Source organism: Pipra filicauda, unplaced genomic scaffold, assembly GCF_003945595.2.
Source record: "Pipra filicauda isolate LSUMZ 115617 unplaced genomic scaffold, ASM394559v2 scaffold9_size5747161_pilon, whole genome shotgun sequence".
In the NCBI taxonomy this organism is placed as follows: domain Eukaryota; kingdom Metazoa; phylum Chordata; class Aves; order Passeriformes; family Pipridae; genus Pipra; species Pipra filicauda.
The window spans coordinates 149103-221191 of NW_024105198.1; positions in this window are offsets into that span (position 1 = coordinate 149103).

A 72089-nucleotide genomic window follows, 5' to 3' on the forward strand; every position below is an offset into this window, starting at 1 on the left:
GCTGGTTAATTTTTATAACCATTTAAGACAATCACAGAACCAGTGCAGAGGTCCAGTGGTCTGTCTGACCTGCTGGGTCCTGGGTTGTGGTCTGTGGCTGAACAGGGTCTTCTAAGGATCTGTAATGAAGTTACTGCAAGAAAAAAACTGATGTCCTTGGGAAAGCCCACTAGCCAACAGAAACAAACTTGGACTTAATCCAATATAATAATAATAAATCCAAGAAATAATTTACTTATTTTCCCAGAAGAATGAACAAAAGGATTGGAAATCTTTGAATTCTTGATGTCTCAGTTTCAATTCTTCCAAAAAGAGGGCGGGGAAAAGGGCCAGAAATATCCAAAGCTACTTTAATAACTGAGTGCTCACCAAGTTTCATGTCAGTTTGCCTCAGTAAGAGCTAATTGATCAGCCTCTACAAATACTTGGTTTATGTCTGAATCCTTCTATGTGCTGTATTTTCTGTGGGAGGATTTCCATGCATTACTATGGTAAATGAAAACTCCTGTTGAGAACCTGAGCACAAGTGTTATTTCACTTACAAGTTGCTGTAAATAGCTGTAGAATAAATCTATTGGAAAATATTTTAAATTAGCTAATTCAGTGAGTAGTTGATAGCAATTATGTGGCTTCCCCATGCTGAACCCAAGCTGTCAAACAGAGAACAGATCAAAACAAGGAAGCTCTTTGGTTTTCTTTCCCATGAAGTCCCAAGCCACCTATGTGCAAATGACATACTCTCTATTCTGCCTACATAGGGCTTAACTGAAAAAAACTTATTCCCTACCCAAAGATCAAATTAAGTCTATTCAGGAAACAAAGTTAGAAACTGAATTTCAAATAATTTAATTACTCTATATAATTACTTTACAGAATCCGTCAAGTATTCATTAAACAATAGTAATTCCTACCTGATTGCCACCATGACACACAACATGCCTTTGAAACATAAAAGTCCTTAAATTCTTTCTTTTACTGAGCTTATGAAGAATGTTAAATTATTCTAGCAAAGAAAATGTGGGTGAATTTTTGCAGACAACTGTTCTGCAGCAGAAGGAAGCCTCATGTTGTCATTTAGTTATCACATGCACTTACAGAATTACAGCTCCTCTCAGCCATTTAAACAGCTACTGCCTGAAAACAAAACAGAAAAGAAAATAAACCTCCATCCTCTTTAGCCTCTATTCTGTTGTTCTAGTTCACTGGGCACATAATTAAGATTTGGAAACCCGGGCTGCATTCTGCTGTCCCAGTGCTTCCAGTGGAAATGCAGCTTGGACATCGACTGTCCCTTCAGTCCACTGAAGTTACCACTGGTCACAATCCCTGCACAGGGTGGGGACTGACAGCTACAGGCACATCTGTGACAGGGGGTGGTGCAGAGAGACCCCACCCAGATGGTGCAGATGGATTCCTTCACTGAAAGGGTGCTTAAGCATTGGACTATATGGACTTCCTATAGACTGGGCCACCTCCTACTGTGCAGGCTCACATTTAAAATCAGGCCCTCAGGGTGGGATCCTAAAGCATTTCACCTCTGTGCTGCTTTAACTACATACTCAAATCACAATGTTCCAAGTCCCACCTCCCTTGTGATCGCTGCTGTATCCATATTGAAAACTGGGCTGATGGCTAAGAAGGATGAGCAATCCCAACTGGCTTTGGAGTTCCCTTCTCTCCTGCTGTGCATGCAAGAGAGGTTCCCTTTTTTTAGCCAGCTTAATTTAATTGTAAATGTAGCTACACCATGTCTAAGCACTGCCTGGCACAGAGTGTCCCCAGTCAGATTATGACCCTCTGGGCACTGCTGCAGCACAAATTATAAAAGCTATTATCAGTATGACAGACTGAGCTCTGCAGCAAAAAAACCCTGACTGCCACAGAAGTTGCACACAATCCCAGGGAGCCTCCCAGCCAAACAGATACCATGCATGAGAGCACATCAGTGCAGCTCCTCTGGTAGCAGTGGAATGAGAGGGCAGACCTAAAGCAGACACATTTACAAGGACAAAATTTCTCATGTGACTTGAGAAACTTCAAGCCAGATGTGTTAGTACCTGGAGTGGGATCGTTTCACAGACTGCAGAGCATTTTCCCAAGCATTTCAGGCATCCTCTCAGACAGGACACTGACTGGTGGAGGGTAGAGAGGAAAATGCTCTTCTGAGACACAGATGAGAGATGAGACTTTTTGAGCCCCGTAGAGAGTGTTTTACTTCCCACAGACCTGAGCCTTCCCAAAGAACTTAATAGAGCTGGGGACCCTCTCAGGTTTCAGTGCACCCTTTTTGCAGGTTCAGCCTGAAGACTCAGTTTGTCCCGGATCAGGTCACATTATTTTTCCTCATAAGCAAAGAATCCAGCATCACTTATTTGCATCACAACTTCCTCTCTCCAAAAGGCTGAGTTGCAGAATGGTGGCCAGTCCTAGAGCACTCAGGAGTGCAGCAGTGGCCTCAGAATGGTACTTCTCAAGGCCCTTCAGCACTGTCTCCTAAACTATTATGATCTGCACTCTGAAGATGGCAAAAACACTGCATGGAAAAAAACTGTAAAAAAAAAAAGCCAATTAGAAATAACTAAAATGTAAGAATGTTGGAATAAAAACCCACCAAAGAAGGCTGCCAAGAACACAAAGTAAGGATGCCAAAACCAATCAAGGACCATTCCTTTTTTCTTTATATTAAGCTTCTCCAGGTTCACTCTGGGTCTGTTCATTTCCGTGACTCCTCACAGGAAAACAAGTTCCTTTGCCACACAGAATTTTCTCTAATGCAGCAAAACAACCTTTACTGCTATTTTTACATAGCCTGGGCAGCAGGAATGACTGACTCAGGGACACACGTATAAATCTGCACAGTCCAAGCCCAGAAACAAACAATGAAAAAATAATTGAACAAACATTCAGACTCAACCAAACTGATCTCCCCGTGGAGTAAACTGAGACTGCTACTGATTATCAAAGATGTTGAGTCAGCCCAAGAACTACTTTTTGGAGGCAGTCTGTCGCAACAGGGGCTGTCTACACCTTTCTTGCAAGTTGAAAACAATATGTTTAGTTTTCCAAAGAAAGAAGGCTGGTGATAAAAAAAAAAAAAAAAAAAAAAAAAAAAAAAAAAAAAAAAGTGGTTGCAAAATCTCATTTGCCACAAAACATTTCAATTTTCATAAAATTAAGAGATTCTTTTCAGATTCTATATTTTAGTTAAGGCCTGGACTTGAAACTTTCCCTGCATCCGTATCAGTGGGCAGGCAATAGATGTTACTGCAATATAAATGATAAATGGGAGTAACTGGAAAGATGTTAGTGCTGCACCATATTCTTAAATATTCCTGTTTGCTGCAGGACAGGAATACGCAAACATTTAGCAAATCCCAGAAGAAAAATTTCTACTACATAAGAAATCAGTATAATATGTTTATCACATAATTTACCTCAGTAAATTACTCAAGCTATGAGCAAAGTTATTATTTAAATCAAGACTGTTGCTTTTCCATTTTTGTTTCTTCACCTAATTTATTCTGGTTATTTCATATCTTTGCAAACCTCTTCCTAATTATGCAGACTCACAATTTGACTAAAATCACAAAACATAGAAAGTATCTATTACTAACGATGTGAAAGATTGCTTTCTGTCTAAATTTGTTGTTCAATTCCCTATGCATTAGCTCTTCAGCATGTCTGGAAAGATGCATTTGTCCAAGTGGCTGTGCCATTACTTAGATTTGTATTGCAGCGTGAAAGTGCAGCAATCTACAGACATGATCTATTCTATGTTGAAGGATCAGTTGGAAAAATGTACTTGTAGTTTATGGGCTGCTTAACCCTAAGATTTTTTGAATGAAATAATTCACCAGGAATTCAATTACAAGCAGAGCACCACCTTCTCTTGACATAAAACTTTCACAGTGACTTCAGGAAATGGCAAAACACAAGCATTTCCAAATAAATGAACCCAGCATTGATTTCTTGCATGTGAGACTAGTAGGTCACCAGCAACATTTTATGGGTATGAAGCTGAAATATATTTTACTTTCTGGTTTGTGTGGGCACTAACAGTGAACGTCTTACAAAGTAAGTGGGCACTTGCTGTAGATCACAGAATCAATTTACTGAGGCCAACACTGTCCATGGTCCACCTTCCCAGGGCACATGGAATGCAAGGGAAGGAGAAGTGGCTTAATTTTTGTAGAGAAAGGTAAGGCTAAAGGACAGTTGCTGTAATTCCTGCAGGATGGTAGGAAGCTTGTGGTTAATTAAGACAGCTTATTCACTGCAGTTTTTTTGATCAGTGTAACTTGGTTTTATCTCAAAACCTAAGGAGAACTTTTACCATGTGCTCCCCCATGTCAGCTACAATAAAAAACTCTTATTGGAGTGTATCAAAACTGCCAGAAGGACAAGCAAACTATCCAGAGTTTGGCCCTGAAATGTAGCAGTTGTTGCACTTCGCTGCCTGTCTACCACTATAGTAATAAATGGAACAGCTTATCTGTACAAACTGCTAAAATGTGCTTTTACATGGTGTATCAGAAATCTCCAATTTCCACAGCACTGGCTTGGCCAAAAATGTCTGCACTTCACTGACTGCTCTCCCAAATGCCTTCTCAGCAAGTCAAGACATCAGACATGAAAGAATTTCTCCAGGTCTCCATTTCTTTTGTGAGTGAGGCAGAACTACTTTCAGCATCACTTCAAAAGTCACTACAGGTCAGCAGGCAAATGCTGACGTGGCCAATACTCTGCTCCCTGATTTGGAAGGGATTCAAGCAGGTCATTTGAGGGCACTGTGCTTTAGATCCCACAGAGAGGGCACAGAACCATCCATCACCATCGGCTGATTCCTACAGATGTGATTCAGGTATCCAGCAGGCATGCAATCATGAGCTGATTGTGTATTCTAGGATTTATTTCAGCTGCTGTGTCTCAGGATCAAAAATCCGCAGTCTGAGCAAAGAAACATTCAGCTCTTAGGCTCCAATTCCTGCCACCAACTGGGGTTGAGAAGCTTTCAGTCTCATGGTCCCAGCCGTGTCCAGGTTGTCTGTATTTATTGAGGGTTTTTAGTTTAGAGACTTCCTCCTGCAGCCACCAGCCAATAATCTGTCTGCCAGAGCTTTAGTCATGCTCTGCTTCCTCAGGACTGTGTTCCCAGACTGCAAGCTTCTGCTGTGACATAAAATCCTTAATTTGAACATTGGATGACTAAGCACTAACAGCTACAAAACACTAATGAATACAGAGAAGTTTTTAACTTCGGTTTGGATAATAAAGTCTTCAGGTTAGATGTTTACTTAAACTTTAGAAACCTCTTCTAGCGCTGTGTTGTTTTGGGAGGAATCCACTGTCTTAGAGATCTCTTAAAAAAATGCCAAGGCCATCCTCTACCCAGTTGGAGGTCTTTAAACTTTCACATCAACTTCACACTGCCTTCTAAATGAAAGAGAGTGAAGAAACTGAGCTATTCAAAATAATTACAGATGGTTTTGCTTCCTGTCATTCAACAGAGAAACCTGGTCATGGTGCCTAATTTATACACTTGTACGAGATGTTCTGAACATTGAGTAAGATTGCTCAGTTGATCTAATAGAACCCCAAAACCTTCAAAAATGGCAAACCCATTTCTGATTACAGCCAATTTCCAGAAAACAACATCAGACATATATCTGAAGGACATTTTGACAGCTTTAAACTGCCTATCTGGTCCCTTTTCTTGCAAAACTGTAACTTTGTAAAATGCACATAGTTACCAACACACAGCACTCTCTTTAGGGGTCTACTGCTTCAAACATATTCTCAAAAGAAGTCGCAATCCAAACAACATTTTTTTTGTCTTATACATATTTAAAGCAAAGAAAACATATCAAATTTGGCTATGTGGGCCTTAAAATTATGGGGTTTATGTTGTCACACTGGCCTGAAACTGCACATGAAAGATCCGTACTGATCACATGGGGCAAAACTCAAAGTGATCAAGGGCTGAAGTGCCCTCCACTCAATAGTAAGGGTGTCTAAGAAGCCTAACCTTGTATGTATAAATATACACATAAATGTATTTTATAATAGAAATAAGTTTATATTTTATACAATACATTTTATGCTCCTAAAAAATTAATAATAATGCCAAAAGAAAATGAAAAATCAAACCTAAATAAACAACAGGGAGCACTCCACATTGAGTTAGATTCTTCCAGCAGCTCACCTTGAGGTAGAGTCATCACTTAACAGTGAAATCTGCACATACAATATTTATATTCCAATATTCATTTAAAATGAATATTTTTCTTATGTTAACTATATTTTGTAGTAAATGATAGAAGTGCATTAGGTTTACTTCTTGTCACCATTGTTATTTGCAGGGGATTTAGATCCAGCAGCTGTGAGGATACACTGGGTATTAGAGTGACTGCCAACCTATATAAATTACTTCAGGAAGAGGATGGCACCTCTAATTAACAAGTGAGCTGATGAAACTATTGCCCAGACTTCAGGGAGAGAGGTGGAAAATTCTCAGGGTCTAAAATCCAGCTATTATACAACAGACAAATCACTCCGACTAAGAATTTCAGAAGTTGATAATTATATACTTTGAGAAATTTAATGTATACATACAATGTATGCAATGTGCATATAAATATAAAAATTAATATACAAACATATGTACTAATACATGCATATAGATGTGCCTATGTGTCTATAAATATATGTATATAAAATTTAATGAACACAGATATGGAATTAGGGACACTGGTTAAAGCAAGAGTTGACGAAAGGGCAACTTTGATGAACTGAAAATGGATATTCTGGAATTTCTCACCACTGTATGCCATCTATCAAATATTTTGTTTCATTCACTACTAACATATGAACCTACTGAAGAAGGTGACTGATAAATTCTGCCTTGAATTACTCTACATTCCAGGAAATATTTCCCTTTATATGTTTCCTGGTACTTGGGACTATGCATTTTCAAAAACAAGGTTCTGGGATTATTGCTTCCAAATTCAGAAGATTCAATTAGCTCATTATGCAAATTAAGAATCATCTGATAACTAAGCCTGCTGCACTTTATTATAAAATATAATCAAAATAGACATAGTGTGATATTAAATACAAATTACTGTTAGGATAATATGAATGCTAAGAAATAACTTCCATGTAAAGATAGATTTAAAGCTGTATAACACCAGAGGAGCCATTATCAAGCCTCACACAAATACTTAATTACAATATTTTGCAGAATATGCATTATATTATCATCACATTATAACGTGGCAAATGGGGTCCAACATTTATAGCTGTATTATAAAAGGGGGTCATTCTACCTGGTAGTGGAAAAAACAACTGAGTAAGAACACTGTGGCAAAGTTTAATTGAAAGCTTCAATGCACCATGGTTCAATTCATTCAATTTACGGTAGATAAAATTTAAGACATTATACATTTTAAATTAATAAAGTAATCTTCAATCTCCACTGCAAGCTGTCTCTTTATCTGCTACTTTTCATTTCATAAAGCTGTAGCCTCCATGAGTATGGAGACACTGCGGAGAAATTAGCAATCGGGACTCATCTCTCTCCAGAGATACTTATCTGGTCTGTCTCATGAAGTTTTTAAAAATTTTTTAACTATATATAGATAAACTTGGCTCACAGCAAAATCACCCTAACCACAGCATCCTTTTGAAAAGTTCTCTGACTTGTTTATTGACGAGGTACTGGTGAGATCCCCTTTTTTCATTGACCTCATTATAAATGATTATCCCCCAGGGTGGAAGGTTAGCAGCAGGCACGTGTACAAATGGCCACTTTCCTGCTGTATCCACTAGCACAGAAACATGCAGCTTGATTATCTCTGATGGCCAGCTTCCTGCAGTATTTCATATCATGGTCATATCTGGATTAAAAAGGTTTTGCCTTTGAGAGCCACATGGTTGTTGAAAAATACGTATTATTCTTTTTAAATATATAAAGCAAGGGAGGAGACTGTGTATAGAGATGGATTTTTACTATGGCATGTTTTCAGGTGTCAGATGAGCTCCACAGCTCTGGATCGCTCCTGCTCTTTGGCCACAGCAGGTGGGAACAGGCTCACCCATGAGCTGGGCCAGCACAAGCCCATGAAGGAGCCTTGGTACTGTCTCAGGTGCACAGAGAGACTTGATACAGGTCTGGCTTCACAGGTTATGCCTGACATCAAAATTCAGAGCAACAGAAACAGGCCTCAGAGGAGGGTTCTCTGCCCCAGCAGCTCCTTTCAGGGATCACAAGAACTGGTCAAGTGGCTTTGTGAGCTTGATCCTAATAGACAGCCCCACTGTGATGAAACCCAGAGGAAAGCGATTGACTGAAGGTGTTATGAAGCAAACCCATGTGAACTTCTGCTCTTCCATATGCTGGCAGCTTTACATGTCTTTTTAATGCCTAGTAAGAATTCAGGGCAGCAGTGACTGCCTCATCCAAATTAAATTCACCATCTTTTCTGAACTACCAGTCTGTAACATGCAGTTCTGAGGCTGAAATGTGAAAATCTGGTTTTTGAAAGATTTTGTCTTCAGGGACCTCTTGGCTTTCAAATGAAATTCTTTGGATGAATTTTATATTACAGCAGATAGCATCCACCCTATCAGGAGGGCAGAAGGAACTGGAAGGCTTTCTAGTGGTAAATCTCCAAACTCTTTCAAATAGGAGTGAAGCAACAACAAGGAATAACAAAGATAGCCAGAGCCGAGGGAAATGTATATCAATAAAAGCCTTTGGCAAGACCTTCATAACTCATGATCCTGGAAAAAATTCTAAGTCAACCAGAGACCCTTAAAACACGTAACATGTAGAGCCTCTGGAGCACCTGACTCAGCTTTCCTGCACAGATTATCCAGGAGCAGCAGGCTATTCCCAGTTCCCACATATTCCTTGCAGTTAGGTACTGTTACAACTGTCTAAGTCCATGGTAGTGAGTGAGAATGACACAGAGTGACTGGAACTGTGCAGGGAGAGGGCAAGGATTAATCCCTCCAGCAAGAAAGATTCACTTGCCTTCATGAAGCAATGCTGTGGTTAAGAAATGCTTGGGATCCCCAGGAAAATGTCCTGTGCATCAAGCACAATTTGCTGCATTATTTGCATACACATTTCTAAGCCAGGAGAGCACAGCAGCCAGGGAAGAGAAGGGGGGAAAGGAAGCAGAGATACAACTAAATCTCCAAACACTTGATTCAGTCAAAAGCAAGAATAAACGTAAGGTTAATATTTTCAAGACTCAGCACGTGTTTGACTTTTTACTTCCAGGGCACATGAAGTCCTGTACAAAAGCTGAGGTCTGTCACGGCCAGGGCTCAGACAAAAGGGTGGGACACACATGGTTCCCTAATCCTGCACAGTTCAAGGTCAGCCATTCAAGCCACCTCATCTGGCAGTTTTAATTGAGACAACCACACACTGAAGTGGGAATAGGACCCATTCAATCCATTCTGTGCCGTACACCAGCCTTGCAGAGAGACAGCAACTGCTGACAGAAGGGTGCAGGATATAAAATCTGCTCTAGCCATTGGCCACGAGTAGGAATGTCATTCCCCCAAATGTCTACTGAAAATTAGATCTAGCTTGAGGAGTAACAAAAAAAAAAATCACTTTGGAAAATTTCATATAAAGCTTGGACAGCATTGAAATGACCCCTAAATATAACTACTTTAACTATCAAATATACATTAAACTGAAGAACTCTGAAAAATGAGACTTCATTCAATCTTTTTGGTACTCTAAATCTGTCATGTCAGGGCTCAAAAAAGGTCTTATTAGAGTATCATTCACTTTGTAACTCATCATGGGAGCTTCAATCCACTGAGGATCCACTAGACTGAGGTCTAGTGTGTCAATGCTTATGCAGAGAATGAATTTCACAGCCCATTGAGTCAATGGATGGAGCTGTTTCAGTCTGCCGGGTTATAATGTGGGTGCTGCTGATGCACAGGGAGTGTTCTTATTGCACTAAACTGCCTTACTACATTTTTTCATGAGAAAACGCAATACTTTACACCCAGAATAATATATTTTCATATTAAGCCAATTATTATGTTTAGTTTTTCGGAAAAGGAAAAGCAATTCATTCAAACTGTAAATTACTCGCTAGATTTACCACCTAAATTAAAAGGGAAAAAAATACTCTTCTTAAGTTATGATAACCCAGAGAGCATGTTTTAAAGGTCAGTCTTGCATATTTCAACTCATATGAGGTATAATTATAAACACAAACAGCACCGCTTTAATGATTGAGACTTTGTGTTAGTAAAGTTTTGCAAGGTCAAGTTTTTGCTAGTCAGGACCGAAGAGTCTTAAATTTCAAAAGAGGCAAGCAGATTCTGCAACAGGAAGGGAAGTCAGAGCCATCCTCCATTTGTCCAAAGGGACAAATTAAGAGAATTCTGTATGTGCTTGTGAAAGTCTGATATTGTTATTGATATTTTAAGCATGACAAATTGGAAATATACTTAAACTTTGGTCAATGATGGAATTATTTCTTTGTGACATTACTCAAAGCAAGACTCAATCATCTAGGAGTAAAAAAGGAAAACCTTCATGTGTCTTTAAGGTAATTTTCATACTGCTTTTTGAGCCTTCTTACATTTAGGGAAAGATTTATAATAAAATATACCTTTCTAAGAAGCACATTGGAAAGCCTGTAATATTTCTAGCTTGTTTATTAACATTTTTCATCCTAATGGTTAATTTAGAAGGAGGAAGGTATCCCTTGCCACACAATGAAATTTAATAATCCAAAAATGTCAAAGCTTGCTTTGCAAAAGAGCAAAAAGAAATGCAGATAAGAAAGAGGAACAAAGGTCATGAAATAAGTCCCCTTTAATTTGACAATCCCATTAAAAGCTGAAAAGGAGAGTTGACCTGTTTCCTTATGAGGCTGTTTCCCCAAGCTTCAGATATTTTTCTTAGTTGTTGATTTTCTTTAATGTGCCTCTACTGTCTCCTAGTCTCAAAAACGCTTAGAAAATAGCATGGTCATATTTTATTTTTCATTTTCAAGGTGCAACAAGGCAGATATTCTGCTGTTTACAAATCTACCCTCTGTTATGATCAGCATTACAGAAGTGGGACACAAGAACACAGAACAAAACCTTAACTGTGTCTCAAACACAGAGCTTAAGCCTTTCATCCTCTTGACCTCTGACATACAATTCTTTCCAAAATTATCAGTGCAACCAATTATTGAATCAGATACAATTTGAGAATAAATATTATTTGGGAAAGTGGTGGCTGAGGGGCCACCCATTGTGACACAGAGCAGGCACGAAGCAGCATTTGTAGAACAGAGCATCAGCAATGCATTTTGTGCTTCCAAAGTGTACAAGGGCAGTAAATAGACTGCATTTGTGTACACTAATTGACATTACTTCAGAATTGTTTTATTTGCTCTATTCTCTTTTTGTTATTGGTGGATGAGAACAGGATCAATAATCAAGTGCAAGCACAGTATTTAAAAGCAATTCAGGATCTAAAATAAGAAAACAACTGCATAAGTCTCAGCTATCCCGTTTTGAAGCATGAAAAAGTCCTAATGTGAAATTGAAAGCCAATCTTCAGGCTTAAAATATTCAGAACAAAATGTAGCCATGTTCAAAATGTGCAAATTACTTTTTATTCACTTAAACTGGTTTAATTCTATAATAATGCAGTGACTAATTGTGCCCTGAGTAGGCAGAAGTGTGGAAGTGTGCCTGACTGAAAAGATTGGAAATGGAAGTTAAATAATTAATGTAAAAATATGTTGATGACCCTAAGAAAATGTGAGATATTGGAAATTAAATAGCTGCATTAGGTAATCTACTTACTGCATAAGAGGCATTAGAAATACACATTAGCTGTATATGCCATAAATAAACAAAGCTAGGAAGGAGACCAAAAAATAATATTTTTCCACTTCTGTTTAAGAGGAGAATACCACCAAACAGCTGTTTTTTTAGAACCCCAGCCAATATGAATCTACAAACCTCAATTTATCTGAGAGTGAAATTAAGGTAAGTAATAACTGTATTTTTGGGGGGGCCAGGGCTGATGAAAGAACCACAGTATACACACTAATATGATACTAAATGAAGATTGGTATGAATGATATATGTACATGTTAAGGTAATTTAAGAGGTACATTCAAAGAGAAAGTCCAAACAGGAAGAGCAAGTTGAATCTGGAGCTGCAGGTATCTTCTGAAGGTCTCTGAGACCAGGATAGAAAAGCACCTGCCTGATGCAGAGGCAAATGACTGCCTTGAAGCACAGGGTGGGGAAGTAATTTGAAGTCTTCTGATCTTTACAGGAGCCTGGGGTTGTGGTTCCTCTTTGGCAGATCAGTAGCTTTGCTCAGAATAGTAAATGGATCAGAGAAAGCTGAGGAGAGACACCTGAGCCCAACAACACAACAGGGCAACTCAATCAGAATCCGAGTTTGCATTAGCAGCCTGTGCAGCTGGGAGAGCCCTGCTCACAGAGCTAATGAGGCATTGAAGTAACTAACAGTTCCAGAATCACTAAAAAAAGAAATCATTCAGCTTCCTCTGCCTGCACATTCCCCCCCTCCATCTCTTTTTGAGCAGATAGGGTAGGGCCGGGGCTTTTACTATTGCTGTTCCTGAGTTTTATTATCCATCCCAGCGATGTATTTGTAATTTTAGATATATTTTGAAAGCCAGCCTCCTTTTGCAGTAAAATTTAGGCCTGCAAGACTTCTACCCATGTTTGAATGTGAAGTCTTGAGCTTGCAGCAGCCTGTCAGAGGAGTGAGTGCCCTAAATGATGCCATTCATCTCCTGGCCATGCATTTTGCAGGTGAAAAGAAGAATAAACCATTTTAGCCTAACACAGTACCTGCCTAGCTGGGCCTTAACAGGACTCTTATCACCATGGTAACCCCGAAGGAGGAACACACAACTAACCTTAAGGTGTTAGGAATTTAGGAATTAGGAAAACAATTTTATTATTTTCTTTGTTTTTCTCCTTCTCTCCCCAGGAAAAAAAAAAAAAAAACCAACAGTAAATAATGCAAAAGATTCAACGCAAAATACTCTTAACTTACTCCCCAGACTTTGAGAGGTGAATATGTGTACTCCTCCTTTTGCTTTTGTAAATTTACATAGTGTTTAAGGAGAGAAATTCTCTTTACAAAATTGCAGATGAGGAATAACTGGAAATGTAACCTAATGTAAAACTCACATAAGCAGCTGTGAATGTGGCATTATGTTGATGAATAATAATTTTTTTTATTTTATTCAGTTCAGCACTCAGATTAAAATCTATGCTGAGAACCCTAATTAGAAAATTATGTGTGTACAGCCATGTATATAAAAAAAGGCAACTCTGACCATCCTAAAATGAACTCTATAAGGCTAAAATAAAACAATACCTGCCTTTAAAAATCTACGTACAAGCATCAGCTGCCTTGCCACAAAGACAGAAGCAGCCATGCCAAAGGACCTCTGCTTTCCACAGAACTCAGCAAAATTCCATATTCATAGTGAGACAACTGCCAGTGAATTCCCAGCACATAGTGCTGACTGACACATCACAGTGGGAAACAAGCTGGAGAACCCTTGATAGGATTAAAGTCCCTTTCTGGGTCTCACGGGGGTGTCCAGGTTTGCAACGTCCTTGTGCGACTCAAACGTGATCACGTGTGACACTGAGCAAGGGCTCTGAGGAGTTCCTGGTGTGATCTCCACACCAAATAGCACTCTGGCCTTGCAGAACAGTGCCCTGGGCTACCTGCATGGCTGTGCAGATGTTTTCTGCCCTTTAACTGGAGCAGGTTGGAGAGTAAAAAGGACTCCCCAGCTCCTGACTGCTCCAGGCAGACCTGTCTCCCTGGTAGTCTGTCTGCTCACCCTCCGACAAAGCCTTAACCCAGGAATAATCAGCATCTTTGAAAAGTGGCTTGCAACATCATCAGAAAGTCCATAACCATATTTTTCTTCTCTGTAGCATCTAGTGTTTTTAACTGCAAATCAAACAACAGATGTATAGCATCTAGAGTCAGACAACGTGTTATGTTCCAGACAGATTTACTCTGCAAATATTGGAAGATATATTCAATAGCTAATGTTATAATTTCTCCATTTTTCTTATGAACAACAAGAAGATTATAATAAAAGTGACTATATATTATATAAATGTTTGTCTGTTTAGAAAAAAATCGATACATGCCGAAGAATTGTGCATCTGTTCTGCTCTGTTTTATATCTGAATAAGCAGCATAGCTTCTTCTCATCTACTCATAAAAGCAAGCACTTTTTATAACACATTCCTTTAAGGAGGAGAGATTTTACTAGCGTTTTTATATAGTTAAGGGAACAGCAATACATGATGCCAGTGTCTAAAATTATTATTTTCCCTTCTGAGTTTCCTTTTATGTTAAATTTTCAGTTTTCTAATTTCAGCTTTGTCTGCTAGTCCTACAGGAATACACCTGCTGAATGTGTTAAAAGAAGTTCTAATAAAAACCTACCTATTCATCTTACCACAATTTGAAAAGGAAAACTCTCATTTAAATGATTGGCTCTAATAATACGTAACACAAAAGAGACAGAAATTTAGAGAAAGTAAGGACTGATCTTATTAACAAAGCACCACTCTGAAATGAAGGCACTAGGTCATTTCACACTAAATGAAGAAGATTTATGCTAGGCAAACACTTCACATTTTGAAAATCAAAACAAGTATTAGTCAAATTTTAGCCAAAACAAACTGTGGCGTGTGCGTGACTGCTGGTATCTGATGGATGTTTAACTAACACTCATTAGAAGGTCTAACACAGAAGTTTCAAATGCACTTTAAAAGTTGTACTCTACTAGGTCAATGGTTTAAGAAAAGCACAAATAACCTCTCTCCTTCCAGCCTGCTGTTTGGTGGTTTCCTTAGGAAATGCAATTTAGCTAATGATTCAGTTAATCTTTTTATAACCACTCACATAAATCTTGAATAAATGTTATGCAAGTTCAAACACTGATTTAAATTACTTCTATTTAGAGTCATGTCCAAATAAAAACATAAAGACTGAAGGCAATGGTAGCTAAGAAAGGTATATCCATATGGTACAAGGTTCGAAAATACAGAATTCCTCACATCTATCTTCTTCCTCTGCTGCCTTTTTAAAGCTGATGCATGTCTTATTTCTCTTTTTGCCTTCTTTGTTTCCCTTTTCTTGTACAAAACTGATCTCCAAAAGACAAAAATGGCCAGCAAACCTTCAGATGTTTTATAGCTAAATTTTATCTATCTGTCTTTTATGGTGAGCAATGCAAATTTTGGCTTGTAGAAATAACCTTATTAGGTATGCAGGCATTTCTCTAGAAACACTATCATAAAAACCACAGCTAAGTCATTAATCTTTTCAAAAAGCTTGTTGAGATCCCCATAGGCATTTAAATGGATCATAACAGCCTCACATATGAAATACAGAGCTGCAGCCAAGAGCCTGACAAAAGTGCAAATTTGGACAAATAAGACCATCAAAGCTTCATCTGGAGAGATTTCTCTTCTCTCCACAGGACAAGGGGTTGATAAGACCAATCATGGAGGATGAAACTATAAGTGAGATAAAAATGCCAAATTCATGCCAGCAACCCATGGACTGTTAAAAGCCTACCTACTCGAAGACATCAGCTATTAAATGATTATATCATTGCAGAGAGACTGGCACCATAGGATAAATGATGGAGCATTTTTCCAGAGGTGAATATCCCTGTTTGTCTTGGTGGGTTATTATACTGTGCTCTGGGGAGTGAGCCGAACCCTTGGTGCATTAAATCAATGGAATTATGATATCTTCTTGCACAAGTAGAGGAAAAGCCAAAAAAAAGAACGTTTTCTGGGATAAATCCCACAACTTAGCAGTTATCATATCCATGGACAATGAAAATTGAAATGAACAGCTTACAGATAAACCAACCCTCAGAAAGAACAGGCCCAGATTTCACAGTTCGCCTCTGGACTGGCTCCAAGTTACTTTCCAGGTTAGGTCTGTGTGTTCCAGGTTATTTTGGAATACCAGGATAAAATATGTCACCCAGAGATTGAGCCCCAAATCTACTGTACTCTAAAGCTGAAGGAGTCAGACTCATTCATCAGTCATTCAGACAGGACTGTAAGTCGAATCAGAGTTGAGATGCTGAGCCCCTCACAGAAGTTGTACAATGAGACTGAAAAAGTTTTGACACATCCTGAGACAAACATGGATTTGGCCAGAAATAATCACTTTGAAGTTGGTGGGGTTTGTTTGTTTTTGTTTTCTAAGGGGAAGTGGGGAGTAAAAAGAATTACTGTCCATGTGAAAGAGACAGTAGGTATGAGAAAAAATTAAAACAAAGTTTGCAAAATGAACCTAATGCAAAACCCGTAACAATCTCATAATCTCCAGGAAGGACTTTAAAAACAACCACACTACTTGCTTTCATAAACTACTCCAAATGTGTGTCTTCTTAGTATCAGCCAGGTAAATATTCAGGACTTTTAAAGTTTAGTGTTAAGTTAACGTACAGCGTTTTCCAATTCATTTCATTACAATTGATGTCTGTTTTTCCAGCTTGCCCAGCTCTAATGGAAATGCTTAACGTCATGTTGGAAAATAAACAGCACATTATCTGGGATTTTAAAAGTTATACAGCAATGAGACACAGAAGAATGTGAATGTGTGTTTGCATTCAGGGAGGAGAAATATGCAGCCTTTGTGATAAGTTACACTTTCTTACATTGGAATCTTTTCGGAGATTTCTGCAATCTCAGTACCCAATAATCTCCTTTTTCTTTTTGAATGGGGTCTAAAACAACTTGGAATTATTGAGCCAGCCACATGGAGAATTATTTCCAGCTACAGTTAGCTTAGCATTTAAATGAAGCATTGCTCCAGCATCGTGTTATAAAAGGTCAGAGCAACTCATCTGCTTTAAGCACATCCAGTATTTTGGAGAAACGCTTTATATGCATAGAAGTATAAATAAGCTTATAAGTACACAGGATTAATAAGCAGCAAAACAGCTCTAGTCTTTCACTGGTGCTGCAGATCAGCTTAGAAATCTTAGTGACAGTTAAGTGGTCCAGGCTCTTCATTCCCACATGTTCAACTCCTGCCCTGCTGTAACGTCCTTGACAGTTCCACACAGGCTTGGCTGGAAAGTGCTGCCTCCATCCCCAGGACTATGTCTGGGCAGGGAGGAGGATAAGAAGAGTCTAGGCCAGCCTATGTAACCTCAAACACTTCACCAAGTTGCAAATCAGTGCTTAGTATCCCAAAACACTCTGTAAGTACTTCAAATGGACAATTCAGTACAAAGTCACAGGAGATGAACCCTGGGCTGTTCCCACTGCTGAATTAATCAGCAAATTAGCAGCTCTTAGTTCTTCTGAAACAGTTTTTCAGCTTATTAGACTTAGAAGACTTCTCAAAGTTTCTCTTCCAGCCCCTCCATCTCAGAGTAGAAAGAAAATATAAATTGTTAAAAATATTTCATGCACTGAAACTAGGACAAAAGTAAACCTATGCTACCATGTGTGGATTTTTTTATTTCAATATTTTGGGTTTCATTTAATGATATACCTTTTTATTTTTAAGTAAGAGTTACCTTAGCTTTCTAAATGAAAACCTGTTTCAAATGAAACCCTAGAACTCTTCAATTTTGAAGATGTCAAAACAAAAAAGGGTGACAGCTCTAAAACTGTTTGCAAAACGGGAAATTAATCAGAATGACTTTTTCCCACGAAAATGATTAATAGATGTTTTACAAGGATTAGATAGCAGAATATCACCAATGATTCCTCTATTACTGCTCAGCCATGACGTTCTGTGAGCTCCAGGCACCTGCTCAGAGGGAAGTCAGCTCTCAGAAATGGAGTAGATTTCCTTTCCAAGACAAAACTCAAGTCAAACTGTAGAATAGCTCACATTTTGCTGGGACACAACCAGAAAATAATAAAGAAAAAATCCAAGCAAAGGACATCAAACTAGATTAGTCTTATTAAAGAAGTCTTATTAATAAAGAAATGACAATTTCTGTTAAAGTGTCTTTTTTTCTAGAAGTCTGTTTTCTCATTTACTTGTTCTTCAAGCTGCCCATTATCAAAAGCAGTCAACACAACTTGCTTAAAGATCATTCAAGGGCAACAGAAAGATCACAAATAATTCCTCCAGTAGCTACTTTGGGACATTCCTTCCCATTTGTTTCCCTTTTCAGCAGGTTGGCATGTATTCTATTGCTTCTTAAACTGTCTTCCCTTTGATTTGTAGATTTACATCAGGAATGCAGAATCCTGAAACTGAAGTTACAGATGCTTTACAGCTGACCAAAAATTAACTGCAAATGCTACTTTCCTCATTTGATTTATTTGTGGTCTTTTTTAGAGATTTCACATAGGTATTAATATATTTAGGTAATCAGACTGCTTTTTAATACAACAGAAAGCTTCCTACTTAGAACACATTTTCTTAACAAGAAAATGTTGATTTATTCAAACCAAACTGTTTGGCTGTGGCTGCTTGCCTCTGCTTTAATTAATATTTAATTATTTATTCAAATTAGAGCAGCTTCTAGGAGTGTGTGCCAGAATAGCCAAGGAGCTGGAGAAGAGAATCAGCATTTGCAGGAGCCCTATCCTGATATAATTTTTGGCTTTGGGAGGCAGGACAGTAACTGTTGCCCCTGTGATGAGAAGAATCACCTACAATCTGACTTGAATTGCTGCTGAGCATCTCAGTGTCAAGATCTAAGTGGGATCTCTTGCCTTGTCTGTAAAGTGGGATCGGGACTAAACCCCTTCACAGACATGTGCTGAATAATTAACAGTTGCAGAGGGTTTTGAGATTGAATATTTCTTAACTGGAAGGGGCAATGAAGGATATTTTTGTGTGCAGAACTTCAAACAACTGTGTTATGTGTGAGCCACTCATGGTAAATCTTAAATCACAATTTGGACGAGGAAGAAGCAGAAGTTGTTTCCAGCTATATAAAGATATAATTAATGAAAAATAAATATCACACTTTCACATTACTGATCAGTGTGATATGTAATTCCCCAGTCTGATTTTAACAAATGCACACAAGGCTACAGAAAAATAATCCGTTTGTACTTGCCTCAATTTATTTATATTTATATTATTTTATATTCAATATTTGCTATGCCTTACATGCAATTAAGTCAGTAAGTTCAATGAAACTGAGGTAGGAGTTATAAATACAAAATTTTAGGGTTTTTTCCATATAAATACTTTACATAATGTCCATTTTATAGGTACTTTATATAATTCCATGTAAGTCCATATTCAAGAACTTTTAGTCTACAGACAACTCCACATTAAAATCTTCCCTGGGTACAAGTAAAAGTATCTCGCCACTTACCCAAATAATGTCCTAAATTACTAGATTTTTTTGTTACCTGCCATGTGACCACTAAGGCAGGCTGAAGAACAGCACATTAAAAAGGGCCACGTCTGCAAGGGAACCACGAGATGACATGACCTTTTGTTTTTTATTATTATTTTTCCCAGCAGTCATTTCCTAATCAAAGCCCAGAAGCTGTTGAGCTAATGAAAATGTCACCTGCAATTTGATGGAGATGGTTCTGATTGCCTGTGTGCCATCGTGCACGCTGCACTGTTTCCTCAATTACTGCAGAATATCTGATTTTCCTCCCCCGAGTGCGGGGTCACCGACTGCCAGAGGAACGGGGCAGGGGAACAAGGGCTGTGTGGCTGGTGGGGAGCAGCACCAGTCCCTGCAGAGAACAGTACATCTCTCAGAACAAATAAAAGCTGCTTAATGGCTGTTCAGTGCCAGAGGAGTTAATTGCTAATTGTGCACTGACGGTCTTGAAACCATTGGCAGAAAGCAGCTGGATGCACACGGTGCGTTTGTGAAGGACTGATCCAAACTCTGATCCAGTGCATGAGTGCTGAGCGGGGGTTCCCTGGTTTTTGACTAAGGGAAACACAAATTTGGCAACACTCACATCTTCCCTGCATTCCAGCCAAATCCACACAGCTGAGTTCAGAAATAAGAGGAGCAGCAAAAACATTTCTGAATACTTCAAAAGCAAAATATTTGCTATTTGAAATGAACTATGACTTTTCTCTCTGATTTTTTTTTAATTTTTCTTGTAGAAGAAATAAGCTTTAAAATATTCAGAATAGCATTTTTATTTTGTTCCAAAGCGTAAAGCCAGTTTTTCCATTTGTTTTAAATACTCAGATTATTATAACTCCTTTTTAATACCTATTAACAACAACAAAAAAAAAATCTGTTGTTTGAGGAGTTCTATATGTTACATGGACATGGTTCACTCTCACATAGCTTTTCAGGATCTGAAGGTACCACCTGCAGTTTGATGAGTACCCTCAAGTACTTTACATAAATCCATGCTTCAATTTATTGAAGTACCAACTAGTAGTAAATACTTAGCTTGCCCATTTAATTCCAATTCACTAGGAGCTGAGTATCTAAGCCTCTTTCATAGGATTGTTTATTTATTTACTTATCTTTCCCAAACCACCACCAGGTGTGTCAACATTATAAATAAACGCCCATTCCAACAGGGGGTGGAACTAAATGGTCTTCGAGGTCTCTTCCAACACAAACTGTTCTATGATAATTATATTATCCAGCATTTTAAGTCTCTGCCTCAAAGTGAGAGTAAGACTTGAACCTCCAGCTCCTAAATCCTATGCTGCTGACCTAGGAATTTAAGTAAAATTATGAGCTATAACACACTTCCAAAAATTACTATCAAACACAGGCATTTGCAGATGAATACTGTGACATTTATCTGTACAAGCTGTTCACAAGATATTCCCACAAGTAATTCCTTTTCATTTTGTCAATAATAAAATAAAAAAATGGGTAAATTTTGCTCCTATGAAAGTAAAAAAAAAAAAAGAAATCACTCAGATGAACTACAATTCTGTTGAAGATCACAAAAGGTTTAACTCAACATTAGCACTAATGAATCAGCAAGTAACCTCACAAGCCCTTCAGAAGGGCTGGATGCAAAAATAATTATTTATTACAACAGGACCTGACAAGACTGTTGTTTTGATGAATTGGCACGTATGGAACTTGGAGATGATGAATTGCGCTGATGTCAATGCTATTAAAAGTTGTCTCATATGCACATAATGTGATTTATGAATTTTTCAACATGGAAGAGCACTCTCATCTCACAGGAAGTAAAACACATTCTAAAACACAGCAATAGTACCAACACTAGATACTGAATAAAATCTTCCACTCTAGCTCTTCACATTCTCGGCAGGTTTAATTGTGGAATATGACAATCAATACATGTATCTACATACTTGTGAAGTCAGAACTGACTTGTCCATCATTGCAGAGAGAATGGGGAGCACACCAGGGAGTTCTACATAGTCAGCAATATCTGGCTTAAGTTACTACCAGATAAGAAGAAAAAAAATAAATGTCCATGAGTTGTTTCTACCTCAATTCATTGCAATACATCCTTTTTTAGGTACTTTTAGTCAAGTAGTTCTGTGATTCTCTCTTCTGTAATATGCTTAACAAAACTAAACACAATGGCATGTAATAATTCATAAAAACTAAAATGCTGCAGGTTTATACATATTTGATTTATATCCCTCTTCAGACTCTACTGCTAGCACTACATACAAGCTCACATATATGCCTCTTCCTATGAATCTAAACCTTAGACAATGCCATTTTTACTACTGAAAAACAAAGAGCGGAAGAAAAAAAAGACACTTTTTATAAAGAGAAAAAGGTGGTTTTTTCCCCCCTTCTTCAGGAATAACCCTGGCCATGAACAGGTTTCAGAACAACCTGAAAATCACCTGGGGAAATGAAGAACTTCCAGGATGTGCCAAATATGACAGATGTCAGTCTATTTGCTCTTGAGGACTCATGAGAAATTAGAGCAAAACACTTTAAAATGTACACAGCTAAAATACACAGGCAGAAGTCGTTCTGTTCCAGCCAAATCCACTACCAAACTAAATCTCATGCAGAAAACACGTATATATGTATGTATATATGCAGTAGTTCTCCCTGCCTTGTGCAGATTCAGAAGACTGAATACCTGTTTTCTGAGAAAGTTTGAGAGTCCTCTGGAATGGACCCAAATCTGTAGACTTTGAGCAAACTTGGGGCACCCATAAAAACTGACCTTTATATTTAGGCAACATTTTGGAACATATTCTTTCAACTCCACTAATTTCCCTTATAGCTGTGAAAAAACAGCAGAGGGATTGCACTTGAGAACTACTCCTGACCAGGGAAATTTCCAGTAAAAACCCAGCAATGAGCATCAGTGATGTCACACTGCCAGTTCTCCAAAGCCACATTTCTGCAGCTCTGCTGTGACAACAACTCAGTGGCTTCCCTTGCCAGCCAGAAGTGATGGCACAGGCAGAACTTCAAACACAGCCCACCCAAGGAAGGGAAAACCCCAAAGAGCAGGGGTGTGAGACGTTCATTTGCGTTAGCAATCTGAAGTGCCGAGAAGGGTAACATCAAAAATTCTTAGAGGATTATTTATATTTTTTTTTCCTCTCCAAAGGTCAAGAAGGATTTACTCAGTGGGAAAAGTTAAGAGTTGTTTTTCTCCTGCCTGGTCTGTTTTGTCCATCTGTAGGTGTTTTAGTGTTTTTCAGTTTCTATCCAAACTCTAAAAATTATGCAGAAAATTCACTATTCTTTGCCTCCCTAGCAATCCATCAACCTTAATTATAATTGTGGTGGAAAAACATAGCACTCTTTATAGAACCTTTTAAAGCCTGAGTTGTTCTGCTGCCATTATAAAAAAAAACCAAATCGCTGAGCAATTTAATTTAATTTCTCCAATACTGCCTCATGTTTTCTAAACAAGAACCATAGCTCTTCTAAGTTTGAAACATCTGAAATATTGATTACAGTACACTTTCTCTAGAGAGTAAAATGTATTGAACAAGTTATTTTTATCAGTCAACAAAAGCCATAATGAAGCATAGGTGACTAGAAGGTGCTGTCTATACATTTTTCTGTCCTATTAAAACAGAATTAAAATAGAATATTTTGGAATGAGTAAACATGGGGTTATAAGTTTCTGACAAAAGGAAACTTGTTTGCCCACAGAAAAGCTGTGTACTCCCTTAATATTTTGACTAGTAGGAAGGGTTTGATGAAGAGAAGGTGATTCTGTGTGTTGTGGTGTTCTATGGATTTCTCTTTTTCAAGGTGGGTTTTCCAGATGCCTGAGGAATTTTCTTTGTCTATTTGTCTGATCAAAGCCTTTTGCTGCATACAGTCAACATGTTTTTTTTTATTTCCATGTAGAATAAAAGGGATTTTTCAGTCCTTTCCACACTGGAATATTCAATAATCTCTCTTTTTTTCTTTTTTTTGGTATGAGGAAAGGAGAGAAAAAATAAAAAAGAGAGAGAAGTAGCCAAACACAGGAAGTGTGGGTGAAAGTCATCACCTTGGTTTCTTTGTCTTAGAGCAGTACATTAAGAAACAGTAAAGAAATAAAGAAATTACATAATGCCCCTGTATGTTGGCAATCTGCAGCCCCAGTGCCCTTTCTGGGACCTGGGCAGGGACTATATTTCAACTCTCCCAGTGTCAGAGGGATTGACCTAAAGCAGATCAGACAGGAATGAGACCTCTTCAAGGCACCTCTCAGGTCTGTCACCTCTGCCCAGTACAGATTCTATCCAGTTTTACTGATATGCCATCAAATATATCAGCCAGGTAAGAAGAAACGTTGAGCATGAAAGAGCAGTTCACGTAGAAAATTACAGCAAAGTTGTTCAGAAGGCTGCATTCCCAGAGAGCAATCAAAGGTGGGCAGCCATGAGGGTCAAGGCAGCTCAAACCAGCTGAATAAAAACAGAAAAAGAAAAAAAGGAGAGAGAGTGGATTAAAAGTCTTCTGACAGTGCAGATCAGGGGATGAAGCAGATGGCCACACACAGCTCTGAGAAGACCCTTCATCTTGTATAAATCAGTAAATGGATGGAATAAGGGAATAATTACTGCACCAGCTGAGGTTGTTTTCCTCAGAAAAAAAACAAAAAGAAATTTGTAAACAGATAACTTTAGCATTCACATACCGAGAAGAGAAGCTAATGTGACCTTATTCTCCCCTTATGGGTCCTGTGAGTGTCATAACAAAACTTAAGAGCAACGTGAAGTCAAAAGACATCAGTGGGTCTGTTTAATCTGACCATTCATGCCATCAGTCCTGCCTGTACCAATATCTTTTCTTGGTCTTTGAGATAGATTTGCATTTGCCAACTTGAAAAATGACTGGGTTTTATTGTAAGAACTAGTTTTGCACCTTAAGAATTCTTAATTTGCCATATGAAGGACTATTTTCTCTAATAAAAGTGTCTCATTTTAATACATGGTAAAAACTGCAATGGATTTTAGCATGCAATGAAAACTTTAGGATTTTGTTAAATTTTGAAAGAACAAATGAAAATAAACAAATCCTATACTCTTTCAATTAACATTCTGGGGAGCCTAAAAGAGTGTATAACACCATTTTTTGTCATTTTGTCATTTTTTCCCATATTAATTGTATTCCAGTGAAGAAACCTACCTAGAAGTATAGAAATCTATCATATTTACCTTCCAGAAGCACAGATAATGATGACAGAGAAAATCCTCTGCAAATACTAACGTGTTTAAAGAATTATACAAACAGCCACAACAAAAGACAGATCAAAGAGACAGTTTCTCATGTGATTTGAACAGAAAGGAAACAAAAAAGCAAGTTTGAAACCTCAGTGATTTAATAAACAAACTACAGCATAAGCAGAAAGAGCCCACCACTACCTTCTGTGAAACATTAATGGCAAAGGATTGTCTGGTTAGTCTTTCTGGAACTGGAACCAAATAAACCCAGAGACAGGGAGACCCTTGTTAACAGTGTCAGTCTTCATGATCTCAATTTTCTCAAGGCCTCTCTCTTTTCAGGTCTGAATTAGTTCTGGATGCAGTTGGGCAGCAGATGGGATGCTACTGAAATGATCTAATATAGCCCATAATTAAATGCCTAAATTTCATCAACTATTTTAGTGTTCTTTCCCATCTCCTCCAGAGATTAGTGCATGTAGAAACTTGCATCGATACAATTTAGACACCAAATTTTACACACAGGAAAAGTCTCACAGCTTAGAGAAGGCTGATGAGGCACATTTTCTCCCTCTTAAAAAAGAAATATATATATATTTATATATGCACACAGAGAGAGACTTCTCATAATCGTTGCAGCAAATTCTAAATGATGCATGAAATGAAAAATTCCTGTTGAGTGCACTGAGAAGTGTCCAGACAGTGCCACCATGGAATCAACGTTTGCCATGTCAGTCACTCACTGAGACACTCACTCAAAAGTCAACAGAAACAACCTCTGCAGTTACACATTTCAACCTGCACAATAGTTGTACATTTCCCATTTGTTTTCCAAGCCTGTTCAAAATTATCATATTGCAGACTTTCAATCACATCAAGCCATGTTTCTGTGCTAGAAACAGGCAGAGATGGTCAGTGAATCCAGATTATTATAAAGGAATCTCAAGGATCAGTGGATTGCTAAATTGGGTTTTACCTCTGCAATTAAAACAAAACAAAAAAAAAGGTTTAGTTCACTTTGAGTTATTTGTAGCCAAATTATCTAATTTTTTTCCATCATAAACATTCTCAGCAAAACCTTGATTTTAAGGGATTTATAAATGCATAGAGATTTAACTTTGTGACCAAAGCTATTCAGGTAGTTAAACACTTTCATTCTAGCATCCATGGAAGAGCTGTTTTTCACTTTACTGCTAACATCATAGCTTGAAAATACTCTGTGTAAGAGACTTTGAGAAGAGTCTGTATATAAAAAGATGTTTAAGATTTGGGAAGAGATAAAACAGACAGAAAAGCTAAAGGCCAGACCCAAGATACTAGTCAAAGAGGAGAGATTTTGGACTATAAGGCCAGATAGGAGCATTGATGGTGTGATCTGATCATCTGAAAATCATCTGGATTTTATGCTTGTGCAAGCTGAATATGTGCAAAGGAGGACATACTAACAGCTGGAGACAAGGCATTGCTACACATCCTGCTGTACACAAAGAAGTGAAAGTATTGATCAAATTATCTAAAGGACAAGTACCCATTCAGGATCTTAATCCAGTTTGAAGCACACAAAGCTGGTAAATGTAAAATATTTTGATTTGAGAACGGGGAAAAGCAATTCAAGCATCCTCCAGATATCATCACTGTACATGCCCAGAGCTAAAATGCTGTAATTTCACCAGTTTGTCTCCTCTTCTGCAGGCAAACAGGTACCTGCAACTGTGATTCACACACAGGTGCAGTGCCAAATACTTCTAATTAAACAGGATTGAGCTGCAGGTGTAAATCAGTCAGAAGCTGAGTCCCATTTTAGTTGGGCTTCATTACTGGGGGCAGTTTTAGTCTTGGTAAAATGCCAGCCTTCAATTTGATCTCTCTATGCAATACCCTGTTCCATTACCTGCTGTGGCAGAATAATCCTAACTCACTAAGTATAAAACCAAGGGATAAATTACTATTGAAAGATGTAACATACTGATGTGAAGCACAATCAAGGAACAGAAAAAAATGATAATCTGACCACAATCAGCTCCTTTCAGCATTTCATTTGATTTGCTTTTAAGTGAATGTTTAGAGAACTATGAAGCAAAATGATGTTCAAGATTTTGCATGATGGGTCAGAGACTGAGATCTGTATCACAGGGCATTTTCAGAACATATCTCATGATAGCTCTTGCCTTCATCTCTCTAAGCACATGGGGTTTCCTCAGATATGTCTTTTTTCTAAGAGACATCTCAAACCCCACAAGCATCAGAGCTAAGCTGAGTCTTGCACCAGTGGATTTACGATCACAACACACTATTTGCAAAACCTCCAAGGTCTATTTAATTATCCTACCCAGATGAAAAACCATTTCCAAAAGCAAAATAGCCTGGAAGCCCCATTTGAAGTTCTCCTCGAACTCTCACATATTACTTACAGATATTTTATGTTTAGTCAGCTTCATATTACTCTTTCCTCATATCTCTATCTTAGACAATCTCCATTAGCTGATATTCAATAGTAAATCCCCTCCAATTATGCAAATGTGTTTTATCCACATACTTAAAGACAGTGTTTCAAACACTGCTCATGAAATCCTCTTCTCTTTGTAAACTGCACAGGAGAACTTAATCCCACAGGAGAATTAGGCAAAACTTACTACTAACCAAAAACTTGAAATGTGGTATCTGTCCCAGGGCAGGGAACTCCAGTTTCTAAGTGAAAAGTCACAGTAATTAAGCAGTCCTTAGGAATCAATGTACAACAGCAACACGAATGCAGCAGGGTCAGAGTCTCAACCAAGGAACTTCACTTCCATCCCAGTTACCCACCAGCAACTCTCTGGAAACCATGTGGATAAATGTACCCAACTGAGCAAGAAGCAACCCAGTAAGGGAAACTATTGGTCATAGCCATAAATACCAGTATATTTCAAGTTCTGTCCTCACATGTCTGGGTAATAAAAGAGTGATTTAATCTCCATGAAGTTTTCTACTTTTAGCGTCTGTTTTCTCGGAGATGGACTAATTAGTGACAGCCGATCAGTCCCTTTGCTCCAGTGGTAGAACATGTTCTTTCATGCCCATAAATTCAAGACTTAAGGAACAGCTTAGCTGTGTGCAATTAAGCACACACTTGAGTGTCCTGCTAGGCTAGAGGCTATGTTCAAGGCAGGTGGTCCACAATGTCTCAAGGATTCATATGCAGGCAGAATAAACTTCCACGAACATAAGGAATTCATTTATTTTTTCCTGTGTTGCTCAGGAAAGGGATATGAAATAACAGCTGGGAGCTAATGGTTTTTAGAGACAAACCTCTCACAGAAAAATTATCATCTACAAGCAAAATTGTGATCTAAAAAAGGAGACACTGAAAGGAAAGAAAACAAATTAGACCACACTCACTGACAATTCACTCTGCCTCTTCTATTCCTGTACTTCTTTGTCTCTATTCTACTTTTTTCTTCCCACAATGAATGCAGGAGCCATGGAGCTGTCCTGTGGCAACTGCACATAGGTTTGAGGATGAAATACTGCAGTAAGCACAGCAGCAACATATTTAGGATAGACAGGCAAGACTGAATGCCATTAAGATATGTCTGGATATCAATACCCTGAGTTTCATATGCTTGGCTTTTGAAATTAAAATTCCTATGTCTCAGCAGATGCTTATTAGTACAGTCTGGGTGAATAATGCAAAGCATGTGTTTCCATGTAAGTGTTGATTCAATTAAATTTAACACCATTCCACATCGAGTCAGAGGGACAGGCACACAATACTTCCACTGAATTAAAAGATTCTGTCCCACTTATTACACAGCCTCCTTCAGTCTGATCCCCAGCTCTTTAAAATGCATATGGCAGGCAATGCAATGATACAATAGCAAAAATTCAAGCTATTCCTAGTCTCAGCTAAGATTAAGTCATAAAGCATGGTCCTCCAGCAGGCTGACTGTCAGTCATTTCCCTTTAGCAGGAAGAAGAGAATATTTGGTAGCCATTCAATTTTTCTTTGCTGCAATAAACTCACGGCAGAATTTGACGCAAGTCCATTGTGGATATTTGTCTTTGTGTTCCTCATTTCCTTCATATTCATCTTTTTAAGAATTTTGTTTCCTTTTTATTTTATACTTAACTTGAAAATGCTCTCAGTCTTCTGATTTCACTATGGTGCTTTTCTATTTATTAAACATTTCTCAGCTTTTGATGACAAGAACCCTCATGTCTGGGGGAAAATAGAAAGATGAACATAAAGCTGGGAAAAAACAAAACCCACCATTTTCAAGATGCCTCAAAAAGAACAAGCAGCCTACTCTAGATTCATGGTGGAGTAACATTCCTAACTGTTGCTTTTCATATTTAAAATATTTACAGGCAGAATATAAATTCAATTTGACAATATCCCTCTTAAAAGGGAGACTTTCATTTTTTCACAGGAGAAAATTAATGTCATAGGCAGTATTTATACTACTTTGCAAATATTATTCTCAGAAAAAGAGAAGCAGAAGCCAAATCAGTTTTGTCTAATTACTTAAGAAAAAACAAAACTGGGAGTTCAGATGTTCTTAATAGCTAGAATATCCACATTGTATTAAGGACTTACTTTGAAATAAGATATGACATTTTGCCTTTACTGCTCAGTTTACATTGATTAAAGCATAGCAAAACCAGCTCAGGTAGCAACAGTGAGACCCCTGTTAGAAGCAGCACCATTACAAATCAAGCTGGTAAAGTAAACAAGTGAAATTCTCTTAAATAATTCATACAGACAACTCATTGACATCAAAAAGCCTTCTCTCAAACAGCACCACAGCAAAGTGTAACTGCTTGATTAATCTAGAAAAATATTAACTATACACAAAGAACACAGTTCTAGGGAAGAGGAGGCAGCAGAAGAGTCAATGTCTAATATTAGAGGAAGTGCAGTAGAACTTCGGTTTGGTCAAGTCAACTTACAGATTTGCACCAGGAGAACAGGTCCCCTGTTTCTGTTTACTTAGCAGAAAAAAACAAAAGGCATTTACAAAGGACAACAGACCTACAAAAAGGATGTGCAGTGGAAATAAAAAGCCAGCACACTCGAGTGTTCTTGTCATCAGTCAAATATACCAATGCACAGCAAGGATTTGCATCAATCTTTTCAGGGCAGATACTGTAGATTGAGGTTCAGGAGCTGCAGGTCTGAGCAGAACACAAGCCTTTCACTGCAGGGCTGATCAGGATGGGTTTCTGTGTTTGTCTAGTCAGGCAGTGTCTGCAAACCTTCCACTGCACAGCAGAACTTTAACCCATATAGTTATACTTTCTCAGCTACTCAGAGCAGCAAGACCTCTGAGATTCGTGTTTCTTGCTGGACCTCTGTGAAGTTAAACTAATCTCCCTATTAAGCTTCCTTAAAAAGTTTCACAAAGGACATAATTCACTGGGCCATTAATCTTTATATGACATGTATTAACCTTTCCACAGGCTGGAAGAAGCAGGCACTGAATGCACAAAGATGTCCTAGAGCTGCTGCTGAACAGCTACTGCTGTGCAGACACATTTCTCTGCTGAGCCTTGGAGGTTCTGCAGCACAGAACTTTACCCCTGAACTCTGCCAGTGCATTTCCAGGTACATGTCAATGCACTGATAAGAGGGTAAGAAAACCACATCCAGCCCACGATAAATAAAATCTTATAAATGGAACAAATAGAATCATCCAGCTCTTCTAATCTGGTTTTTAAATATTGGGTCTTCAAGCTTCCTCTCATTTGTTCTACTTTGAATAATGTCCTAAAATACAAAAGATCACGCTGTATGTGGTAAAAATAACCACTTCATTAATCCATTTTCCCCTCACAAAGTCTGAAAGATTTTCAGATATGTCAATGATATAGAAGCAATAACACTGACATCTCTCTCTCTGCTTCCTCTTGTCTGATTTTAGGACATCAGTTCAGATCCTGACAGAGGGAACCAATTTTATGGCATCTTTCCAATCATTTTTTGAAGAGTCTGTAGCAATCTAAAGTAAGAAACACCTCTTTACCCAATACAAATATTTCACTACTGCACACTGATCATCCCATCTCACTTGAGGATCTACTGATGAAACTCAGAGGGAGCTGCAACCCCTACTATGACAGGGATGCAGGAATTCCTAAGGATTCTGGCACAGCACAGATTTCACACAAGAGACTGTTTTCTTCTTGTGTCTGATGTGCAACTTTTAAACAAAGAACTGAAAACAGGGAAAAAATTATAAAGGGTAGAATCACATGGTCACATATAAACCTGAGAGCAAATACATGCAAAAACTACTCCTAAAACTCAAGGTAAAACTCATATGAGGATATGAAAAGTGTTTTATGAAATAAAGGTGGTTTGGGGAAATTGAAGACTGTAATGATCTTCCAGGGAATCTGTGCCTACATCCAACAGCCCCCTTTCTGCAGGCCAAAAAATGTTCTTGAGAAAAATGGATTTATATAAATAGAATAGCTTTAGAGGTCATTTCACTGCCACTGCAGATTTTGTTTGGAATATATTGGAATAACATGCCGACAGGATGGAGCCTAAAACTTAAATGCAGATGTGCAGAGATTTAATTCAAATCCACTGCTCTCAGTAAAGGTGTTTCCAGGGATCTCAATGGGATTCAGACCAAGCCCTTTACTTAATCCTTATCTTGACATGTGGTTTTTTTCATAGCAGATAAAACTGAAAGTTCATGTGAGTTTTTACAGGGTTAGAGCACTGATGTTTATCTCTTTTTGCTGAGGGCTTCTTGTTTAAATATCATTAAGGGGAAGAAAGGAAAAAGAAATCTTGAGTTGTTAATTATCTGAATATGTATTTCAGAAATTTTCACTTACAACTATGAATGCAAAAGGATTTATTTATGAAGGAAAAAAACATGCAATATGCAGTAATAGTTCATTAAAGTAAGCTTTCATTAAAGCTGAATAATTTCTTATTAAGTAGAATCACTGTATATCTAATTTTCTTGTAACTGTGGTGAATACTCAGTAAAAAAAAAAACCAAACATTGGTAGGCTTTGCAATCAGACAACTACTAAGATCAAAGTTATTCCTAGTAGCTATTATACTGTTAAAGAATACTTTATTTACTGGAAATAAATAAATTAATAAATAAGCTCATATTTTATTTAAAAAAGCAGAAGAGTTGTGTTTTCCAAGGCAAGCTTTCAGTCAGCTGAATTTAAGATCTGAATAATTCTAGCTCAGTTACTGGCAGTGGGCAACTGGACCTGACCCATCAACAGTGATGAGGGGCAAGCAAGAAAAGCTTTGCTTTTCTGAGGCCTTCCAGTGTTCTCACTACAGAAGGTTACTACCATCTGGTCCCAAACAAGTGTTTGGAGGAACAGAAGACACCCAAACTGATGTACTTTGTATCTTCAGAGATACTGAAAAAAGGGGCAGAACTTTATGTGATGAAACTCATAAATATGGGAGCAAGCTCTTCCTTATAAATCACATCAAAGCCACCTAAGCCCCCTTTTTCAAATCTTTATACTTATCCCAACCCAAACACCATAGTTTTTTTGCAGACTTGAGTACAACTGCATGCATTTTCAAGAGACTGAATATTTCCAAATTCCACTCGGATTTCAGGGAGTTTCAAATGCTCCATGACATTGGAACTGGATTTTTAAATTTATGCTCCAATACTAATTTACTTTGTAGCTCCAGTCACACAGTTTTTAACACACTGATCCGACAGGATTTGTGCCACCTCAGCAAATTGCAAAATGTAGCACTTTTGTCTATTTGGTGTGAAATATTTATGAGTTTATTTATTCCCTAGGAGAAGGAAGGACCCACAAAGATTATATTGTAATCCCTCTGGATCTGTTAAATTTATATCTGTTAGTGGCTAAATAGAAGGGAAAATTTTAAAAGTCACAGCACCAGTAAAACCAAGAAGAATCAGTTTCTTATTTACAGTATAAAATAAGCCTGACGACATAAAGATAAATAAATGCAATAAATAATAAATTACTTAAAAACAAATTAATATTATGTCCCGGCTTTTTGATTGGAAACCTGCAGGGTAACCACAGAGCAAGAGGCTGATTGTTACATCTGCTCAGCAAAAACATTTGACAAGAAAAATCAAAGAAGTTTCAGCTACAAAACAAAAATTGCAGAGTTTTTGAAATGTTTAAGCAAGAGCCTGCTCAGTTCAACATCAGGGATAATAGAGAGGAAAGAAAAACTGCACTGCTGACAGATAAGAAAAAGTGATAATACGTGATTTTAAAAAATCATACAGAATAGTTACCAAACTTTGTATTAACATAGAATGAACTCAGTGAAGCAACAAACTCATGTTCAAGTGATCACTATGCAGCAAGTTTCTTAAAAATAAGACTTGAATCTGAAATGTGAGTGCTTTGAATGGAATGCTATTGCTCATCTAAACCAACTTCATTACCTTTATTAGGTGTGAGCTGATGGAAAGGCACTTAGAGCATATGAATAAACACACCAAATACATTTAATATTCATTTTCTGACTTTATGCTTACACAAGTCAAGGTGCACTTAGTCTAAGGCAAAGCAATCTATAGAAACCAAATGGAAACAAAAGTAAGCAACTTCCATCATGGAATTAAACAACTGACAGTGCAGTCAATGTAGTAATGACACCTTCACACAGCAAATTCCCTGTAAGACTGATTTAAAAGTAAATGTTGGGTTGTTAGTAATAGTTGTTCATGTAAGAGCAAATCAGGCAAAGACACATGGATCCTCAGGTCACGATCCTTGGATCCTTTGAAGTTATTTCAGAGCCCCATAGCTAACAGTTGTCAAAATTGCTCCTGCTGTTTTGAATATCCCAACACATTTGTTAGCAAACAAAATGGAATTAAGTTATTAAATCAGGAATGGGTAAAGGCAGCTTTGGCACTTTTATACTTTGCCCACATAATAGAGGGCATTTGGAATTGCCTTTCACTAAATCTTGTCATGTAACTGTTTTCTTCAGTGTCTCATGCATTTGCTCAGAACTTCTCTCAGCTATGGCACAGAACATAACACACTGCTGAAGGAACAATGTCCAGGAATTATGGACATTACAGACAGAGGGGTCTTTACTGCTTAGTTATCATATTATAAAAACATTTAAATCCCCCCAAAAAGTCTTCAGATATGTTAGAATGCTGTGCTAGACTCATTACCTCAAAAATATCAGATGCACAGTACTGCAAGTTTCAGGAGTCTAAAAAAGCCTTTATGGATCTTTTCACTAACCAGGAATATCAGGGATGGCTCTGAAACCATAAGGAGATGGGGTTTGCTAATGAATGCCTCCGTAGATAAAATACATATGCAAGGAATATCAGGGATGGCTCTGAAACCATAAGGAGATGGGGTTTGCTAATGAATGCCTCCGTAGATAAAATACATATGCAAGAAAATTGCCTACTGAAGGAACTGTTCTTAGTGTCTCCTCAGTGGGCTGTTACAGCCTTTGGCTTGTTCTTACCAAATGTGGCATCTGATTTCCCAGTGTTTTGATGTGGAAGCCATAAGCAGAATTTAATGACAGAGCAGGAAAACTGCAGGGGCATCATGTTTCCTTTCAGTAATTTTGTGCAATTTTGAGAAAGCCCATTTCATTCTTCCTCAGATATCCCCTTCTTTTCTTTCAGGAATCCTATAAAACAACGTTAGAGTTGGGCACAGTGGCAACATCTACAGTGCCCATGGCATGGCTGTGAGACCATGCTGGGTCACAAGACATCCAGAAGCAGCTCTAGCACAGCTGACACACCACAGGAAAATTCTGCATGTGTTCAAATGTCATTCCACACTTGAGGGCTGCCTGTGTGTTCAGCAGCACAGAGCACTCAAAGTGGCTCAGCCACCTGCAGGAACCCCTCTTCTCTTGTTGCCATGTCATTAGGATGTCAGGCAGCCTCAGCAGCGTTCAAGCAAACAGCAGGTCTCAGAAGCACCATCACCTCTGTTACAGCTTCCAAAAACAGACAAAGACTTTAAACTCTGCATGTCAGTTGACTGAGTAGCAGGCACAGGACAGGAGGAGCAGTCAGCTACGCTCACAGGCCCAGAGCTCTGTTAGTATTCATAAACACACATCCCCTTAAAGCAGAGAGAGCAGACTCCTTTAATCTTTGCTTCTCTAAAGACTCTGAAGCAGAATCTCTTGAAACACATTTCTCTTGAATATTCTTTTACTGCACTTCATTTTTTATAAAACAAGTTTCTGTTGACTCGCTGAACTGAATGGGAGCTTGGAGCACGATGGTTTCTTACACTAATCCAGGCTCTCCACATCCTCAGTCCTCCAGCCAAACATATGCAAATGGTTTTCAACTGCTGAATATGTCTGTACAGCTAAAATTCTTTTGCTGAAGCAATGAAAACAAAGCAGTCATTTTTGTCTTGCCTTTAAAATATCCGAAACACCACATCTGGCACGAAGGACAAGCAGCCAGAAGCTTTTCAGTTTTGAAAATTGCTCACCATAACATCATAAACTGTATTTGAGCTAGAGGGAATGCAACAAATTGTGCATTGTCAGAAACACTGCTACCTGAGGACAAATGTTTACAAATAGTTATCCATTAAAAAAAGAAAGTTGATAACATCACATTTCTAATAGAAACACTAATGGATGCAACTGTTGGGATGAAATCTACTGGGTTTTGATGGAGCTTTTAAACAAATCTTGCTCTTACATTCTCTTAGATGTAGAAGTTCTCTTAAAAAAAAAAAAAACAAGAAACAAAGAATTTCCTTTTAGAAACCATTATTCTAAGCAGTCTGTTGTAAAACAAGTAACTAAAGCATTTGAACATATGCCAGGTGGGGAAAGTTATTTTTAAAGTACACTCTATGTCAAAGCTGCATTCAGAGAAATATGTAGCTCACTTTTGCCATTTCAGTCTCCCCAGAATGGATTCTGGGGTGTCATGCAAATAAACACCATGTAGAAAATATATTTGGGCTGCACAGCCCTGCAAAAAAAATGGGATGATTTACTGATCAAAGATAATAATCTGTTGAATAACTGGGAACTGTAAAATACAGTTGTAGGTATATCCAGAGACACACACACGTGCATATCACAATTAACTTCGATGGCATAACCAACATGGTTAACTTGAAATATCTATGCTAAGTAGGAGCAAAATAGAATGTGGAGAAAAACATCTGTGATGATCAAAACCACTGAAAAGTGTCACTGTCATATTGTATAAATTATTTGCAAAGCATCCATTCCATCTCTACTTGATAGATTTTTTCTTACTCTGTGCTGGCTTTGTACTAACACTAACTGTCTTGATAAATTATTAAGAACATTATTCAATTTCAAGTAGCCACATTTGTTTTTTTGTTTCAAGCAAAATTATGACAATAGAAATAGATTATTGTAATTGCTTCTTCAAGCAAGGACTACAGGTGGTTTGTTTTTTCCATGACTAATAACTCTCATTTTCCTATTCATTCAGCCACTGAGATGTTCAGACTGTTGGCAGAGGAAGGAGGTGATGTGGCCTTTACTGTGGCAAGAAAAACTAGAAAAATGATTGAGCCTTAAAAATAGTTTATCATTACATGTATGCACTACAGTGATGATGAGAGAGAGAGAGATCACTAAAGCTACTGCAATTTATGTCAAGAGCATCTTTCATGCATTAAAAAAAAGTTGAATATTTGCAGGGTTGATTTTTTTTGAAATAAGCTAGAATGAAAACCTTATTGCAAAGCTACACTGAAATCATTTTACATAATTATACAAGTATTAATGTACTACAAACTGTGCTGTTATTTTACCTTCTTTTCATTTGTATTCACAAATATCCTTGTTATTCTAAACTGACCAATATTATTGTCACACATATAACCTGAAAACTAAAGAGCCACCCTGTTTTGTTGTTCCTACTTTGCTTCATATTTGACCTAGTTTAGGTTTCTGAACTAGTTGTCCCACTCATACAACCACATCACAGTTACTGCCATAAGTGTTACAAGCTACATCATTTCCACTAAAGACTTGTTTTTTATCATAAAACCACAATTTCAACACTTTGGGGCCATAAAGCTACAAACATAAGATGACTGCGCACAAACACTTGTCTGAATCAAAGCCACTTTGTAAGTCAAAGATTGATTGCAAAGGGTGTTCCAATATTTTAACAGAGGCTGGTGAATTCTGGTGGGGTTTGGTCAAAACTGTCACAGAGGTGCCAAATCAGAAGGTAAAGAGATGATCAGAATAAACTGATAAGAGAGAAATATGATGAAACAGGATACAAGAAGATCTCTACAACTAGTTTGTAAATTATCTCCTAAAATACTGCCCATTCTGAGGCTGAATCCTTCCCATAGTAAAAACAAGGTGTTTTTCACATGTTGCATTTCTGGTCTTTTCATTAACTACAGGTGAAACTAATTTGTGTTAAACAAAGACACCAGCCAAGGAAGGTCAGCCACCAGGACACAAAGTACCACTGCCACGTTGTTGCATTTTTCGTAAGATGTCCAAATTTGATGTGATCAGAATTTTTACCAACCGCAGGAGTTGCTAATTTTAAATTATTAAAACACTTCCAGGTTTTGCAAGTGATTTAATTTGAACAAGAGCCCAGCCACACATTATACCAGAGATTTAAAACATCAGGATTATAAGAGATTTCAAATATACATCTTTAAAACAGTATATCATGAACACAGAGGGAAAAAAAAGCTAAGGCATTTGATTGACCTCATGGTAAACCGTAAATAGATAGAAGTAAAATTATTAATCACACTCTGAAAAATCAGGCTCAGCCTACTAAGACTAGCAACATACACCATCTTATGATGAATTATGGTTTCAGAAGCTCTTATTAAAAACAGCTAGGTTACTGCAGAAAATTAGAAAGAATAAGTAATATATTTTCCCTTCAAGTTCTGTAGGCTTCTTTCCCCACTTAGTTCACTTTCCTCGTAAAGGGAATTTCTCTTAACTATCAGGAGAGATTCTTGCACAGGAGAAATCTTGCACAATTCTCCTGCCTCTTACTACCCCTATAATTTTGAGAAAATTTTCCATAACTAAGGTCCTGCTTTAGGTTACACCTTCGGTACATGCTCCTGTGCTTAACTGCACACATAAACAGCTCTCTGGTAACTTGAGAAGAAATAGGAATGCCAGGAGGGTGACCAAACATTTCCTTGCTTCTTTGGTCCCTCAAAGATGCTAGCAGCCTGTCCATGAGAGAGCAGCCTTTAAGGCTGGAATCCATTCCTGGCCCAGGAAAAGAGGAATGCTAAGGTACTTAAAGCTGCATTTATAAACACCAGGTTATGTCAAATGCCCACAGTAAGACCTGGGAATTACACATTTAATACTTGACACAGTAGATGCTTTTTAATGCAGCCTCCCTCCAACAGAGAGTGTCTTGTATTGAGGAATGATACCTGTGAGTTCCTCCTTTAATAAAAAGGGTCACAGGCTTTCTGCACTCTCTGTCTTCCTGAGAGGTAGAAATTTAAATCTCCAGCTCCTTGCACAAGTATTTGTTGAAGTCTGACTGAGAGAGCTGCTACAGTGCAGGCAGCACAGCCAATACACTGCAGGGGCATTTGAGATGCTCTGCCACAGCAGGACTCCTTGTATATGCACCCTGTGCTGCCTGTCTGCTCTCCATCACCTTTGCTTCCTTGGAGTAATAAGAATAAATGAATGCACTGGAGAACAACTGAAGGCATCATACATTACCATCCCTTTCTGGGACTCTGCAGTAACAATTATTCACATGCCAAACTGTTTCCATCTTATGCCTTTATTTCAAGCCTAGGGCATGCAGCATTCCAGCCTATTTTGGAGTCCTTAATACTTCTAGGGTAATATTTAGAGCAACCTATACCAAATTAAGAACTATATTTACTCAGGAACCTTCAAATTTCTTTCTCTGTTCTGTCTCCTGTCTGTCTGCTTCTAGGAAGATGGTCTCAGTGATAAGCCAAGTGACATGCTAATAATATTTTTGTCAAGGTCTCAAATTCACAAGTACTTCCTGTGTCAGTTTATCCAGTGTGGATATGATGTGTAATAAAAACAATCAAGCTTTGATTTAATTTTAATAAGAAATTGTGTGTGGTTTCATAAAAAGACTGAAATAAAATTGAGGCATTGTGGATGCCAATTCAGAAGTTTTATACAAGAAAGGTTATAAAACTTTTCAATAGGTATTCCATTTCCTGGCATTTCTGAAATTATTTTCATCTAAGAGCTCTATTGAAAGTCTTAAGGCACATCTTTCCAGCCTGTTATGATTGCCATAGAAATTCTTGCTTTCAAGAAATTACAGTTTGTTTAGCTATATATGGGCTGGAGTCAGATAAAAAGTTACCAAAATGCTGCAGTTTCTGAGATCAGGACCATAACCTATGTAGGAGGGGATTTCCACCATACTGAGTGTCTAGTCTAAAACAGTCACTGTGGCCTTTAATAGTAATAATGTCTACATACAATGAGCCATAGGGAGCTACAGATCTGAGAGTGAGTTCGGTTCTTTGTGCATGTTCCACTGAAACTAATTTACATCTAGAACGATCTGGGCGTAATTTTTATTTCATGAAAAATATCTTTTTTTAAATAGAAGGCAAAACTACAGGCTACACTGATTCTCTGATACATGTAATTATACCAAATATGATACTCCAATCATGACTATTACAATGGTACACACTCTTCATTATAAAGGATTCTTTCACATTAGCAACACTGACTAGTGACCTTAAATTCACAGTTCTTTATACCTGCTAGATAAGTAACAGACACTACAAAGAACATAAACAGTACTATTTTTAACTTCCACTCCCTTGATGGTTTATTGGATGAAGTGTGCCCACATTGCAAATATTGCCTTTCCACACTTCAAATTAAACCTGGAGTACAGGATACTCAGTCTAGTACTGCAGCACAGACCTGAGAGCTTTAGAAATAACTGAGAGCAGAGTGCATTCTGCACATGCTGCTGGTGCTGTTAAGGAAACTTTCCTGTCTGACCATCCAGGACCACTCCTGGGGTCACACTCACACCACCCCAGAGTGTCACTGTTGGGACTGAAGCCCCTTCACAGCAGCAGCTCCAGTGACTCAACAAGTCCCCACTGGCTCCTGCACACCCCACACAGTCACACCAGGGTTCCTTACCAGCTCAACACCAGGTGCCCCAGACTCTGCATCCTTAAAACGATTTATTCATAGCATAGTGACACAAAACCAGCTCAAGCTGGTGCCTCCAAGGGGTGACACTCAATCCCTGGGCTTTTATACCCTCACAGTCCATGTGCTCTACTAGTCTGGGCTCTTCCTGATGAGCAGCAGCTCCTGCATTAGCTCTGAGTGTCTCCTCACCTGGGTGGCTCCACAGGTGCCCTTTGTTATCCAAAGGGTCTGCAGTTCCCAACCCCTTTCCTGGGGCTCTGACCATTTCCCCCACCCAGAGCTCAACCAGCAGCTCCCCCTGCAGCTGCACCCCGAGCTCCCTGCACCAGGTGTGCTCCTCAACAGTGCTATCTGAAAATATCCTCCTCTTTTTCCATTTCCACCCTGACAAACAGTTGGGTTGCCAGTCTCGAGGAACTGCAAAATGTGAAATTGTTGCTTTGATTTTACAGTAAATCTTTTATCTGATATATTTGTGACTGTCAGGTCAACTGCCTGTGAGACTGACTGTCAGTCCTCAAGCAGAGATAGTGATCTTCTGTAAATCTACCACTGTTAATCCACAGGTGTGGAGGACTTTGTCATGGCAACTCAGCCCCACACAGCTACTCTCTCATTCTTCCACCAGCAAAACGGGGGAGAGAATTGGAAGGGTAAAAAAAGGAAGAAAACTTGTGGGTTACTTCTGCAGTAATCGAAGATCAAGTCCAGCAGCATTTATTTTCAGAGACTGGGTAAAATTTACCACATTAATTACCATGAGACATACTTCATAAAATATTTAAGTAGTATTTAAGTATCCTCAGACAAAGATAGGCAACGCTGGGACTACAAAGACACTAGTGAAGTTCACACTATTTTTTAGGAAATCAGAGGAAGATACGTGGCCTCTTCAGGTCCTCTTGAAAACCTCAGTATCTACTTGCATCCTTTGTTTCCCAAATGCCTTTGAGAAACGAGTTTATGCCTAAATCTCCATCCCTTTCAGCACACAGACGGTCCTTACACACAGGTGGTGAAATCATGGATTTTTATACTCTTGTCAAGACCCTGGATGAGTTATGTGCCACAGGTGAGCACAGAAGAATGCAACACTCATTTTGTAGCTGGTCTATGCCAGACTGATGTATGCACCTTCTGCTATTGCAATTTACCACGAGGATAACTTATTACAAATAAAAGTTAATGAAGATTATATATTCAGTCTGAGTCTGTTGTCCACGCATTTTGTCTCTGGACAAAAATGACTCACATGTGAAGTGAGTTGTGCTGCCCACTTGCTGCCATAACTCCACAGCAGCATATTCTTTTTATAATGCAATACAGAAAACAAACACATGCACAGTAAAACTCCAGCTGGGAAGGATAATGAAGCATTTAGCAAAGCAGACCAGCAGATCCTATTACTGGGTAAAATAATTAATAAGCTAATGACAGACCTTTAAGCACTCAAGTTTTTCTGAAAGATACAGACTACCTTTTTTTTTATCTTCCAGGAATCAAATCAGTCAAACACTTTTGGTATATGCAAATTCACTGCAACCCTCCAGCAGCAGAAGTCATACACAGCCCTAATACTACTGCTTGTACAGCTACTTGGAGTAACAGGAGCACTTTTCTGACTTTAGACACCTCACTGATGCTGACTGAAACAAGACACTGAAGCTCCTATATAGGGTTAGCAGATAGGGAGACAAACCAACTGGGAAAAAAACTTCCCAGACTTTCATTTGTCTCATAGGAGCACCGCAGTTTCTCCCACCGTGGTGCTTGAGGCATGACAAAGATAGGAGAAAGAAGACTAAATTATCCATGGGCAGATCTTGCCAGGATTAAGTTCAGTGCTGTTCTGGATTAAATTCTTACAGTTACTACTACCTTGATGCAGCAACTGCAACAACTAGTACAGAGGTTCTCCAGGTCTGCAGATATTGAGTCTGACATCTGATACAGGGAGCATTTGATACTGCAACATCTGCCTGCATCAGCATATGATGGTTTTCAGCAGGGAGCTCCCAGGAAAGTCTGTAAACAACATTTATAAAATACAAATGCTCTTGGTTGCAGATGCATTGAAGGAACCTTAATAGCGGTTTGGATGAGTTAAGTGGTTGTGAACTTCCGCAATGATTTATCACCAGTAAAAAACAACCCATTTTGTAAAACTTATATCCCATTAAAGAAGTATTAAATGAAAAGCAGAGCTGGAGAAATTGTTTTCTCTGGAGTTCCATGTGATTTTTTTTCTTTCTTTCTTTGTTGTTATCAGCAACACAAACTTGGGCAACGAAATAGCTTTTTTCTGATGATGAATTTCATGTTTATTTTGAAAAGTAGCATGGGTTGGTAAATAAATTCTTGAAAAAAACAGGATTTGAATTCATGCCTGTGCATAGTTTTTTGAAAAAAAATGAAGCAGAAGATTATTCTTTTAAGGTAGGATGAATGCATATATTTGTATTCCCTTCTGCACAATTGACTGAACTTCACTTTCAAAATGTCAAGGATAAATATCCTTCAGATGGTTCCATTAAAACTGTGATAACCATAGTAACAGTATGGAGTTTGCTTATATCTTTTTTTTCCTTTTTGGTGTGTATTCTTTGCAACAGTGCTGCTGCCAAGAGAGGTAAAGAAAAGCAATCCCTACCTAATTCACGTTTGAATGTGGCTGTTGATAGCCTTCGGATGTTAAATTCTGAAATTAGCTTTTGTTTGGTAATTTAAAGATTTGTTTATGGATATGAAATCTGAATAGGTCATTATGAAAATATACTACCACCTGCTGCACTCATCAGAATAGAGAGGATATTATCTACTGTTTATTACTTCTTTTCCCCAAGTAATTATTTGCATCAGAAGAGGGGAGAGTCGGGTCCCTTCCAACCCTGGATATTCTGTGATTCTAAGTGAAAATTAAGTTAAAGAAAATTAAGAGATCCAGATATACAGCTTCCAATTACTACCAATACTAGTGGATTTTATCTAGCTAAATCCCACAGATATCTGAGGAACAAAAAAAATCTCAGTGCTTAAACTAACACTATCTAAATAATTATAATAATAATAAATTCTTAATTGGGATAATCTGGTCCAAAATACCCCCTTTCCCCACCTCCCGTCTCACAGGAGACAGAATGTTGTGCCCAGTGAACCTGTCAGCTGCAGAATGAAGTTCTGTGGTACAGGATCTTACTGAAAGTTCAATAGTTACTGATGAATTTCAGATTGAGTTTTAAAGTTGTCCTTTCAGACTGTTGATATTCCAATACCACATACTTCAGATTTTCCAGTTCCTTCCCTGTGTGGGTATAAAAGAGTGGCATTGCCTTTTGGATTTGTCATGGTTTTCAGTTTGAGATCTCTTTGCCCTTCAATGCCTGAAGTTCTAGAAAGAGAATTATCTATGTACAAAAATCCTGAGAAAATCTTATTTGGGTTTAAATACAATAAAAAATACCTTGCATAAACAATAAGGGGTTTTAACCTATATTTGGGCCAAATTTACTCACATCCTATGTCTACAGTGACCCTACTTATTGGGAATACAAGATGGGTAATATGGGATTTTTGGCAATAGGCATTCCTGTTTCATTCACTTGCAACATACCCATCACAGAAAAAACAAATGAATTAAAAAAAAAACCTCAGTGAAGAAACTCAGCCTGGATCAAAATTATTTTTCCTGAGCCTGTGTCAAGATGATGAGCTCATATGTTTTTGTACATATTCTGTTCTAAGGCACCGTACTGGGATGTTGCAGACAGTTAGTGATTCCAGGGAAGGATTAAGAAGATGGTCAGGGAAATTCATAAGCTGCTTTGGTACCATCAAAAGGAAAAATGGCAACATTATATGCTGAGGGGCTTTCCTGATTCATGTGACAGATTATCCTTAAAGGCTGAACAATGCTTTGCTGACTCCCTTCTTGAGTTTGCAATGTAAAATCTCCCAATTTGCAAGCTTTGGGAAACACAGTACAGTTAAATCAACCAAATGCTATTTTTTTTTTAATATACCACACAGCCAATTCCTTTCATTCTGCAAAGCACTTGCAAATGGTACAGCATCCTTCTGTTATCTAGCATTTACTACCACATTCTCCCCCTTATCAGAAATAGAGAACTTACGGATCTCCTTTTAAACATTAATCTTGTGGTTAATAACTCACTTCTCTTTTTCACTCGTCCTCATAAAATAATGAAGAAAGAATGACCCAACATCTCCATTTTTTAACAGGGTTCTGTGAATGGATTTCCATTGATTTTGGAGAAAGGGGCAAATATTTTGCAGTAAACTCTCACAAAATCTTAACCAGTAAGAAGACAGATGTGGGTTTCTGTTATCTGTCACAAAAAAAAAAAAAAAAAAAAAAAAAAAAAAAAAAAAAAAAAAAAAAAAAAAAAAAGAAAGAAAGAAAGGAAAAATATCTGCTTTTATTTTCAATATTGAAGTGGGAAGGTTTTCCCATAGAAATATTTTTTGAGAAATATTTACACATTGGTCTCACCATATGTCTGATTTGAGCTTATAGTGACTTTATTAACATCTTACAGGCTCTACATTAAGGAGATTTTATTATGTCATTGGGTGAATTATTCCAGGGACTACCAACAATTCTCATCACTTAACTGTTTTGTTGGTTGTGGGATTTTTTTCCCAATTTTAATTTCTCTAAGTGTCTCTTGATGACAGCTCTTCTTTGTCATACTTTTGATTTCTGTGGGTCTCACTGACCATCAAGTTGGTGTTTTTTCAGTTTTACTGTCTTCACTCTCCACATTCAGATAAGAAAAAATCCCTATATTAAATGCCTCAAGAAATTGGACTCTTCTCTCAATTAAGTTTGTTTAGTGAGGGCCTTTTTATTCTTTCCTCCCCTCTGATTTTCTGATTTATTTTACATAATGTATAAAGGCTAATCAATGCTCTGTGAACTTTTCAAGGAATCTTCTGCCATTTGTGCTTTAACAGCATATTTGCAGCCATAAAAATTAATCAAATTTCCCCTTAATTAATTCAAGCAAACAAACTTTATTTTTTCCTATTACCAAGCTCTCTCTTCCTAAAGCTTTCAGCATAGACTGGCACTTAAACACAGACCACTCTTAGATAGGAACATGGAAATGTTTTCCTGAGCTTAACTGCAAGAGAGGAAGGAGGGGCAAAACAGTCATTTAATTCCTTGCTAATAACAGTTTAAGGGGATGAAATCCTTATCTGAAAAGAAAAAAAATAAAAGAGACTTGTTTTGTGGCTGTTGCCTGAGTCATGGTTGCTCTCCATATGTGCCTTTCAGAAGATGCCTGCACAGGCTGCACAGCAAGACGTCCTGGAATCTTATTTTATGATGGTCAGCACACAGTGGAGAGAATTTTTATCTAGTTTAATGCTTTACCTAGTTTTAAGTTCTGGACTGATCACAAGAATCTCTACACAAACAGCTCCTCTGTAGGCAAATCAGCTTTATTCCACCTTCTATTGTACTAGGACTGACAATTCTGAGCCTAATCCACAGAGAAAATTGCAAGAGGCATTATAAATTAACAAATAGATTTTCCTTCCACTCCCAAGCATGTCATCCTAAAAGAAGGAACTTGGATTTTCAAAACAGTGTGCACCTTTAGCTACTGAAAAGCTCGATTTTCCTAACAATTCCATAAATATATCAGGCCACATTATTGCAATTACAAAAATTCTTGTTGCTTTGATGGGTTACATATATACATATACACACAGAGATGGGAGCTGAAGTCTGGCTCTCTGACAATGGGGGAAATTCTCCTTTTCTGTAGGGCCTTATGGATGCTACTATGAGAAGACTTTCCAACTAACTGTATTTGTGGACTTCTGATATCTTTTAAGACATCAGACACCTTTTAAAACTATTCTGTTTTAGGTTAGACATAAACAATGGCAGAGTAGCCAATGTATATTCTGCTTTCAAATATTTTCACTGACCTATACAAGTGTCCAACATGCTTCTAAAAAGCCAACAGGAATTGTAGTGAATTGAACATCTTACATGTTTATAAAATCTTTGAGAGATTTGATTTTCTCCAATGTGTAAACCAGTTCTGCATTCCAATAATGATTTAAACAGAAAATATGTTAAAAGTATTTATACTATTTAGTCAATGTTCATGTCATTTTTAACTTTTCACAAAAAGCATCACCACTCTAAAATAGTTAACTTGTTACACATCATCACAGTGAATGATTTATTTGACATTTTTACTAAAGCACACATTTTAATGGAATCTCTGCTCAGTCAGTAGCATATGGATTTTTGGCAATTTTAAAATTCATAATAATTTTTCAAAATATATCTGAGCATTACTTTCCTGCTGGCCACTATTACCGTTCTGTAGCTCCAGCTGATGGAAAGCAGAACTTACACACAAATATACAGACATTAAAAACTATTAAGGAAAGGCAAAAAATCATGAATCACTTGGTGTTACAGTTGCCTGCAGCTGACAGCTCCTACCGTGCCTGCAGTAGTAAAAACAAGCCATGTCTTTGTGACTGCCACTCTCAGTTCTCATCTCAGCATAACAATGAATCCCATTGATAGTTTCCCAAAGGTGCTGCCTCTCTCTCTTTTTTTCATACAAATGCACTTGCTTTACATGTAGTGGCTCCCCAACATTAGTGAACAAAGGCAGGTCCTGGAGTCATCCAAACACTCTGACTCCCAGATCCAACTTTACTGTTAAATTCTGTAAAATAGAGGTTTATTCTTCCTTGTTTGTTCACTTATTTACAAGTTTTATTTTTTTACAATTTTCAACACATTTCTTTTGCCAGGGATTCTTATATTTAACTTTTAAAGATAAATTTGCTTGCCTTATGCTCAAACATTTCAACCTCACCCAACGTACACCTACCACACTGTTTTCTTTCTTTCCATGACTACTGGATTGTTCTTCTGACTTATTTGGCTAGTTCAAAGTTTATCCCATCACAGAACTATTTTTTAATTAAAAAATATTAGTAATAAAACAGTAACAGGAATATCCAGTCACACAGTTCCATAATTTCTTTCTCTGTTCTTTATTCTCTTCCACTGTTTTGACAGGGTACATAATCTTTTTCTCCTTGTCCTTATTACCCAGCTTCCCTAGTGATAACCACTGATGGGATGTTTCACCTGTAAATGCACAACTTCTAAAGACAAACAGACACTTAAGTTCCTTATTAAGGACACTATTGATCCATATTTTCCCCAGGTCATTTTGCCCCATTATCCATGGTTCCTGTAAAGGCTTTGCCACGGGATTTCCCTCTCCTTGAATCAACATTTTAGCAGTGCTGGCTTTGGTAGTTTTGCAAATACTACAAACTATTTTTTATGGTAATCACCTTGTACTGTTGTTTTATTTGTAGCTCTCTTGCTCCTAAGTGTGCATTAGGGGTACCCCCTGCACAGCAATTATTTAAATGTAGTTATAGTGACAGTATAATATGCTACTGTAAATAGTTTTTCAAATAAATTATATAATGCAAAGGCCTCAAAGAGTAAGGATTAGGAAAGCCTTGAAAAACTTGATATAACTTGCTGCAAAATTTCAGTACTCTCTAAAATATCCTATGTGTTCATAACAAATATTTGGTGAAAAGGCACATTGGTTATCCCCAGGAATATGAAAGACTGATAGCAGAAAATGTTGAATATGGTTCTGGATTCTCAGGTGAATAAAGGAGACTATACATTAGTGACTAGTGCAGAGGAATGTACATCAAAGTACTTACGTGACCCTTTAATATTCTGAGAATAGAGGATTCCTCTTTTTTCTTTATTTGCATTGCATTTTCAGTTGATCCGAGTCATGTGAAAAAGAAAAATCTCTATAGCACAGGAATGACAAAACAACGTAAGGTAATTTTCAGCAAAACATACTTCATGGAATGAATGATGTTAAAAAGTTCTGCTAATGATACATGAAATATCCCCTAGGAAATCACAGTTCACTTATTATTAAATATAAAGCTCTGTAATCACAGCAATATCAATTAGTGGGAAATAAGAGAGAGCCTTTGCTGTAAGCATTTTAGTTCAAATGACTTCAGTATGTTCCAAAATCAGCTTTAAGAGACCTTGGGAAAATATAGAGACAGGCGGGTAAAACAAACTGTGGCTGCAATTTGGTACTTAGTATTTTGATGTATTTACACCTGGGTAGCTGTTGGCAGCCTATTTTATTTTGCAGACTTTCTGAGTCCATCTTTGGGAGCAGGTTCTAATGAGTCAGGCCATTAGCAACAAATCTCAGGCAGCAAGAACGAGAGACAGCAGCAGGATTTGTACTCATTGCTCAAACCCTTCTGGGTGTTCTACTGCAAAGGAGCAAAGACAGACAAGGTCAAATCTAAACATAAACCCCTTTGCAAAACGTTATTTGTACACAGTACATTCCTCATTAATCTATCTCAAATGCTACCATATCCACATATTAATGCAATGTGTGCTGTTCAGCCATTTTCCCCTTTTTGCACACTGCAAAGCTCAAAAAGTGGCAGCAGTGAGAAAAAGGTCAGATTCCTACATAAATTGTTAACCACCAAAGAAAAATCAAAACTTTTTTTTATATACTAACAATATTTATCAATTAATGTATCAGTAAACTTTACCAGTATTTTATTAACTATTCAGTCCCCCCCATAGTGACTCAAAAGAGCAGCACAAGGTCTTCCTTTCTCCTCCTGTTTTTCACTTGCTCTCACAGAGAGCATTTTTGCAGAATAAATCTCAGACTTTGGTTGAGCTTTTGTTGCCTTGCTTACAGTTTTTAAAAACCTATCTTGAATTCTCCAAAATTGTAAGAACTTTGATAGAGGAATATTAATTTATTCCATTTCCACGAATAACCTAAAACCTGCCACAGGAAGGGTTGAGAAGAAGATTACAGCAGCACTTTCCACATGATTCCACCCACAGATATTCTGAAGCAAAAAGCTTTTCCTAGGTAACATGACCTGTCAAACACAAAGATATGAACTGCAACTTTTCCCCCATTACCAGAAGAGTTATATTCAATTGTCAGTTTTAAATTATTCATGTTTTCACCAGCAATTCTCTGCTATTCCACATCCTTTTCCATTTCTATAAATTCCCATTTATAGACCTAAATGAAAAAAAAAAAAAAAAAAAAAAAAAAAAACAAAAAACAACCTATCTATCCGAATCAAGACTTTGCCCTGTGTTTTCTGTTAGTAATTATTGGGTTTCACCATCCAAAATGTTTCACTGTGTCCGGGTCAGAGTATTTCAGGGCACCCATGCTTTGAAAACATTTGCTCTTTTGCTTTTTTATTTATTATTAGGAGAAGAAAGTTATATACAGTTATGTAACCTTTTATATATTAGGAACAGGAAGTTGCCAAAATTCTAATTTTTTGTGCCACACCTCTTTATCACCTGGCGGTTTCAGGACTTTTATATTACTTTTGTTGAGTGCAGGTGTTATCCATACCTACACTCTGCTTTCACCAACTCCAGCTAGCGAGTTGCAAGCATCTGCTTGAAAATCTCAAAGTTCAGTTTCAGACATTTCACCCACACAACACAATTGTGTGCTGCAAAATTTAAGTTATTTTCATCTACAACAGTCCTGAGGGTTCGACCGTGGCTCCTTCTCTTCAGACATTTAGTAGAATGAACTCTATTTAGTCAAAAAGTGTATTTCAGGCTGCTTGGATTTGTGAAAATTTTGCTTCTAGTTTAAAAAGTCCTGACAATATTTCAGAATTTATCCAGTTCAACCTTTGGTACTTTTGTGTTCCCATTCCAGTGCTTGCTCTGGCACTGGCCATTTGGAAGACTCTTTTTAGCCTTTACAAGCATTTTATGGTTAACTAGTTAAATCATTGTTGAAAAAGAATAAAGCAAACCAACATAAATCATGCCTCAATTATCTTCACCACTTGTTTTATTGCTCATTTCTCAAAGCATAGGAAGTGTCCATCCTTACTTAAGAACCATCCTCTCTTTTAAGAAATCCCATCGTAAACTTTTAGCCTACCCTGACTGCATTCACTGAGGAGATCAGCTGCTAATATCTATTAAATTTCTATTTATCCCATTAAACCCAAACCCTTCCTTCTCTACATAAGTCTGGGAAAAACATCAGCATCTGTCAGTCATTCCTAACAAGCACCTGGGCACATTCCTATCACTGTCTGCTCCTGCCAGCACTTTGCATTGACTGCTCAAATTCACTTTCTCTAGAGCTGATGAGAAGTCTCATGAATTATCCTTTTCTGAAAATTATTACAAAATGATGAGCATTTAATCTCGTTTTCATAAGCTGGTTTCCTAAGTCAAAGAAATCTATTTGGATTTTTTTTTTTCTCCATTCACAGTGTCGTTTTAATTGAACTTCCACCTTGGAGTACCCAGGATCTTGAAACCATCAAGCCTTCTCCATTTCAAAATAAAATACCTATAATAAAATAAATGTCCTTCCTGATATTCTGGAACAGGGGGCAGCCTGAGCCTGCAAGTCATTCCTCTTTTAATATCAGCTCAACCTTTTCCTTGACTTTCCCAGGACTTCCTTCCTACTGGCTACATCATCTCTCCATTTTGTTGACAGATTAACACGTGCTGCAAAAATCATACTCCACCTTTTAGCAGTTTCTGCAATTAATCCTGAATGACTTCTCATGGACTTCCCTTCTTCCTCTTTGCTGGTCTCCATCACATTTGGGTGTGCTTTTTTTTTTTTTACTTTCTCACTTTTCTTTCTCTTCCTGCACCACTTTTCATCTGAGCTGCTTTTCATTCCCTTAATTTACATTTCTCAGTCTCATTCACATCTCAAAAACTCTTCACTTCATATAGAGTTTTCACAGATGTCACTTCTATCTAGCTGGGAAAGCAGTGAAGGCAGGTGAATTTCCATATATTCTCTGTGCAGTGAGGAATTTTATTTTGAGTAGACACCAAATAAGCTTTTGTCATAAATCATTAAACCTATTGTGGCTTTCTTGTTATAATGCAAGCCCCATACACATGAAACATTTGCCAGGGGAAAAGTTACATTGAGAGGAAATTCACTTGGCTTAGCTTTTAATCTAATTGTCCATTATGGGTAAGCAGCAGGAACAGCCAAAACTCAGAGCCTCCCCATGTATTTTGAAAATATTATGGGTTTAGAGGTGATCAGACAGTAGCAGACTACTTGTTTTAGCTACAAGAATTCAGTCTTGATAATAAACAGCCACTCTTATCCTCATAAGAAAGAGCCAAAAAGAACTTCCATGTAAAGGCAACATCTCTGTCCAAAACAGAGAAGTTTGGCTTACTTGTACCAACTTAACTGGTAAACAAAAGTAAATTTAGCTAAGAATTAAAAGGAATATATGCACAAAGAGGTTTTAATCATTTTAATGGGAAATGGTAAAATAAATACATGAAGAGAAGGCCTGAGACAAGAGAGGAAGAAAGGGTACAGGATGGTTTATGTTTTGTTGTTATTATTTGGCACCCAAACAGGACGATATTTCAGTCAGAATACTCAAAAATATCAAAACTCTGTAACCTTGATTAATTGTGTTGAGTGAAGTTAAAAGTGAAGCTTTAGGTTGTTTCACAAACATCTGCAAAACAGTGGAAACATGAATAGAACCCTTAAAGCTGATCTTCAAATATTAGTCAATTTATCTGCCATCTGTCGGGAACTGCAACAGCCAGTTTGTTTCGTTTTCTGCAAGTCTAAAATAACTCATTGTAAAATTATGCTATTTTTCTCACTTCCTGTAAAGAAAAGGCATCCTATCTTCTTTGAACTAAGGCATGAAATGGCTTGCAAAATATCAAAATGCATTCATAAAGATGTACTAGCTCGTTCAACTGATATGCCATGAAGCTGGAGAAATTTTTAATATTCCATTAATTTCACTGCAAAAAGCAGTTCTCTGAACAGAAATAAATTCTCAGCCAATGAATGAATCTTCATGCTCATTATTTCTTTTATTGGAGTAGACAGAGGCTTGACAAAGAACCACACTACATGCAGTTACTAGGATAAATTCACTGGACATCCAATATAGTATCACACTAGATACAAATCTATGTAATACCTGAGCTTTCAGAGTGTTATATTACAGTAATAACTAAATGTCATGACAAATTAACACGCAAAACCAAGATATTCCTGTTGCATAGACAAAAGGGAAAGGACAGCTTAAAGAAATTACTGAGTACATTTTAAGGGAAGAAAGGGACACTGCAAAAACAAATAAAATTTCAAATTCCATGGATATGTTTTATATCTACAAAGGAGTGAAAAATCACACTATCTTCTGTGCCTACTTCTCACAGCAAGGCTGTGTTCACTTGCTCAAGCAATATGAATGAAAGAGAAAACAGAATGGTGAGGGAAGAGAAGATGGGAAACCTGCTTGCATTGAATTCAACAAGAGAAGTGCTGTTCACTGCAGTCTGTCCACATTCTTGGGGTTTTTTTAATCATCTTAATGCCCCAAAGTATTGACAACGTTCAGCTCCATTTGTTAGTAAGTTTATCTGATCAGAAAAACAGACACATCACCGCAGAGTTTCCAGTTGTGTTCACGATATGTGTAATGATTATTTGAGGAAGGTCCAACCAACAGAACCACATTTACATGTCAGAGAAATAAATGACATAAGCAAACAGCCCTGATGCTGCACAGAGGTCCACAGGTGTGGCATCTTCCCTCACATGAGCTGATAACTAACTGTGGCTGTTTCTCATGTGGTGTTCATATGAAAGCCTCAATTACTTTCAGAAAGAAGGGACTATATTCTCATTTCACTGGGGAAGAAACCATCCCACAGATTTGCTCAAGGTTACATAGAAGAGTGAAGACACTGCTCTATAATAAAACCTTCATTTTATCATAGAAGTGGGAATTTAACAGGAATTACACGTATTTAAGAAAAAGTTGAACTTTGTCAAAAGGCATTGAAAAATACCTCCATAAGCAAGGTGAAGCATTAAATACATATACAGCAAATAAAACAACTTGCCAATGAGAATATTGACTGGAAATCACTAGGAAGCCAAAGAGAAATTCACTTGAATTAAGATAATGTCTCTGGCTGCTAACAGCAAATATTTCAGTTCTGTCTGTGTCAGCATCCAAGACAGGTCAGATACATTGCCAGAACCATTAGTTGCCCCTAAGAAGCTGAAATACTCCAGTAGATAGAAAATTTTGCTGCCTGCATAGATCCCTGCTGCCTGGACAGCTACACATATAATGATGCATCCTAATTCTGCACCTTCAGTGACCTGAAGCCAAACCAAAAGTTTGCAAAAGATGTTAGGTCATCCATTCTGTTACATTAGTTTTGCAATAAGATGTTTAAAGCAGTCATACTGGTACAAAGGCAGTGAATTCAAGTAAAAAGTCTGTGGCCCAGTAATTAGAAACAGAGATAAGTTAATTTTTCTGAGGCATAGACTTCCTTTCCATAAAGTGATTTCAGTTTTAGCATCATAGAACAATTCTGGTTGGAAAACATCTCAGGAAAGCAAGGGGGTCAGTCTCACACTAAAAAAAGGCAACACAGTTGTGGTGGGTTGACCCTGGCTGGACACCCAGTGCCCACTAAGGCTCTGCATCACTCCTCAGCTCCATGGGGTGAGAGAAAATATGACTAAAGGCTTGTGAGTTGGGATGAGGGCAGGGAGAGAACACTCAGCAACCACCACCAAGAGCAAAACAGGTTTCTTTTGGGGAAATCAGTTTTTTACCTATCAATTCAGAGTAGGGTAATGAGAAAGAAAAGCAAACGTTAAAACACCTTCCCCCCATCCTTACCTTCTTCCCAGGTTCAGTTTCACTCCTAATTTCTCTGCCTCATCCCTTCCAGCAGCTCATGGAGGCTGGGGTCAGCTCATCACACATTGTCTCCACTGCTCCTTCCTCCTCAGGGGGAGGACTCCTCACCCTCCTTCCCTGCTCCAGTGTGGGGTCCTTTCCATGAGAGACAGCCCTCCATGTCTGTTCCAATATGAACCAGCTGGCATTGGCTCTGTCAGCCATGGGGGAAGCTTCTGGAAGCTTCTCACAGATGCCACCCCTGTAGCCCCTCTACTACCAAACCCTTGCCATGCAAGCTCAATCCATCTGTGTGCAAACCAGGCTGCTTAAGGCTTGGGGTAACCAGTTCTTGGAAATTTCCAAACCCCCCTCCCTGAATTCAAACCAGCTGTTCAAGGCAGATTTGTACCCACTTGCAGTTTCAGGAATATATTCTATTTTTAAATACATTCATTTTCATATCTGGATAAGAAGAGTATGTTATGAGTTAATGCCTCATAGTAAAATAAATTTAAATCATCAGGCCATTCTCTTTTCTCCTGCTCCATTACATTTATTGCTACATTTTCTTGGTAATCTCCAATCTCCTTGCACCCAGTGTCCTTTCCTCTGGCATTTAATATCTTCCTTCCCCATGTCTTGGAAAACTTAGAAGTAACATGAATTAATGGATATCCTGGATACTGCAAGCCCATTATCCACATCTGTGATTGTATGGCACTTGTGGTATCTGCAATAGTTAACACTGCTACACTCCATCTGGAGGCTCTTAACAAAGTGATCCTTACAGAAACAACCCTTTCTGCAGCCTGGTTTCTACCCCCCACTTGGGAAAGAGATATAATTTTCTTGTCACATTCGAAAGGAAGAAAGCAACTTTGAACACTGTCTCTCACTCCAGCTGCGACCTAAGGATAGAGCTCTTCCCAGCTACCAGAAACTCAAATATAAAGGCAGCAGATGTGAAGGAAAATGCAGTTCTTAAAAACAGAAACCACACTCCTGGCTGAAACAGAATTCAAGCCCCTTATTCCCCAGTGACGTAAGATGTTTTCCTCCATGTAAGAAGATTTTGGACAAAAATTCAAAAAAACTGAAAAGTACAAATATTTGCCATTTGCTCCTACGTTATGGTAATTTCGAGGCTGGATTATCTTCCACTGGGTTCTTTCTGTGGTGTCCTGCAGCACCACAGTTCAAATTGTCCTTGGATGAAAATTTGTATTTATTTTTATTATCTTGGACAAATTTGCTTCTTCGTAAACCTATCTAGGCTTATCACTACCTATCTGAAGTATGTCAGTATTATTTAAAAATTGATTTAAATCAAGGATTATTTTCTGGTGCCCTTAGGCTGATTTTTTCCCACCCTGACAATACTCTCTTCCTATCGAGCTGCTTTAACACTCAGAATTTGCCCTTTGCCATTATTCCTTTCCTGGTCTATTATTTTTGATTGACACATGACAGAGCTGTGCTTCTCAACTCCATTTCTCCCACTTGAGTTTTATTCTCAAGAATTTCCTTTGTTCCTGTTTTATGGATTATGTTGAGTTACCTTTGTGTTTGTTTACAAGCACTGGCTTTGAAATGAAAAATTGTTGTGAAAATCCCTGTACCACTTCCTTTTCTTTTTTTTTTTTTTTAAAATTTTTATCTCAGCCTGGTTTATATTATTCATTTTTCCCATAGATGGTGCTTGGATTGTGTTCCAGTGACCTAGTGGAAACGTTTTTCATGGGAAGTGTCTCCCTTTGAAAATGAATCAGCATGGACAAATTCATATGTTTTTACTCCTTAGGAACAGATGTTAAGGGAATGCAGGTTAAGCTTTAGATCCAAACTAGTCTCTGCAGGACTATAATCTGCTGAGATAAACAGAAAGATGGAAAGGCAAACCAACAGGGGCATTCCAGATTTAACATCCCTTCTGTTCTGGCTAAGATACGTTTGACTGTGTCACTTGCAGATACACTTTGCTGCCACAGGAATCAAAACCAACACAGAAATCTCTCTTAATCACTAAAAGATTGTCAGTCTTGTCTAAAGCTGTAAACATGCAGTTCAACAGAGACTGAAATTTATAAATATTCCAGAGAAATGTGCATTGTCCTATACTGTTTCTACGAAATGTTTATAAGAATATTTGAGGAACTCATAAATGTCACACAAGGATATAAACAATTGAAAGCTTGCATAAATGTTCCATGAAGACTAGCACAATCTTTGGCTAGTTACCAAGAGAAGGCTGACAATTTTGTCATTGCCCTTGAAAATGGCAAAAAAAAAAAAATGTAATGGATTTGTTCTTACCTGCAGTGACTGCTCAGTTCTGCTTGGCACCTCCAGCAGACTTTTGGAACGGGTTGGATTGGGGCCATCAGCCAGCCTTGAAAAATTCTCTCATTCACTTGCATTTGCTTTTAGGCCAATAAGCTATGATTAGCTTTTCATTATCATAATTAATGTAGTATGGATTAATTAGTTGATTTAGGCACCTGAGTGGTAATTTTTTACTTGACTGTGGCAGGATATGCACAGCATATCTCACCTCCAGAGACTTTCTGTATTTAATACTCGTCTTGGTTTCTGTAAATTTTTTGACATCCCTTCCAAGCAGACAAGCCTTGAGGGAAAAAAAGTCATTTCACTAGACAGAAGCACTAGAGAAGAAAGAGAATAAGCCTACTTGAATGCAAAAGTAACCTGAAAAGAAATAAATAGACAAAGAGGGCTTCAACCTGTGCATTCTACACCATTTTTCAGTAAGATCTGCACTGAAACTCTTCTAGGCCAAACAATCCCAGGTTTTAGCCACATGCTGAGATGCTCTATGACCAATACTGTTTACAATTAATAAAAGTGAAATAAAATATCAGCTTAATATCAAGCTTATGTTTAAATACTTAGTAAATCAGGAGAAAAGACTCACTAAGCTCAAACTGCTTTTGGAGAGAAAGGGGTTCCCAAAGAGGAAGCAAACAATTCTTGACAAAAAAAGCCACTATCCCAAAGAAAATATAAATCACAATGATAAATACCCAAATCCATTTTGAAGAAATTCTAGGATTATTTTCTGATTGCTTCCTTCAGATCTAAAAGAAATATGTTTTCCTTTGAAACGTCCTCCAGAAAGGAATGAGACTGCAACAAACTATGGGATGTGAAACAAAGCACAGTAAGTGCAGATAATCAGATTTGCTTCACAGGTGCACTTTGGATCCAAACTAGGAAGTTAATGCAGATGAATCCAGTGTTTATGAGGTTTTTTTCCTAACATACAAAGTGACACGGTGTGGTACAGACCCTCTTAGCCTTTGCCTGCTGTATTACCCTTGTTCAAAAGAAGAGATATCAAAGCAAAAGAGCCTTAGTGCATGCTTTGTGTGTCTCCAGAACTAGGTGTAAAAAGGTTTTTCTGTAGTGCCCACAGAAGAGCTTTTACAAATGAAAGAACATCGTAGCTTACTTAAATAATATATCACCCATAACCAAACACAGATGTTTCCACTCACCATGACTTTTTTCAGAAATAATGCCTTTTTGAAAATACAATTGCATCTTGGTAGAAATTTGTGCAGTACTTTATTCAATCTCAGGCATATGTTACCTAGCAATTCCTTTGTAAATTTATGGCAGTTATTCCTTAGCAACTTCTTTAACATTTAGAGCTTTTCCTTGACACATGCAAAATAAATGCCATCTACTTTCTGCAAAGCATAAACAACCATGGAATTGCTTTGCAAAAAGACTGCAATTATCATTTAATCGTGCTTAATTATATGGGTAATGTACCTCGAGCAAGTGTTACAGAAACTGAGAAACAGATACTTCGTTACAGTTACAAAAATGGTATTTAATCTAACAGAATATTGTCTGTCATGTAATATTGCACTGCTGTCATACCCTGCAACATCTAACTGATTTTACTATTCAGAAAGCAACTTAAGCTTGGGGGAGAATTTTAACTGCTTTACAGCCCCTACCTCCTGACAGTCTCAGCTGGGACAAGGCCTGTGGTTTGCAACGAGTCCACAAGAAAATGAAAAAATGAGAGCTGTGTCATAAAAATGTAATTGAAGTACAGTATCTTCAGTTTTAAGAGTTCCAGTGTTGCTCATCTGTGTTTAGGCTTTTTTTTTTTTTTGCTCTTTAATTATGTCTAAAATTAAAAAAAAAAATCCTCATAAAAATATTCTTATGACTCACTGAGTCACAAGTACACGGTGTGATACCGAGAAGGGTGGATGATGGAAGACCTGTTCTGTCCTCCAAGGGTTCTACAAACCAGAGCTTCTGTGCTGCTGGGGTTGAATGTCTTCTCCCCAGCACTGGGCTCTCCTTCCCCAAGGGAAGGGGTTTGGCAATCTGAGAACCAAGGCTTGCATTTCACAGCCCTTGGGGTCTGAACAGAATTGATTTATGTCAGGCAAGTGCTGCGGGCAGGCCTGGCTACGTTAAACAGGAGTGCAGATTCCTTTCCAGGAGCTTGCTGAAAACACAGTCTGCAGTGATTTATAGGGGTCTTACCAATCATTAAATCACTTATTTGACTTTGTAAAACAAACATTGGTACAATTTTTCCTTTTGCTCACTTTTTTCTTCTCATCTATAACATCTAAGCCCTAGAGCTAAATCGTTATCGATATTTGTAAAACATTTGCTTTTACATTTAATTCCTGCAGTTGTTACTTAAGAAATCATCTGAATGCTTTGATAATATAAATGAGGAGTGAGTAATATATGGTTGATGTTCTTCTGTTTTATTGTTGGCAAAAAACAATACTTAAAGATCTTTGGCCTACTTAATACTGCCCATTACAGAAGTAAGCAGAAGAGCAAACGTGAAGGGAAAAAATTCCTCTAGATACTTCTGTTTTTAAAAAATCACTACATATTGCTGCAAAGATCAAAAACAATTAAGCTGTTGTTTTTCCAGTTGTTCACTAATATGAGCTACTTTAATTTTGTTCCCAATGAAACCCAAAGATGACCAATGGCCAAGACATCATCTAACTTTTTTTGCACAGCTCTCTGGAGTAGATTTTACCTGTCTACCCAAAGGCAGTTCTGCCTATGAAAGGGGTCAAGGATTCCCCCAGTAGGGCTTTATGCACAGCTCCAGTCCCTGTGTTTACCAGCTACAACACTAAGAGAGAGAGAAAGTGAGATAAAACAGCAGGTGTCGAGTAAAAATTGCTTCCCAGGTCTAAGAATAGGCAAGCTGATGGTTCCACCAGAGCAAATCAAAGTTTTTTCACTAACCTCAGCACAAGTTTCATTATTTAAATCTTGCTCAGCCCAGGACACCAGCCTCTTTGGCCTCAATATCACCAAAATAAATGGCAGTGTAATGCAAAACTAATCATATGAGAAGATCAAACACACATTTTTAATTAAATGCTGTTTAGTGTCCTATGGTTCAAGAAATAGGTTTTCCTTCTAATGATTTATTTAAATTCTGTTTGATACTGTGCTTCATCTGCTTTTGTTTGCTTTTTTTGATCTTGGGCTATTATTTACCTTACAAACACTTCGTGGCTGCCTAGCATTCTCCAGAGCTGTGAATCATGCTGCTTTATCTTCCTCAGAGGCATTCATTCCTTCTTTTTTATTGATGCTCTACCTCCTCAGGGTCCCTGATCTTTGTCCCTTTACTGATGCCTCATTGCATGCTGCCTTCTCCATAGTCACACAGGTTTTTTTGAAGATGGCACAACACAGAGCCAAAGCAAAACATCTAAGGAACACTGGGAAAGACACAGGGCAAAGCACTGGAGTGCAGCTAAAAGAACGTTGGCCCTGGTGGGACAGAGTGGCCTGGCAGCCACTGATCAGTGTGTCAAGGGAAAACAGGGAAAAGTGAAGAAGAAAGAAAACCTCTGGCAAGGTGAAAGCTGAAGCAGAACCAAACACAGAACTAATTAAAAGAGATGTGACTAAATGCTGAGCATCAAATGCCAAAAAGCATTGCTGAGCACTTCAAATGGGCCAAATTCTGTTCACGTGATGCTGTTGAGTTGTTTGATTTGCAGCAACACATTATGATCCATCTCAAGTGAGGAGATACCAGTCCTCTGGCAGGAGAAGCCCTTGGTATGGGTGGCAGTTATTGTTCCACACAGTGGGACACCACCACACCGTTGCATTTCTCCTGCATGATCCTCTGACTTAGTTCAGCTCTGTCCTTTAATTGCCAAGCAGACTCTTTTGGAAGGTGGTAACCAGGCAAAGGTGAGGGCCTGGGCACAAATTAATCTGTCAGATCCCTTTTCAGTGCAAAGTCTTATCAAGGATAAGATGCTTCTCTGGACTAAGAGGGTAAATTTAAATGTAGTTTTGAAACTATCAGTTGGAAAGTTAACTCCCCACAGAGTCAGATCTTAAGAAGTTTGTCAGACACGATTCAAACTCACTGAGTCAGAGGTTTTTCCAGGAGCTTCAACAGGCTTTGGAAATCTACCCAAAGGATCTGCCAGTGCAGTTGTGTCAGCAGCAGATGTATTGAATTCTTTCTCTTTCCATATGAAAAGCTTCCTGTACAGGAGCACATCCCCAAACAGAGCTGAGCAACACAGAAGAGATTTAGAGAAGCAAACAGCATCTGGAGAAGGGCCAGGGATGTGACACAGCAGGGAAGTGAAAGCAGCTGGTCCATGGATGGGACAGCACACGGTGAGTCAGAGTGGAGGAAGCCACAGCACGATGGTGCAGGTCAGACTGCACTGCAGGGAACGTGGGAGTGAAGTTGGTAGCAAGGATATCTCTCTTGACTGCAGGAACTTGTGTGAGGTGACCTTTGAGTGAGATACCCTATGGCTAAACTGCACATTTCCCACTGCAGAGCTGGAAAGCAGGTTTTTCTACACTGTCTCTTATTAATTCTGTGTTAAATATAACAGATGTATTTATGGGATCAGAATCAGACCAAATTTCTTTTTGACAACAAATGATAATTATGAGAAACTGTTTCCTCTGTGAGTAGTATTTTTGGGGGGGTTGTGTTTGGCTTTCGGTTTTGTTTTGTTTTTTGGTTGGTTGGTTTTTTTACCATTAGGTACCAAGATCCTGTATACACTGAGATTATCATCAATATTATCAGGCTGTCAGCCTGTCCTGTGTAAATAGCTATCAACACAGAAAAAAAAGAGTGGAAACACATTTTGTCACTTTTTAAAAAAAGAGCATTAAAAGATTTGTCTAGATTCTCAGTTTGTTTAACTAATGTTGACAATTTTCCTAAAAAATGGCTTTTTTGTGTGTAATCTCAGGTTGTCTAGAAGCTGTAGGATGTACGATATGAAATGTAAATGATATTTTTTTCACTTACAAGCTTTAATAAATAGCATGGAGTAAATACAAATGAGTTTTCTGGACTGTGGAACACTCTACATACTCAAAAACTGATAACATGTTCTGGTTATAGAAGTTCAAATGTAAAGGACCTTGAAATGGCAGGTTAGTTTGTAGATCTCATTAACGTCTCTGAGTTTGAACTCCTGTTTCAAAACCGCTACTTCACATTGTGGTTGATGATTCTTTTACAAAAACAGCCTTCATGGAATCATTTTTACTTAATCTAGTATAATTAGGGATCAAAATCAGACCCATCACAGTTTCCTGAGATGATCACTGATGGATCAGCTTAGCATAAATTAGTTCAGTGTCATTTTGTGTTACTCATTTTAAGGTGTAATTAGAGACTCGAACTAGCAGATTGTTGAAGAGATTTTTTTTTTCCTAAATCAAAAATCTAAAAAGAAACTAATAATGCTATATGCACACAGTCCTGGAAAAAAAAATCATTGAAATAATAAGCATGCTTGAATAAAGTCATGGAGTATTACATTTCTCACACAGGGGATTAGAGATAGAGTAAGGATTATCAGTATTTTACTGCTACTGAGAAATAAGTAGACATAATTCATTACATTTGAATATTGACCAGCTGTTTTGCTTTTCCAAAACTGACTGAAAATTAAACAAAAAAAAAGCCCTAAATGATTTAAAAAAATGGTTTGGGTAATGCATGAATCAGTCTGATTGTCTTCATTTGAAAAGATCAATTTAAGAATGTTCCGGAAGAAATTCTGCTGGCCTTTAACACCAATAGAATTTGCTTAATACTCACAAAAACAGACTAATAATGAAGTACGGGTTCTGCACTTCTCTGAAACAAGTTACAGAGGTGGCACCTCCAGATCAACTCTATTTTCACATGCAAGGTCACTGCTTTCAGTCACAACACAGAAGAGAATCATGGACCCCAGTCAGTGAGTCAGAACTCCGAAATCATGGAGCTGTCAACTCATTAAGTCTTTTTACCCTCTTTTCCCACCCTTTCTCTGCCATGGCTTTGAAAGACGCTTCTCCAGGGAAGATACCAATAAAAGACATGAGGAAATAGCTCATGCAAATGAACATCTTGGATTTTCAAAGAGACATTAAACATTCTCATAACACTAAGAGTGACAAATAACAAGCCAACAATGATGGGGTTTTTTGACCCTCGATGGGACTGAAGTCAAATAAAGTTATGGCACAATATTTATTTATTAGTCAATGAAACTGAATGGCTTTAAAAGTGGAAGCATCAATAAAACTGGGAAGAAATGTCATGGGATAAACCTTATGACAGCACCATGGTAACACTTCTTGCTGAGTGCTAGGATTACTTTGCAAGGGAAATAACTTTCATATCCAGACCATTCAATCAAATATCAAGTTATATGGTCATTACAGGCAACTGGGGAATATAAATAATAGGAAGTGCTTATTATGCCTCTTCTGGTATCCTTAGTTATTAAACCATTGTTTCGACAGCAACAATAAGCAATATGTATATTCTGATTCTTGGCTAACTTGTTGGAAATTAGGTTTCGCAGTAGTGTTTATGTATTAGTCTGATCAAATGCTGCATTATCTTCTGCGCTTCTTGGTGGTATTTATGTATTAAGCTTCTTTTTATTAAGTTTCTGGCTGAAATACGATGTATTAAGTAAAGGCTCCCCATAGTAAATTATGTCTGTTCCTTGGTAATATCACTGCATTACCCTGCTCTGAATGATCTTATGAGCCTCATTAGCATAACATGAATTACAATAGGGAGTTTAATCTCCAGTCCTGCACTTCTTTATGCACATCTTTTTCTCCCCATAACTTTTCATTACCATAGGCTGGGAGTTTAGGCTGATAACCAAAGAGGAAGGGGAAAAAATCGTGTTCCAAGATGAATGAATGTAGCAGCCCACAGGAACAGGGAACGGGGTCTGAATGTTCTCTCAATGATGACAGCCAATAGGGGAATGAGATGAAGTTTCAAGGCATACATGTATCATTTTTACCCACCCTGCATACCTAAGGACAGGAGTAAAGAGCCAACATTTTTCCACAGTGCCATAAAAAAAAAAGAGTGCAAAGACCCAGATTCTTCCTGTGGGTTTTGTGCACCTCAGTACGTCACTCAAGTCAGGAATCTGGTTCTTCTGTGCCTCATGTGAGAGAAACAGGCAAGAAATCTAGATCTCATGCAGAAACACTGCAACAGAGCCTTTTCTCAGTGTGTTGCCTTCTACTGCCACTGTATAAGCATAATTTTTTCCTATCCATTGCTTGATATTGTTATATGGTCACACTATTTGAGACACAGCACCTATGCACAAACTTTTAAGAAAAACAAAATTCTTATGTTCTTTTCCTAGAGGCAGAGAAAAGTGCATTGGAAGAGATTTTGTATAAAACTATTTGTGTGTCACTGCCTCAGGGGAAGTCTTTTTCTATTTGTTTTAAAATAAGCTTCAAATGAATGGCTCAACTCAAGTGTGTTTGGAGCACAGGTTGGAGACAGGTTAAATAAATAATGATTAAATATGCAGAGCTTTCATCTCTAACCTTAACATCACATCTCATAGGTTAAACCCACACTTCAAAATTAGAGGGAAACTCACATTTTGGTTGACTGTCAAATGGCGAAGACTGATTCTTCTTGAAAACAACCCATGTTACAGATATGCTTGGCTTCTCTGTTACTAACTTGCCTCACTGTGAAGTAGTTTGGATCAGATCAGACGTGATATCAATTTAGAGTGCTTTAAAACAGTCTCTAAATGCACATTTATCTTGTAAGTCTTAAGGTTCCCCCAAGGCACAAAAGTCATTGTCCAGGTACATTGGTAGCATTTCAAGAAGCTTCCACGGTTTAGTGAGAGCTGTTATATCCTAGCAAGGATTATGTCATTTTCAATAATAGCTGTTTCAATATTTATGTAAATGAGACTGTTAATATGGTTTAGATATATCTTTGAGGAGTTTCATTTTTATACTCATAAAAATAACATTCTTTTTTATTCTTTTTTTAAAAGAAACCTGAAAAACAGAAAGAAAATACACAATTAAAAAAAAATATGAACAAATCCAGAAACTACTTTGAGAGGTCACACACCTCCCTGAACAACAGGAGACAGGCTCCCAGGTGTAACAAAAAACAGCAAACCCAAAAATACTAGGCTCTTGGTTATTCTAATCACTGAAACATGTTTAATATCAGTTACTTTGTATAACCACGTTTTGAAAATCAACTATACCAAATGTATATTATTTTATTAGTGACCTGAGTGGTCAGAACTTCTGAAGATTTCTCCCTGGCTGAGCCCAAAGCACAGAACACAGGAGACCAAAGTTTAACTTTCCAGCCATGTGACAACATTGTGCTTCTTAAATGCCCCCTTATTTCAGAAATGTTTGGTGTTACCACATCGAATGACACATTAACTATGAATATTTAGTTTCTGAACTTGGGAAGGGTTAACCTAAATAAATGAAAACATTCTGAGTGTTTAAGGTATAATTTCTTAAAAATTCATATCCTGATCTTTAAAACAGAATCTTCCACAGAAAGCAACCATAATCTGTGTTTTACTGGAAAAATGGCAACTTTTGGTACTTTTTTGTCATGTCATTGTGATCTCTCCAGTCACAGCATGTGACTGTGGGTCCCTTTAGGGTGATAATGTTTCTGACCATAAATGTTTATATTTGTCTAAACACTAGCACTGGAAAGGGAGCTGAGCCAGCACAGAATCTCCTCTCACAGCCCCCCGTGGGCACTCCCCTCTGCCTTCTGGTTGTCAGGTAACCTCTGTGTGAGAACTCCTTGGATTCATGTATTTAAATGCTACACTTTCTGGAGCAGTGTATTCCAGAGACTTTCAGATTCAACAGAATATAATTTAAACAGGGACCTGTCCTTTCTTATCCTTTATAACAAAAACAGTCAGGTTATTATTTGAGTCATGCCACAAACCTGAAATGGGTAACCTGCTTCTGCTGCAGATTTATTCATGTTTACCCATAGATGTTTGCAGTTACCTATGATTACATTTCAGCAAGACCCCATATTCCACTTTGGAATTTACAGTGTTTTGTCCTTTTAAAAAAGGATTTAAAACATTGCTTTTGAAATACTCTCATGTCCCAGTCAAATTGAAGTTTGCACTTCTTTGCAGTCTAGCAGAGGTTCTGTTATTGTTTTATTAATACCTAGTGTCTCATCCATCTTCCAATCACATGATAAAAAAGCAGTATTGTGGATATAGCCCTGTCACAGCCAGTGGGATCTGTACCAGACCTTGTATTTGCACCACTAGTATCAGTCATTCATGTTTGGTTGGGTATCAGATCAAATTCAGTTTTTTGACAAAAACACATAAAACACAACCACAATTTAAATTTACTTAACTAGAATTACAACTGTGTTCAACAGAGCTGAGTTTAATCTGACACTTCAAAATGCAGAGGTTAATTCTAATTTAAATATTTGTAATCAAAAACATATTTAATTTGACAGTGATGTTCACATAGTTAAGAGAAAATATCCATTACACATCCTGATGTTATAACACTTGGTTATTATCTGTATGTTACAAAAAAGCAGATGGGAGAAAAATCGCTGGAAAGAAGAAGACCTGGAAGTTTTCAGGGAAGTTGCAGAACCATTTATCAAGTCACTGACATGCAAACACTTGTTGGATGACTTGGCAGCAGCATTTGGGCACTGCACTAAGACATTGCCTGATATTCATCCACTGTGGAGACTTGCAAAGCATGACTGAAAAAGATTACTTGGACTGTCTGAATGGATTTGGGAAAACCTGAGGAGTATATCAGTTCAGTCCAAAGCAGAAATACAAAAGCATAAACCCATGAAAATATCATAGTAGATGCAAGGGAGGGGAAGCAGAAATGTGTGGGCAATTTCATTGGTTGCTTCCTCTGGAAATAAAGAAGTTCAGACAATAGAGAATAGATGAGCAAAGTCAGATAAGCTGTTTGGAAGGACAGTGGGTGGCAGTTACTGAGGCAAAAAAGAGATAAAATCTGGGGCCCTTTTATCATTCAGCAGCACTCAGCACCTGCAGAATCTATCTCTTCATTTCTAGATGTTAATACTTCTGCCCCTTGGCCTTAGTTCCTTGGGATTATTACTCACGACCCAAAACACCTGATATTTCATTAAAAACAAAAAAGGTGGCATCTCCATATACAGAATCACTTTGCTGCAGGATCCTTCTTAGTTCTGAATAAAAAGTCTTCGATGCCTCTGTTAGCTTTCTTGAAGTACTGTTAGCAACTAAAGTCGATAAAAATGTGTCTTTTCACCACTTACATTTAGCATTAGTCTGTGTCATGAAAAATAAAATATGCAGTAACTCACAAATATATTATTAAGCTGCCTTAATAATAAATAAATAAATAATAATAAAAAAAGAGTCAACCTGATTTCCGGTTTTTGTGATATCAGGTCAAAAACAGATGCAAATGTTTCGCTTTTCCACTTTCTGGCCTTAAAAGAGTTACTCCACTGTCTGAACAAATGCTAAATAGAATGATAAACCCACCATTAAAGGAAGAAAAGAACGTTATGGGCTAATAAATTTAATTCTTTTTCATTTAAATGGAAGAATTGGCAGATTGAAAAATGCTTCTGCCAATTCAGATCAACAGAACATTCACTTTACAAATTATCCTTTTGATAGCAAGCATAAACGATATGTGAGAGACCATAAATTGAAAAGATCAAATGTCGTTAAGTTGTGCACTCGACAGCATCAGAAAAAGGAGGATGTATATGTGTCTTCATACCAACACATAAATCACTCAAATTATGCACTGATGTGGTGGTAGTTTCCCCTTTTTGACACATACTCATTGTGTGCTTGATTATCTCCAAGCATTAACTGATCTGCATGATCAGATGTCTTATATATGTATTGAAATTCTCCAAGTTTGGTACAATCAAAACCATTAAATAAAAAAAAAAAGAATCTTAAATATCAAAACAGCATTTGGGGCAGGGATGTGCAGGGCATGATAATACACTACAGGGGTGATTACCTTCAGCCCATTTAATGAAGGCTGAAGAGCCTCCAAATATTAATTGGCACATTGTGATAAAAGCTTCCATTGTTTGTTACCATAGCAATTATTTGAAATGTCAGCTCCTCCTATGCTCCTGTAAACAGACCTAAATAATAAAGGAACTAGTCTTAAAAACGTATATTTTCTTTAAAATTATTACAGGCAAGAGCATTTATTCATTGCCAGAATGCTTTGACTGAATTTTATTATTATTACATTTTGCTGTTATTATACCTGAAGCTCCATGTGCTACTGATGACAGTATCTGACAGGTTTATTGCTTATTTTAATTTTATTAAGATAGATATCAAGGTGCTGTATATTAAAAAATTCCTCTGTATTTATTAGCTTCTCAGTTTGGTCAAGCTCAGTCAGTACCTCATTTTATCTAAAACTAAAATACATTAAAAAAATTATTTTTGTCAAGGCTACATCAGAACAGTATAGTCTGCTGTTAAGACTACAGGTCAAAAATCAGTACATTAGGCTTTTGGGGGATTTTTTAATTCACTATACAGCCCTGAGCAAGTTGCATAATGTCTCTGTCCATCTCTACATTCATCTTGTATATGGGGCATGATAATAACTTTACAGCCAGTAATTTTCAGTACTCAGAGGGCACAGATGGAAGCCATTACTCAATGTAAATCCTTGTTGTTTACTCATAAAATCTACCAAGCAAAAAGTGTGTCATCATGATTTTAGGAATGTTCTAGAGAACTGAAATTGCCAGTCCAACCACCTCTGGCAGCTGAGTAGCTTCACCTAGTCCATGGTCACATAGCAATCCTGATCATTTCAATCCAGTGCTTGAAATAATTCCTTCCAACAGAATGGCCAGACTGTATTTTTTTTTAATAAAAGGACACCTGGAGACTCTCAGAGCACAAATCAGACCTCCTCTGATCTAGGCCATTGCTTTAGCAGAGGTTGATGGTTTTGGATGGACTATGCAACATGTGTAATGAATACACTTAATTATAGTGCACAAACTGCACAGGTACCACAGCCCATCTAAATCCTGCCCTAATTCTGTTCTGGCACAAATATTTATCAAGACATCTCAAGAGGAACTTGATGTAAAAATTGAAATGGCCTCATGTATCCTATCAAGTATGAAGTCAGTATTAACACCCATTTCTGTAATCACAACACTAATTTAAGCTTAGAACCCGTTATTTACAGACTTGTCTCACGTGTGAAGCCTCTATAAATACAATGAACAAAACCAAATCTGGAATCTCAGTATTGTTATCCTAAACTTTATTAGCACCTTGGTACTTAGTTATGGCCCACTATACAAAAATAAGAAATCAGCTATGAACCTGTCTTTGAATTAGTAATTGAGACCAGGCTCATCTATAAGAGCAGCAGAGCCAAAAAAGACAAGGCCTGCATTTTAAATATAATGGGCCCAATTTAATAACTCATTATTTTTGTCTTAAATCAGTGGAACTCATTGTAGTACCACAAATTCAAGATATTTACAATTATCTTTTTACATAGAAAGCATAGAATAATCTCAAAGTACACACCTGAGGAACATGTAAAATTAACATCCTATAAAAATGCACACAAGCTGTCTTGTGATGCATTACTAATGAGAAACAGGACAGAAGGCACACATCTCTCAAAGTGACATAAATCCAGCAGTAACTCTTAAGAGCAGGACAAATTTAAATCAAAGAATTCTACAAATCTTGAGTAAAATTCTCCGTGTCTTTGACTTATACCATAGATTAGTATGTTCAGAGATGGGGGAGCATAATGAAGGTAAACTACAAAATTTTAATTCTCCAGTCCTTTAACAATTCCCATTAGACATATTGCAAAGGACCCAATCATAAATTAAGATCAATAATTCAGTGAAGCAGATGTTCCATTCTCCAGAGGCCACTGCACAAATCTGATCTTGTAACGATATTTCCAGGCACCAGCTCACTTCAGAAAGTGCAATCTCCCCTCTGCCAGCTGAAACAGCAGCAAGGCCTAGAGTTTACAGTCATACAGTCTGAATGTGAATGGAACACGTGGGTTAATTCAACCCAATATAATGAGAATCATCCTTTCTGAGCATAAAAAATTTAGAAACACTGCCTTTTAAACCTCCATTTTATTAACCTTTATCAGCTGCTGTGAAACCAGCACATGATGAGATTTTTGAACTTTGCTGTCAGTAGCTAAAGGGTAATGCTTGTAGAGATTGCTGTTTTGCAAAATTATAATTCTTACATCCAAAAGGTCTCCTAATGGATTTATTCTCAAACCATTACCAAGTGGCAGTAGGAGAAAACGAGTCTGGTCTGGTGGTTGCATCACAGGGCACTGTGGAGAGACTGCTACAATTACTGACTTCCAGCCCTGCCTCCAGAAACTAAATCAGGTCAGCAAATTGCTGCAGGTGAGAGGGCTGTTTCCATTCTTAGTCATGGTCAGTGCCCCAGCAGACAGGAGTGGGACTGGCTGCTCCCAGCAGCCTGCAGCCAAGTCCCTGCTGACGTCAACGGGAGAGATGAGCAAAGAGCTGACTCAAAACAAAGCCTTTGTGAAGTGACTAAATTTGCTGTTACAGAGACAGATGATCAGCACTGGGTTGAGTGAGACAGGGACAGACCTGCAGCTTAACCCTTCCATGTTCTTGCAAAGCTTTATAAAATCTATCCTTTGGGGAATAATGTACCCCAATAGTTCCAGAGGAGGGGTCCTTCCTTACAGTGTCATTTCTGAGTGATGGCTTAAGAAACCTTGAATGTTTCAGCAGGGGTAGACTGCAGGATGCTGATGGGGACAGACAAAATATCTACCACATGGACAGAGTTATTCAGGCAAAATGCACTAACCAGAAATTGTAACTTTAAGGTTTTTGCCTGTATTGAGGAATCCCTCTGAACACTCGAGATAAGAGAAGCCCCAGGGAAAGCATCCAAAAAAGAAAGTTATTCCAACTAGCTCTTTCCAGGATTCCTCAAAACACATCCAAGACTTGCTGAGGGAGCTGAGCTGATGTTTGGCAGATAAATAAAGACAAGAAGCAGAAAGGTCAGGTGAAGTCAGGCTCACTGGTTGTTAATAAAAGATTAAAAAGGAAGAAAATGCCTGAGCAGCTCCTTATAACTGAGACTGGGCAACTAAAACTATCACAGAGAAAAGAGGCCTGAGATGGAGGGTCAGAGATGCTTAAATAAACCCTGAACTTCAGCAAGAAAGAAGACCTGAGAGACAGCAGCTGAAAGAGAATTTTCACTGGCAGGGGGACCGCTGAGAATTCCCTCATGCTGCATTTGGCTGGGTAAGAGAGACGAGTGTAGCAAAACTCCTCTCACATAGCAGATTGCAAGTTTTCTAGCAGGTAAAAAAAGCCCAGGACATTAATTTTTTACCAGATGAAATTTAACATACTCTTCTTCCTCAAAGAAATTATACATGTAGTTCTCTGATGGATGCCCAGGAAAGGTGTGCTCACCTGTCTGCATCATCTGCTGTAACTGAAAGACATTAGAATCCGTTACCACCCAGAAAGCAATAACTGGTAGGAAAATACTCCAAAGCAGAAGGCAAGTAATGCACTGGATAAGAAGCGTCAAAGCAGGAAGCAGACTGTGGTAGAACACAGACTTCTGACAAAAGGATTAGCACAGCCATAATATGGTCTTGAACCATTCCAGTTTCCACTCTAGTGACCCTCAGCACTACAAAGCAAGGGAGAGGTGATTCCAGATCCCAGTCAAAGCAGTGACTCTAAGAAGCAATGGCAATAACAGAAAAGTACCAGCCAAGCAGGAGAACAGTGGCAGCCCCTCCCACCTTCCAGCACAGTGATCCATGGACAGGTAGGTGTCATTCATTATTATGGATTCTAGAAAAGACTTAATCCATCTCACAGCTACAGTATGAAAGGATTCTTGTTCCTAGATGTTTTGCAAAGTGGACACTGTTCTCTTGCACTGTTTATGTCAAATATGTTAAAACAGGCATTCTTTCTGAGAGTGGATGAGCTGCAACTCAGCTCATTATACCTATTTACAAATTCCAAATCTGTAGAGCCTCTCCTTCTCCCCCAACAAACCAGCTTAAAGTCAGACCTACATGTAAACACTTATTTATATTGTCTATATTGTAACTTAATGGGAGAGTACTGGGATGAAATTACAACTTCATAATTGCACCTGCTGCAAAAACAAAACCAAATATGGGTCCAGCATAGGCACTCCACATTAGAACACATCAGGGGAGAAAAATGGAATCTAAGAAACCTTGCACTTTGTTCCTTGCTTTGTCATTTAAACAAAATTTTCAGGCCTAATCACTTTTTATTGTTGTTGTTAATGCAACTTTTAACTTCCTGCCAAAGGACAATATCAAATACCAGAATTCCTTACTCATGGGGGGAAAAAAAAAAAAAGAACAGCAACAAAAAACTTTGAGAGCAGTTTTAAAGCTAATGATTTTACAGACGGAGTGTGAGAAGACTGTATTATAGTTAATATTGTAGTTAATATTATAGGGAACTGGAGCTTGCATCAATACTCTGGAGCTCAATATTTTCTTTCCAGTCAGTAGAAATGGACACAGATGAATTCAGCAGAGCTATGGAAATTTATATCATCCAAGCTCTTGAACCTTAACTCTTTCAGCTCTGTGGAACAGCAGATTCCTGTTGGCTTTTAGGCCATTCCTCCAGTCTCTCCAATGCATTGTTTTCCTTACTGACAAAAGAGATATGAGGATTTTAAAATACCGTTAAGAAATGTTTTCAAATCTATGAAAATGCAAATTATCAGTATTAAAATTGTAATTCTTGTTCCCTTTAGCAAGTTAAGTACCTATGTGCTTATGGCAGACATTTCTACCACGGTGCATAAAAACCAGAAATGTAACACCTATAGAAGAAAACATCCTGGATGACATTTGGGCACCTGTCTCGGAATTTTTGCAACACACAAACTGGATTTGAAGAGGCACACAGAAGCAGCAAACTGCCATTCAGACCACTGATCATCTCCCACTGCTGTTATTTCACATGGGCACCAGTGATAGAGCCAGGGCAGTCTGAGG